Source organism: Falco rusticolus, chromosome 9, assembly GCF_015220075.1.
Source record: "Falco rusticolus isolate bFalRus1 chromosome 9, bFalRus1.pri, whole genome shotgun sequence".
In the NCBI taxonomy this organism is placed as follows: Eukaryota; Metazoa; Chordata; class Aves; order Falconiformes; family Falconidae; genus Falco; species Falco rusticolus.
The window spans coordinates 7147571-7211417 of record NC_051195.1 but is presented as its reverse complement, the minus strand read 5'-3'; the positions used below and the strand labels follow the sequence as shown (position 1 = coordinate 7211417).

General features: G+C 46.2%; 3 protein-coding genes and 1 long non-coding RNA gene across 6 annotated transcripts; 3 read left to right on the top strand and 1 right to left on the bottom strand.

The window, feature by feature from the left end:
* Positions 1–7170: 7170 nt before the first annotated feature.
* On the top strand, positions 7171–9187 carry LOC119153658 (dual specificity protein phosphatase 13-like). The gene is made up of 3 exons (XM_037400355.1): positions 7171–7386; positions 7672–7889; positions 8938–9187. The coding sequence occupies exons 1-3, from the start codon at positions 7226–7228 to the stop codon at positions 9135–9137; spliced, it is 579 nt and encodes a 192-aa protein (XP_037256252.1). The 5' UTR covers positions 7171–7225; the 3' UTR covers positions 9138–9187.
* A 3628-nt stretch (positions 9188–12815) lies between these two features.
* Positions 12816–37135, top strand: LOC119153949 (dual specificity protein phosphatase 13-like). Of its 2 annotated transcripts, XM_037400983.1 has the most exons (5): positions 12816–13263; positions 15954–16149; positions 33300–33507; positions 34628–34848; positions 36010–37135. In XM_037400983.1, the coding sequence occupies exons 2-5, from the start codon at positions 16026–16028 to the stop codon at positions 36234–36236; spliced, it is 780 nt and encodes a 259-aa protein (XP_037256880.1). In that variant the 5' UTR covers positions 12816–13263; positions 15954–16025; the 3' UTR covers positions 36237–37135. The 2 variants fall into 2 exon arrangements, with proteins under 2 accessions (XP_037256880.1, XP_037256881.1); XM_037400984.1 differs by lacking the exons at positions 12816–13263; positions 15954–16149 and adding an exon at positions 16773–16876.
* On the bottom strand, positions 16870–38920 carry LOC119153950. 2 transcript variants are annotated; one of them, XR_005106269.1, is made up of 6 exons: positions 38822–38920; positions 36423–36474; positions 31770–31896; positions 28525–28608; positions 21086–21514; positions 16870–17857 (listed from the first exon to the last, which is right to left on the bottom strand). It is a non-coding gene; the product is annotated as an uncharacterized LOC119153950 (long non-coding RNA). The 2 variants fall into 2 exon arrangements; XR_005106268.1 differs by having other exon boundaries at positions 16870–21514.
* Positions 38921–53479: 14559 nt separating this feature from the next.
* LOC119153608 (dual specificity protein phosphatase 13-like) lies at positions 53480–62761 on the top strand. Its single transcript, XM_037400261.1, has 3 exons — positions 53480–53670; positions 54380–54600; positions 62334–62761. The coding sequence occupies exons 1-3, from the start codon at positions 53480–53482 to the stop codon at positions 62546–62548; spliced, it is 627 nt and encodes a 208-aa protein (XP_037256158.1). The 3' UTR covers positions 62549–62761.
* The last annotated feature ends 1086 nt before the right edge of the window (positions 62762–63847 follow it).

Genomic DNA, 63847 nt, shown 5'->3' with positions numbered 1-63847 from the left:
ACAAATCATCCATAATCACAGAGATCAGCTGAGGGGAGAAGGAAGGGCTTTTTTTTTTTTCTAACTGAAGAACAGAACGTGCTTCAACAAGGCTAAGAGTATAAAGCTGTACTGGAAGATGCAGTGGTGTGTTTTCCCAGTATGATCTTTCTGTCCATTGTCAGGAAGTACCTTGGTACAGCCTGAACCTGAGAAAGATGGAGGTTTCTAACAACCTAAGTAGGTTTTTTTCGCTGACTTTTTTATGCAAGATGAATAGTCAGAGAATGATCCTGACGATTTAAAAAACCACTAGTGCAGTAACAAAAATACACCCATCCTTCATTTAAAGGCATATGTCAGGACAAAATCACAGAGGAATCTTACAGGAGTCATTCTGCCAATTTTCGTATCAAGCAATCATTACAAAACATTTTCCTTCCCTTGAGATGCACCGGTTTTTGCAACGTTACTCTTTTCTGATGTCTGCAGGAAAAAATACATCAAAACTGGCAGCTGGCCGACAGCGCTCACTCAGGTCTCTCCAAGGTGATCCAAAGCACAGATGTGAACAGCACAGATGACTTATGAAAGCCTCAGCAAGGCACCTTAACTTCAGGAGCCAGGGACTCCATAACCTATCAATAATACAGATGGAGGGGATTGGAGACAGACATTTTAGAAACAAATTGCTTCAGAAGTAAACTTATTCTGCAAATTCAACTGAATGTGAGAGCAGCCAGCCCTTTGCAGCAGTCTGAAGAACATGCAGAATTTGCTTTGTTGGTGATGTAATTACTATCAGGTCCAAGACAAGTCTTAAATTGTAGCTTCTGTTGAAGTAAAAAGCAGGTGCCAACATAGCTCCATTAAATCAACTACACCAGCCTTTTCAGAGAGCTTGGCCTTGTATTCTTTCTTCACAGAGAAAAAAAAAAAAAAAAAAAGATCTTTTGCAATGCTTACATGCCACTACAGTGAAACAAGGAAATTTTGCATTTCAAAATGCTTCAAAGCTACATCAACTTGCCAAGTCATCAAACAAGCTAATACAAATGTGCAATCCATGACTGTACAATCTCAATTGTAACAGGCTATACACATTTTAAATAGATCAAGTACTGGATGTTCAGAACCGAAACAAGCTCTAAGAACTTCTGCTCATTGCCACATGCCCTGATACCTCTTCAAAGATGCTTATCTCTAAGCAGCCTGTTCCATCCTGCTTTTATTTTTTTACACCAAAGAATGTGTAGTTTTCCAAATGAGTTGCTGAAATTGGATGGAATATACCACTGTTTGCCAGTTTAGCAGCTTCTGCAAATAACGTAGGAATTAAGTACAATTTCAGTCCTCACAATGTTCCCCTTCTTTTACTATATGAAAAATGGACAAGTCTGAATTCATCAGTGACAAACCATAACATACGCATTAATCTGAAACCTGCCTCCCCCCCAAAAAAAAACCCAACAAAACTCCAAAACCGCAAATGGACCTTGTCTTCCTGTTAATAAAGCAGATTGAAAGTCGAGGCAATTTTGCTTACTCCATGTCCACATAGTCACATTCAAAATAACTAGCAGTTATCTGACAAGGAAAACACAGAGTTGTAGCAAGTAAGGCACTTCAGTTAAACAAGAGATTGTGCTTCTCTATTACATGCATTCTTTGCTTTTCCTGCCATCAATTTTTCTTCACCAACTGCTAGTCAATCACAACTTTTTGCACACTTTGGGACGCCAGGTTGATACAACTTACAATACTTTACCACATTTGCTTATATCTGAAAAACTGGTTTAAGCTACAAATGTAAAGCAGAAACTGAAATTAAAAAATGCTGCAGAAATAATTGTAGCAGGCTACAGAAGTATCTCATCACAGAATTTGTCACCCTGTCAGTGTTTGAAGCACAGTCCTGGAGCTAAGGCACCTTTTGGGATCTCATTCTTAGCTTTTTCATGGAGGTGCCAGGAAAGTGCTGCTTTGGTCAGTGCTATGGCTTTGGTGTGGGCTTTTTTAACATAAATATGCACTGGAGTCCACCAGCCCACCAGACTGCAGGAAAGAAGCAAAAATGAAAGCAGAATTTTCCTTACCCTGTTTCCCTACACCATTTATAGCAAGACCAGCAATCCACCTACAAATGACTTATCAAATCCAGCCTCCAGAAGCCCAGGCTGGAAAATGAACAATATTTATATGTGCATGTGAATCCAGGACCATCTGAAGTTTACAGGCCCTAAGTATGTTATATCAGCAAAAGATTTCCGTGCAGTGAACCCCTGGCCAAGAGTTTCATCCACAGTGAATGTGGAGAAGACAAGACATACACCGCCTGGCCACACATCATTGGAGAGAGCCCTGTGCCTGGCTATGGAGGCTGCTGGGCTGGTTTGCAGCAGTGATTTGGCAACCTCTGCACTGGGGAAAGCCTCAATGGTTAGTTTCTGTCTGAAGTTATCACTTCTAATAGCATTTTTCTGTTCTGTCTAGTTTCATCACCTAACAAATATTTTGAAAATGACCAAATTAGCTTGCACAGAAAGGTGATAAAGAGCGTAATTTAAAACTTGTGACTTTTAAATGAAAGTAGACATGTAATAGCTACTTAGCCACTGCACTTCAAAGCTGAAAACTGTTTCTCCTTGCTAACATATTATGTTCTTTAAAAGGGTGAATTATCTAAATAGTTTGTGCTTTATTTAACAAAAATTTCCAATAAACCTCATTCCGTCACTTTGAGTTATGTCACTTCATGCCATGTGACATGAAGGCATTGATGTAAGTTTGACAGGCAGTGCCAATGCTGACATGTCAGTCTGAGAATTTATGACAAATTATATGCTACAGATATTTTTAAAACTACCACAGATTGCTAAGAAAAAAGGTCTTTAAAATGTGTAATTACACTGGGTGCATCTTTAGATTGAAAACAATTTATTCAATTCACATAGTTACATTGATTCAATGTTCAGGATGACACTTAATCAAAAGAAAAAGAAAGAAAATTTATATTGAAATCTGTATTGAAATTTCCTGACTAGCTCCAGTTACAATATATTATATAGCAAAAAAAAATGAGCTGTGTTAATGTAATAGGGTTTTTATTCTTTAAACACTCTGTCATTAAGTAATACTGTTAGCATTTAATAATTTGAAACAATCAACCTCAAATAAATCTCAAGACCCTGCACAGGAAAGAAAGGCCCCAGCTGAACAGAAAATGAATTGCTTATGAAAACTCTCTTCCAGCAAAGAATACAACACGGCAAGAGGAGATCTTTCAACAGAAGAGCTAATTGATCTAAATAATTACGTTTTTTCTTTTTCCAGGTTTTGGGGCGGGGTTTTTTTGTAATCTCATTTTTGTACAGATCAGGTCCTGCCTTATAATTTCTTTGTAATCTCTGTGCCTCAGTTGAAGGCTACATAGGTCAGTCATGTGTGAACTTTCAGCCATCTATTTTCTCTTCGAATTTCTTACTCCCTTAACAGAAGAAAAAGAGACTAAATGCCTAAGAACTAATCAAATTAGTGAAACCTAATGTTTTCCAAGACAGAAAATGAACTTATTGGGGGGTGGGGGTGAAGAAAGTAGAAAAAAAAAAAAAGAAAAAAAAAAAGATTAAACTATGTGCTAATCAGACAAAATTGTTCCATACATTAAAAATACATTAATGTTGTAGGACACCAGAAAACAGTGTCACTTAGTATTGACCTAAATGTACCAGAACTCAATTAGTTCAATCTTCCTCAATAGCGAACCATCCTGAAAATCAAATCCTGGAAACAGGCTGATGCGTGAAATGAGTAGAAGTTTTGCAGTTGGAGATGACTGTACGTATGGAATCATAGCTAGCTGAACTTCCATGCAGTTAACACTTTCAGTATAAAAGCTTTCTTCTCTCAGGATATGTGAAAGGAGTTTGATTTTGGCCCGGTTTTCACTAGAGAGAGGGAAAGATGTCGCAGGCGTGGCATCAGTTATTATCGACAGCAGTATTTTCAGTAGAAGAGCCTTCATGAATGTCCTGGTTTCGACTTGCACGTTTTCCTGGTACTGCCATGCTGCATGATACTAGAGCATTCCATGGCAGTTTACACTGTTGCCACTTTCTTAGCCAGGGAATGTTTGATTTAGATTATTGCACCAAGTACTACCTACTAAGTAATCACAAAAGCATAGTCCAATTAGAAGGACTCCTTCTGTTGGGTGTTCCAAAATTAATCCTGCTCTAATTTCACCTGAAACAGCAGCTATTTTAACATCATATATAATTGCATGCAAATGTTTGGCTTAGAGCTGCCCACCATTCTAACAGTGAGAATGTCCAAATTCTTCAAATCTCAGTAAGTCCCTACTTCACAGAAAACCAATTTTGCCTCTATTCACTGTGACCATGTATCAGTTAGTTGCTTTTTACATCCATCCTTAGTAGCTTTAAAAGGGCCAGGCAAGAAGCAAAGCTGTAGAAAGCTAAATCCATCCGGACAGAAGATTACACCTGGAAGGAATCTCCTGCCAAATTTGAGGACAAAGCTAAGTTCATGCTTTTCACAGTTTTTTAGCATTTGCATTCAGGCTACTTTTATACAAACTAAAATACAATTATTCACAAAGTCAGAGAATCATGGACTTTTCCTGAATGTTAACTTAAGGACAAAATAAGGCGCTGCAGGAGCAAGGAGATGCTGGAACAAAGCCTTCAGCTTCGCTTAGGGGAGTTTGCACTTCTGCTGAGAAGGATCTCCAGCTTCCTGGGCGCTACCTGTCAAGGCACATCTTGGCAGCAGGGAGCCTGACTATCCGCAGACCTGATGGCTAAATCCTGCATAAACACACAGAAGGAGACGTATACTCTTGAGACATCTGACTACAGTGCTGTACGCCAAACAGCAGCCCAGGGGGAACACGGAGTGGGAAAAGATGGTCTTGCTCTCTCTAGTGGGGTTACATCCTGTGGGTTGGTGTGTAACAGAGCTGGCCTGAAAGCCGGATCTTTGCCTCATGTCTGTTTCAAAGACAGCTCTTAACAAAAAAAGTCAGTAACAGCTTAAACAAAGTCGTGTTTGCAGACTTTTACATGTTTGGATGATGCTAAACAGTGTGGAAGGCTGGAGTTTTGCAGCAGATGGCTGTGTGCCATACAAATGTTGGAGGCACACAGGGTTTGGAGATCATTCTTCTGGAGTTCCTGTTTTTCTGCTCATCAGCTTTCCTGCTGCAGCTGAACTCTGAATTCTTAGCCAGTGCACTTGGAGTGGAGGCCAACAAAAGTTTTACAGCTGAAAAGGGCTAGACTTAAACAGGAGTGTCACCTTTCTGACAGAACTTGATTGGCAACAAATGGGCTGTGCTTATATTTTAAAAAACCCTGCTAGTAAAGCCTCACCTTGGGCCTCCACCCAGAAGCTTGAGAAAAGTAAACTAAACTACACATCTGCACCTGCTCAGTCAGTTAATTGCCCTCATTCATGAGCACAAATAAATCAATCGGCTTAAAACCTGCTAGTTTACCAAAGGAAAAAAGAACAATAAAACAGAAAACCAAGGTGACATATTAAGGACATACACATAGTGCTTGAAGTACAACCATTTTTGCAGTCCTCTCCTCCGCCTGGATGCGGCCAGCTGGCTGCCTGCCCCCCTGCCCCCTCTAGATCAGCACTGCTGCTCATAGTGCCTCTTACTGCACCCTTTAGGCCAGAACCTATGTGGCAGTGGGAATTTAACAGTCTCTTTGTAGACAGGAGGCTCTTAAACAGTTTCTTTGCTAAAATTCCGTGGATTCAGAGATTCCTGCTTCATGAGAGACTCTAAATGAAGTCACCTTTTTTTCTTCTTGCATATAACTTTTGCCCCCTGATGCGGCAAACTATTTTCTTGTATTAGGGTGATCTCTCACCGTAAGTACTCCTAAGCATAGTTAATTAGTCCAGACTTCAATACCCTGGTTCACATGATATGTATCTTGGTAAGATAATATTAAGCAAACCTCCTCTCCATCATAGTAAATAAATGCCTGTGGAATAAAGGCAGCTCAGACCTCACCAAGGGTTCTTTCCATTCATCACCTTTTTTTCTACAGAGCAGCAAGCTCCTCCTCTTGGGTCACCTCTTCCGGACTGCTTTGGTAGAAGAACTACGACTCTGCAGGTCAGCTGCTAGGGTTACAAAGGAAGAGCATCAGCATTCCATGTGCTTTGCCCAGTAGCTCCATCGCTGACAGCTTTGCAGCCCCCTGCCAGGAACCACACATCCCACAGACCAGAAGCACAGGCGCTCCCTTGCTTGGAAAAAAACTCGCTAACATTACAAAGAGATACAATAGATCTCCACCCTGTGGCTCACCAGACCTTCCTATATAAACTATCTCAGTGGCGTACAAGTTTCACCTGACAAGCATTATCCTCATGTTCTCTGTTCTCCTTTCAACAGAGGGAGCTAGCATACAATACGTGGCAGGTGTATTGTATTAACACAGTGATGAAAGCAGTAACTGCGACAGAAGTGATTGAATGCATAACACACAGTTAGGCTCAGATAATTTTACTTGGTGAAAAGACAGTAGCTTCAGAAACATATTTCTCTAGATTATTGATGATAGGCAAGGCATCATCATCATCCACTTGGTGTTTAACCTCCTAGTGACCATGCCGGTGCATTTCTGACCCTCTCACAGCTATGTTTTTAAGCACCTCAAAATAAACAGGAGACAGTTGTTACTGGGAGAGAGCTGCCAGTCTTCTTGCACTGGACAGGTTGCTGGTTTTCCTTTATCAAGCCTTTAATTGCTTGTGATGAACGGCCAGATCTCACTGGCTGCAACTGCTGCATCAAGGACCCACTGAGGATGGTCACAGCCATGTCTTGGTGGGCATCCTGCAGGCTAGAGCCCCCAGCACCGAGGCTGCTGCGCAGCAGAGCAGAGCAGCTCTAGGGACGAGCCCTGGGGAGTGGACTTGAACCAGTGAGGACTCAGTAATGTCCAGTTTGGTACATGCATCTGTTTCAACTGACTGTGCCTGTCAGGGGAGCACGCAGGCGAGCGGCCAACCCTGGGGAGGGGGCCTGGGGGCCGCTGCAGCACAGGGGCAGCGTGGCTCTGTGGCGGGAGCTGCTGCCCAGCACCTGCCCCGGCCCATCTCCCAGCCGCCCCCGTGACTGTGCCGGTGGCTGGCGGCACCCCAGCGCTCAGCAGCATGCCACCGGCCGGTGGGAGCCACGTCTCTCTCGGATCTCAGCATGTCGGGGTCAGAGGCGCTGGGCCCCCCCGGACCCGAAGGTGCTGGGGCATGCACAGGGGACGTCCCCTCCCTTAAAGAGATCGAACAGCTCCTGAGCACTGGCCGGCCCTCTTGCAACCATGTGGATGAAGTGTGGCCTAATCTCTTCCTAGGAGACCTGTAAGTACAGCTTTACGGACACACCTCGCCACACTGTCTGTCTGTTAGTATGCCTCATAGGTGCTTAGACAGCTCATAGTTTTGCTAATTGCTGTCATTTACACTGCAGACAGCAGGGTTTCTGAGGTAAAATTATGACTAAGCTGGGGCTCACTTCTCAGTTAGCCCTTAGAAGCAATGCAGGGGCTGATGCTCCAGCAAATGGCTTGGGACATAAAATTGCAGCGTTTCTGCAGCTCCCTGAGTGTCTCTGCACGCATCTCAATTTGTTTGTCTTTTCCTTAGAGTAACAGCTCACAACAGATTTGTTTTGTGGAAGATGGGTGTGACCCATGTTTTAAATGCTGCCCACGGCACAGCGTACAGCCATGGAGGCCAGGACTTCTATGGAGTGACCATCAATTATTATGGTGTACCAGCCCATGACCTCCCAAGCTTTGATATAAGCCAGTTTTTCTTCTCTGCAGCACAATTTATCCACAACGCCTTGAACACGCCAGGAGGTATGAAAACTATCATTGGTCACATTTTGATGCGAGTCAGCAGCCTCTCATAACAGGTCAGCTCCACGAACTCAGTGGTGGACAGGTCACTCCGTGGTCTCCTGCCAGCTGCTGGTAACCTGCACCGTGGGTGGCAGCAGGAGGGAGTGCTGGGTGTAGCTCTAACTAGGTACCAAAAAGTTGACATAACGGATGAACAGTGCAGGAGAGAGACAGGGGCAGAGAGGAGAGGAGGCAGAGACAAAAATACCTTGCATGAAACGCTAGTTCAAAAAGGGAGAGGTAGACACCTGTATTTGTAAGAACAAATGAATAAAGAGACAAAAGTCCTGATTTCTATGGCCACCGACTGCACAAAGAGGCTCCTATATTGCAGATGAGCATCTTGTGTGAACGGCACCTGTAGGGCTGTGCCCCCAGGGAGAAGATTTACCTTTACCCAAGGAGATTTACAGCATGTTGCACAAGAGACTGAGCTTCTTGGCACTGCTGCAGTAAAACACTAATTAACCTGTGTTGCATAAAAGGCTATTTCTTAGCATGAGTAAACTGGCATTAATGGAGCTCTCAGTTTGTATCACGTTCTGCCTTCAAAAGAGAATTACAGTCACAGCAAATTGCCTTATGATGCAATGGTACTAGGCCAGTCATTTTTCTTGGTGGCTAATGTGTTAGTGCCACCCTTACGGGCCAGATTTTAGCATTCTTCACCTAAGTAAGCCCTTCTGAAACCAATGGTCTCATTTTCCTCTTGTTCACAACAGAACAACTTCATTACTTCAACAGGGCTTTCTTTGATTTACCAGTGTTTCCAAAATCAGGTTGGGATCTCATGGCAATTCTCACACAAGTGAGTGTAACAATTGCAAATTAGAGTTAATTGTTAGTTCACACGATCTATCATAAGGGTAACATCATGTTTGTGGTGTTACTCTGACCAAGCTGGAGAAGGCAGAAGGGGGTTTCCTTCCTTTTAAATTATCCTTCATCCACTGTACTGCTTCTCTTCTATGGTTATAATTTTTATTTATTTTCTTTTTTTAACCAGCTAAAATTTTGGTACATTGTGCAGTTGGAGTAAGCAGGTCAGCTTCCCTAGTCCTAGCATATCTCATGATAAATCACCACCTCCCATTGGTTGAAGCCATCAAAACAGTGAAGGAACATCGATGGATTTCACCCAACCGTGGCTTCCTGAAACACCTGCGAAATTTGGATGTTCAGCTACGGCAAAAGAAAGGCTGCTGAAAGGGCAAATCCATTTACATTCACTTTTCTGAGTTTCAGCCTTCATAGCCATTGTGCATATACAGCTTCCTATCATCAATGCATGTTGAAAAAAATGAAGAAAATTACACATCAAAGGAAAAAGTCAACAGAACTGTAAATGGATTAATTCTGATAGCTCAGTTCTTCCAAGACCAGCGAGCCAACGCCACCACCGTAAACACTGTGTGCTGCAGAGCTGCTGTGCCTAGCGTGGTGCTACCAGAATACTCCACCAGAGTGGTTAAGATGGGCTGAATTTATTCCTGGTTTGTGCTAATGCCAGAGGCAAATTCAGTAATTGCATTGAGCTGTACAGTAAGTTTGAGTCCCCTCTACTTGGGAGCGCAACATAACCAGCTTCCTTGGTTTGGTTACAGTTCTCATAAGAAAGGTTTTTTGTGTTTCAGGCCTGGTGATGTGGCGAGGGCAGTTTCTTAAGAGCCCAGGCACTGCTATGGAATGCTACAGAAACATTCCTCTCTCACTACTCATAAATATTCCAGTGCTACTGAGAGCTGTGGCAGCCTGAAGACCCACACCAGCAGAACAAACTTCTGTGCAGCTCTTGCTGCAGTCTCTGGGTCAGCAAACCCATAAACATTTTCTTGTGTAAATGTGTTTTCAGCAAGATGATGTATATTCTGTAGTATATTGAGGACATTAACAAAGAGATGTCAGATCCTCAAAGCATTTTGTAAGCTTGAACTCATCAGTTTGCTTTCCCTCCAAATTATCCCAAATCAGTTCTGCGTAAGTGGCTTTGAATCGTCCCTGGCTGAACATTGGGTAGGAACTTAGTTAGCTTATATCAGTGGCTAGGCTTCATTGACACAAATTCATTTTTAGCTGTTTCGAAGATGTCACTTTTCCTATTGCCAGTTATTCGGTACTTAACCAATGTGATTTTTAATACAGCAACGGCATTTGAAATTCATGCTACCACTCTGCCTGAAAATTAGCTTGTTAACTTGTGGTGAACCATGAAGTGATAATCAAATCTATTTTTTGCCCTTTGCTACTGGTTTGATTTATTGATTAGCTGACCTTATAAACCTTCCCTGTTAGATTAAGTAAATACATTTCTGCTTGTTTGTTTGCATCTGAAGCATCAGTTCTAATCATTTTCCTCTCTGCTGGAAGCGATTTGCAAGGTTATTAGAAGACTTAAATAGTGGTGACTTGTGAGTTGAACCTCTTCCTTCTCAGACCCCCTACACTCCTTAATTCTTGGGGAGGTTTATGACATGAATGCTGATTCTGGCTAGCGCTTATGGGAATATGGAAATCCCTCTCTACTTCAATGTACACAAATGCATTGCAAAATAAGTATATTTAAGATCCTTTCAGAGCTCTATTTGGCTGTCTGTTCAGATTTTCCTAAATCTTGCCAAAGAGCTCCACTGGCAAGAGAAAGAGAAGACATTGTAGTGTAAAAAGATCAAATAGAAAATCACATTTACAACCCAACAGTGCTAGGACAATCTTTATACCTCACAAAGCAGCAGAGTGGGGAAGGAGGCGCTGGTTTTGCTTTGAAGTTCTCCATTAGAGTTAATAGGGATTTATATGAGTTAATATTTCATTATAATTTATACTTCATTCACCTTACAGTAGGTTTTAGTCTGGAAACCTTTTGAAGATGTGGCACTGAAAAATCTGAAATTCATGTGAGTGAAATAACACATCTTAATGGCTTTAGGCTGGGCAAAATTAGACACATGTGAGCAAGATTAATGGAAACCTCCATCAGGATAATGCCTTGCATGCCCCTGAACATCTGTCCCACAAAGCCACAGCTGTGAAAGCTGCTCCTGTTATAAATTAGTACCTGCTCTCAGACATACTGCTCATCCTGGGAGAGTATTGTTTCACCAGGGACAGAGAAGAGGAGTACAGCGCGAAGCTGAGTCAGTATGGCATTCATACCACCAATGACATGCTAGTGATCTTGTACAGAAGACTTACTTATCCCAGTGGAGGGAATGAATTAGAAACTCTTTTCAAGGGCACTGGCAAATCACAGCAGTTTTTTTAATCTGTTGGGTTAGTGTTGCCTATATTTCCAGCCTGCCTGTATTGCTCCCTTCCTTCCATACAGTTTAGCTTCGGCTCCAGGTCTGCTCAGGGAAAAAGATTCCAGGCAACATAAGAAAAAGTGGTAGAATTAGTCTTGTAACTTCTTAAAACAGAAAACATTGTCTGCTGTGATGTTCTAGGAGGAAAAGAGACCCTCTCACCTGTCACACTACCTGTAGTCCAAGTCATGATGTGATGTGACATCAGTACGTCACTGGTTTTTGCTGTCCACAAGAAAGCTTGTATTCCAGATATTGGTGTGGCAAGTTAGACTAACGGACCCAACCAGAAGAAAAATACTGCCTCAGCGGTGGCACTTTGTTCAGAAGATGCGTGTCTTTCAAGAGGGTCTACGCAACGTCGGGAGACTAATGGCACTGAATGTTAACCCCTAACTGAGGAAGGGTCCCGTTTTGGAAGATACTGAAGTACCTAAAGGTAGGCTGGGTCCTGGCTAAGCCGACCAAAGCACCTAGGCTCTGGCAGCAGTGCCTGCCCAGCCTCCCAGGAGCCCGCAGGAGCTGTCAGGCCTGGAGATCCAGCCTGACCAGGAGCCGATTGCCTCCCATCTCCCCTGAAACAAGCAGATGCGCAGGTCTTCCTGCCCCAAGGCTTGCCTTATCATCCCATCTTTCCTCAGCCTGTTCTTAATTCCTTTATGCCTTTTCAACTACTTTTAGTGTTTAGCTGAAGAATGCATCTGGCAAAGCCCACTGCAGAGTGCATACAGTTCAGGAATGAGCTTCTCCCGTGGGAAAAGATTATGCCTGAAAGAAGAGTTAGAACTCCTCTGAAGAGGATCTGAAAACCAGTGTTTTGTTCTTTTGAGGCAGTTTTCATCTAGATCCAGTTCCTGAGCCACCTTACCAAGTGGGTCAGGAGGGCTAGTGCAGGCTCAGTGGAGGCTGCGTGTGTTGGCTGCGGGCAGAGAGCACAGTGAAAGGGACTCTTGCAGCTACAGCTGTGGCAGACTTAAATCTGCTTAAAACAATCACAAAACCACAGTGTCACCTGAAGGGAGACATGTAGAATTCCAGTGGAAACTTTCCTTAGTTTTATTTTCCAGTACAAGAACAGAGGGCATGAGATGGAGTCAGTAGAAGCCAGGTCTGAAGCGAGGAGGGGAGTTAGGTGAGCTGTGCAACGCCTTGCCGCAGGGTGCTGCAGAGGGTAAAAGCCTATAAACATTCAAGGCATAACTGGAAACGCTTGTGGGACAGAAGTACATTCAAGGTTACCCAACATTTAGAAACTCCCTCCAGATCAGGAAGCTGATGAACTGCAGCCAGCTGGAAGGTGGGGGAATGTTAGAAAGCAGTGTGATTCATGCTTGTGCGTTCTTATTTTCTGTAGGCATCCATTTAGAGCCACAGTCAGGTGCAGGACAGTGAGCTCAATGGACCTTTGGTGAGGCCCAGGACAGCTGCTCTCACAGTCTTTATTTTGAACTCACCCTAAGATGAGCTGTCCCCTCTTTCCTGGTAGCTTATTATTAGAACTGGGTCACATGAGGCTTTTGGGACTGTGTCTCAGTTGCATTGACCGACATTTCCTTCAGAGGGAAAGCTCTGTGCTGGCAGGCACAGCAGTATAGCTTACGTGGGGAGGGGAGTAGCCCTTTTTTTGCATAAGATCCGCTTAATGCAGAATTTTCATTTTTGTGGCCGTTCCCCATCGCATCGGGGATGCAGCGCTGAGCTAATGCGGCGAGGCGTCAAGGCGCGTGCCGTATTTAGACACAGCCACCTGCTTGCGAACATCAAGCGGCAGCAAAGAGCACGCTTCAGCAAAAAAAAAAAACCCTCCCCTGTGGATTCTGCAGCAGCGGCATCCAGCAGGCTCTCCCTGCCTAAATCTGCGGGTGGCCACCAAAGGGGGCAGCGCCAGAAGACGGCCAGAGCCCGTCAGCCCAGGAACGCTCTGAGCCTGGCGCTCCCTCTGCCCAGGAACTGCCAGATATTTTGGACAGCTGCAAAGTGGAATTAAATCACATGGGTGAAGAGTGGCCTAATCTCCACATAGGCAATATGTAAGTGTTATTTGAGGCTGAGCTGTTCTGAAGGGCTGGGGAATACAGTTCTTGTTAACATATGCTGCCCAACTACTTTATTTAGTTAGCGTTGTTAAATTTCATTGCCTTAAAATAGGTTTAAGATTAACACAGAAGAAAGCAAAAGGACTATCCATTAAAGAAAGAACCTACAGAACAGAATAAAATTACTTTAGAGTAAGACTCTTTTTATTGCTTTGCATTATTTTATAATTATTCAACATATAGATTTTATGAATGCTAAAACATTTACCATATAAAGCACAAGACAGACTCATGATTCTGAGTAACCTTAAAACTGAACTATGATTGGGTTTTACCTTTTTCAGTTTAATTTTAACCAGAATGGAAATTTTCACATTAAAAAAAAAGTGTTCTAGTTTTTGCAATTTGTATGACAACTTGATTTGCAGTTGAAATTTCTGGGGAAAAATTAAAAAAAGGTGGATATTCTGTGTGACAGCAGACTTCACCGTTTATTTCTCAGACTTGTGCGGATGGTTGTTTCTCTGTGGAGCACAGAGAAAGCATGCAGTCATCTGCACTCAACATGCCTAGTGCCCAATGTGATGCCAAAACAAGTTCTGTCCACCACCAGTGGGTTGCAAACCTGTTGAAATACCTGGAAATTACAATTACGATAAATCCTGAATGAGAGAAGCAGGAAGAACAAACCATCCTTTGGCTAATTGCCCATTGATTACAGCTAAATGTAGGCATTCTTTTAGTTACCAAAAAGCAAAGCCTAAAAACGAGCTAAGGTGATGTCAGGGAAATAAAATGGCATTTACCAAACGTGATTTTACAAATTGCAGCCTGCTTCCTAACGGCAATAGGGTTCCAGTCTGGAGTGTGCCATCCTGCAGATAAGCCCTACGTGTAGCGGGTGGCCGCCTGCTGTGACATGCCGCTGGGCACCCACTGACACGGCTCTGCTGGGCTGGCCATGGGTGCAGACAGGCAGGAGCCAGCCCACCGTGCGGTGCTTCACCGAACTCCTGCCTTGGTGACAAGAGTGGGAAACCAGCCTTTGCCTTTCCAGTTAAACCTCATAACTATACTCGGAAATTAACTTTTTTCCTTTATTAGAACCATTTGGAGAAATAAGGATTTGCTGAATTGAGCCCAACAGGTAGTAAAAGCAAACATTTAAGACTCTGTAAAAATAACTGAAATTGTATTGTCTTAATACCATCGTTTGATTTTAGGTGTTCTTCTAAGTGCAGTTTTAAGACCTCCTTTTAATGCCTGTAGGTATATATGCTCCAAATTATTCTTGCATGTTTATTTGCAAACACATTCTGTCTCTTGGGGTGTGTGTGTGAAGAATGGTGGGGAAAAATGTGTGGATAACAACAGTGTGTACATGCAGTAAGGAAAAGATGAACTTGGAGGACGTTCAGCTAACAGGAATAAAAATGAAAACAGGTTGGTTTGCTGATGCAACAGCTGATCACTAACATTGAGCTTCAATACGACAAGTTACAGACTGAAATCAGTGAAACTGGAACTTTATGAAGTGCTATAGATAGAACTTTCTTTATTCTGCCAACACCGATAAGATAAATATGAATGACACCTGAGAATAAGGTTTCCTGGGATCTACCTGAGGTGGAAATGGGGAATAGGGGAAGTATTTGCATTTAGGGCCCAGCCCGATACTCAGTGAAGTCAATAAATGGAAGGTGTTTCTGAGCAAACCTGTGCCAGCATCAGGACTTGTGCCAGAGCTAAAATAACCCGAAGCAGTACCATAAATTGTCACTGCTTGTTTCTGTGGAGCCAGTTATGTGCAGTTTCTAATGAGCTGCTTGGAAATCAAAGATCAATCTAGAATTAATGCTGTATTTTATAAGAATTCTCCTTATGACTTTATCAGAAATATGATGGTCAGCTTCTTCAAACAGGTTAAATATCTCTCGTAAAATAAAGTAGGGATGGCTGACTATACATGATGTCTTTCATCCCGGAGGACTTTGAAGTGGTCAACAAACATTATTAAATATTTGTCTGGCTATCAGCCATTGCTGATATGCAGGGCCAAGGCCAAGACCCTTTGGGCTGAAAGATAAACTATTTTTTAAAGTCCTACTTAATAAGCAGCTGAGGGCACAAGATGTAAAACGGCTGGCACAAATCAAACTTCATGCCGACCTTAAGCAGGCAGGTTTATCTGCTGGAGTTTAGCCAGATTAGCAAGGCTAATACCACTCCAGCAAAGGAACACCGTACAATTACCGGCTGAGGCAAAATGGTTACAGGCCACGCTAAAACCTGAGCATGTTCTTTCAGCATACATGTTTCAAGTCAAACTACAGGAGGACCTGAGCTACCTCATGAAGTGGATTTTTGTCAGGGGGTTGGGCCAGTAATTCCTAATGCTTTTGTAGTCAACTGGAGCCTGTAACACATGTTAAATGTACAGGAACTTAGAGGCAGTAAACTGTTTTGCAGAAGTGAAATAACTTGGAATTCTGCATTTCCACATAGATTTTGAGTATATTCAGAAATCACAACCTTTTACCTTTCTTTTACTGCCTTACTCTTTCTTCTACAACATGTCTCCAAGTGTGGTGGGCACCAGGCCCCACAGACAGGAATGCACGGCAAGGCAACAAGAAACCTTCAGTTGCTTTTTGTCATGAGCTTTCATACATGATTCTCCACAGCTCCATAGCCCATAACGAGGAAGACCTGAGGAGGCTTGGTGTCACCCATGCACTGAATGCAGCACGATTTGCATGGGGAAGCAAAGGAGACCAAACTTTCCACGGCCAGGAAAGGCGTTACTATGGAATAACTGCAGCGGACTCAATCGACTTTCACCTTGGTGCGACATTTCTGTACTGCCTCTGAAGCCAAATGGTGAGTCCCTCTCCTGGTGGTAAACGGCTGCTCTTACGCAGCACTTTGATTAAGCAATCACAAATTACTTTAGCAGCATTAACTAAACCTCACTCAACCACTTGGGTAAGCCTAATTATCCACTTACAGACATGTCTCCGTTGGCAGGTGGGAGGACAGCAGGATCCTGAAAGATTAGGAGTAGCCACAAAACTGTGTCCAAATCAGTGGCAAGGATCACACACAGTCTACTGGTAATCATCAGCATGCATCTTCTGTAGCAGGAGAAAAAACCCAACCAATTATAAAAATGAATGATGCTGTATTTTGGTGGAGGAGAGAGTTCCGAATTCTCAGTGGGAAATCACTGATTTTTTTCCGGTTTTCTGTATTGATTCATCAGAATACAGAACACAAACCCTGTTACTTTCTGCTTTGAGAAACAGCCAAAGGCTGCAAAGAGCTATGGCAGAGACATGCCAATTGGCCGTTTACAAAACCTAACGCCATGTGTTTTCCTCTCTTTCTGGATTTAGATCTCTAGTAACAAAAAGCGGTTCTTGATTTATGAAAGGGATGAATGTAATACCCTGGAGGCTACTTTATCTCAGCTACCATAAATTGGATCTCTCAGAGATAAGGCGAGATGAGATGCAAGTGAGGCAGTATGAACTTACGCAATCTGTGACCGTGGCACCATTCCGTGCAGCCTGGAACAGTGCTACATGAATTCATTTCTATTTTGAAGGTAAAATCTTCGTTCCCTGTATTCTTAGAAAAAAGCAGATCTGCTTCTCTTGTGCTGGCTTACCTCATGATCTTCTCCCGCTTTGCTCTAGGCAATGTTATCCAAAGAGTTATCCAGTAGCAAGCAATTTCATCAAGCTGCAGGATTTACATATTGAACCGAGATACAGGATACACCTATGTAAACTCTAAACTCTTATGAAATAAAAAAAGATCAAAGTGACAGGGAGGAACATCAGACAATCTGAATATGAGATAAAGATGAAAGGAACATGACCTAAAGCTTTGGCATCCAACCTATCTTTCCTCTCTGTTCAGGGGGTAGAAGGTTTCTGAAATTCAGATGCTCCAGTCACTCCTCAATCATTTGGTTAAGTGGAGGCAACAAATGTGCTAGATACTCCATTTGGATACATTCCCAGTTTGCTGTCCCTTCTGCTCATTAAAACTCAAGTCCAAGAGAAAACAGGCTCCTGTTTAAAGCTCAAGCTCTTAAGGATATCCCTGGACAGAAAGAGAAGCTAACCTGTTTTGCTGCATTGGGATCAGCAAGTGAAAAGGGGGAAAAATGCTGTAGTCCAACATGTACAGGAAGTCACCAAGATGGGAGACAGAATTTTCCCGCCCCAGTGACAATATATGCTCAATGGCTGAGGACTTCCCAGAGGTACCTTCCTGCCGCCATGCCCTCTGCCCAGCTCTATCTTAGCTTTAGGGACCTGAGATTTACAGCAAATATAATATTTTTTCAGCCACAAATTAGCCTTCTTTTCATGCTCAGAATTCCCCATTCCTACCAAAATTCTTTTTACACAAACATTGCTGTGTCTTGAGCAATGGTGAATGCACAAAGAGCCAAGTTCTTTAATCTGACAGGGGTGTTTCATAAAGGAACTGGTCTTTCAGCCATACCTGGCTTGCTCCAAGGGCAGGTTTCTCCCAGTATCCTGTCTTTCATCCATGTCTCGCAAAGGAAAGGGGCCTGCAAAGATAAAATACTAATCAGACTTTTGAAATGACTACCCAAATTGGAAAGCTAAGCTAGACCACCCTGGGGTAGTTCTTATCTTAGAACAGGTCCGGGAAAACAAATTATAGTTTTAGACTGAAGTCCTAGACATGCCGAGGTAAAATACCTGGGGAAAGTTGCTGGTGGCAATTCCAGCACGTCAGCAGAACTAGGTAGGATCTGCCCAGATGTCATTTGCCACACACATGCATTCCTGTGCGAGACAGCGCAGCGCAATGTTGGAACACCAACACTGGGGCCAAATTAATCGCGGGAGAAACTCCCACCAAAAAACAGCGGTGCAACCCCGGGCTGCATCCACCCTCCTGTTTCTGAAAAGAGAAGCCTGCCAAGGACGGCATGGCCTAAGAGGTACACAGAGCTGGCAGGCTCTCAAGTGTCAAAATAGAACCAGCATCGCCGGGTGCGTACATCCCGTGCCTCGCAGGCGAGACACAGACTAGAAAAACAATCAAGCTGTCTGGTGGAAAAAGCGGCTTCCCAGGATCGCTCAGGCCACGGTGTAATTGTGATCAATCCGCATTGGCAAGTACCAGCTTTCCATGTGTGTTTCGCCTAATGCAGGCTGCCTGCGGAGAGCAGCTCGGGCAGGCTGATGCATGCTTGTTATCGCCGGTGTAAATATCTCTGCCTTGTGTTATTGTGGCACAAAGCAGCTGGACCATTTGAAAATCATTTAAAAAGCACTATAAAATTAGGGCTCCAGTGCTCTTATTTTATGACTTTCATGAGCAGCCATTGCCTAGAGAGAAATTATCCTCTTTATTTTCAAGGCTAAAGGTTCTTCTAACATTCATCAAAATCAAAGTGCACCCTTGATAACACATCGAGCTGTTACTTATCTAGTACAGACTCTTTACCTTCTGCATAATATCACATTTGAGAGCTCAGTTCTTCGTATACAACTCATTTCATTGTGTCTGCTGTTGTTCTCACCGAGTGAATTTGCATAGTTTCAGGAGGCTGGCTGATGCCCTGAAACATATTCTTTCCATAATTCCTAATTTTTTTTTAATTTCTAGAACAATAACCTGGAGTGGTTTTGTTACTGATCCTTCTATAAAAATGGTCAATTACCTCTTCTGGCAATGGATTTGCGCAGACCAATTAAGCACTGTAAGCAAAAGATTTTCAAGGGCATAAATAGTACTCAGGCACATAACCTGATAGACTCTCCTTTCTGCCTTTGAAAAATCTCTCCCCATATGTAAAACAAATTCCAAAAGTCTTTGATAGTTTTCTTTTTCTCCATTCTTGTTTTCAGAGACAGCTTCTTTAGCAAACTTGGGAAAACGGTGGGTGAACCAAAGCAGCATGACAAAACGCACACAGTACAAAGGGACAGCCATTCCTTTTAGAAATAAAAAAGAAGCGCGACTGTATCGACCAGACTGCAAGCCCTCATCTGAAGGGCTTAGGAAGAGACGCTGCATGAAATCCTCAGGCACAGAGGCTGCGAGTGAGCAATGGTGAGGCTCTGCACATCCTCTGTCCTGCAGCTCAGGAAAACCACTGTTTTCCTCTGGGTCATTTAACCTGCCTTAGGTTTCCGTAGGAAGCCGGTCACCTTGTTACCCAAACATCAAATACAGACTGAAGATAAACATTTAGGCAGCCAGAACCTTAGCTCTGCTCTCATGGCTCCTGCTTTGGCCAGGATTTTGTCTTTTATTTCCTCCGGGGGTAGCAGGCTGCATTCCTGTGCCAAGAGGTGCCAGGTCTCTGCCAGGGTGGGGTGGCTGGTGCTATCAGATCCCACTAGGAGGCTGTGAGTAGCCACGCAGAAAAGCTGTGAAATCCAGGTGCAGCATTCTGCACGGAGACGTAAGCAGCCAGCAGGTGAAGGGAGCCTCGCCACCACCATGCCAGCACCTCTGCTAGCAGAGGGAGCCTGAATTTTCAGCCATGGAGGTCTCGCCTGCCATCAGTCGGGTTGTGACCGATCAACAGGATGCTTGAGCTAATGGAGGGGCCGGACGGAGTCACTCGATAATGACAACTGTTTATGGCTTGAGAAAGGCAGGAAAAGGGGCAGGGGGGATCAGCAGACCCTAGCACAGCCTGCTGTCACCACGGGTGGAGAAAGCGGGGCAGGCATTTAGCGCGTCAGGATAAGAAAGCACCTCAGCTCTACGGGCTGCTTTTCTGTTCCGCTAGTCGGCAAGTGTGTAACCGCCTGCCTGTGCCTGATGGTGCCAGGAATACAGAAAAGGGCGCAGGTGAGCTGAGCCACCGCTGGGCTCCTGCATTTCAGAGCAGATCTGACCTTTTGGGTTAGAACTGACCTACGCAATCTCAGCCTTTACTTGTGGCAATGGTGAAGAGTAAGTGGCAGGAGAAGGGCAGAGCTCAGGGCAGCCCTCTCAGGACCCGATCCAGCACCACAGCAGCCATTATGTCCCCTGAGCAGAAGCATCCTCCCTTCTGAGCCGACCTGCACGTACGCTTGTTCCCGCACCGATACATGCACCTGCACAACAGAACAGAAGCAGAAAACTCTGGTATATACACCTCACCCAGCAGAATAGAAATAGAAAATCCCTTCTACCCAGAGCTTCCAAATTCCTGGACAGCCATGAATTTGCTTTTGTTTTGGGGGTAAACCACCTGTGCTGAACAGTTTCTCACTATTGTCTTCACTGAAAAAAGACAGCAAATTGGCATTTGAAGGTAAAGGTTCAGTGCTGAAATGGGAGGATTTTCCTTTCAAGCATGGAAGGCAAACAGATGTCTGTAGTGTCGTTTCCCCCATACACACATACCTACTAAAACCTCAACATGTAAAGGATATGCGCTCGCTCACCTCGTGTCCAGAGCAGGATTAAGCATACCCTGGAGCTGCTTTTACCTAGATGCTGGAAGCCTGGCAAAAGGACCCAGTTGTAGGATGTCCTGGATGAGGCAGATTCAAAGTAATTTTGTGCTCTGTTAAACCTGTTCATTTTCAGAAAGGCTTAATCTCCCTCCGAATAGCAAGTGGGACCCTGTAACTCAGAGGTGGGCAGCCGAAGGGCAAAAGAAAGCTCCCAGATGCTGGCAGTGCTCTTGCAGCATTGCCAACAGCTGCAGCATTTCCATCACTTGCCTTCCTCCCAAGATGAAGGGGAATCTGTTCCTAACTGCAGAACCAAGCTGGGAACAAAGTCATTTCACCAAAAGAAGCAGTATTAGAAACAATACCTTAAAAAGCCAAGTAGGATCCAAAACCTGAGGGGGAAGGTGTGAGGGCACTGGTGTCTGTGTTAGCATCATTGCATGGGGCAAGGGTGTTCCTGCCCAGGTGATAGAGATCCATATCATCAGTTGTTTCTCCTCATCATCTCAACCATTGAAAGTTGCTTTAAATGTTTTTCTTTTGCTGCTTCACTCTGGATCTCTCGTCATCCTCCTCCTTGCTGCCACTGTGAAATGAATCTTGGTGTGTAGTGACAAATATATTTCCAGCCTGTGAGGCAGATGCTGGCTGTTTGCTGGCCACATTATATAATTCGATATTTAGTAATGGATATTGTGGACACCTGATTCCCAAGACAGGTGCAAAAAGTGCCAAGGCAGGTTTGACCTGAAGGTCTGGCTAGTCAATCATTCTCCAGCAGCCCAGAGTAGAGCCTAGGGGAAGACAATATAAGAAACAGGAAAACTTTCAAGTCATTCTTTCCCTGTGTATCTTCCAGCTTTTTGTCTTCAATAGATTGGCTGCCTCCTAATCCTCATGATGCTTTTAATTACTGCAGACTGGACAGAAGGGCTGGTCCTGGTACAAACCTTCCCCTGACACTGCCCCCAACAAGCCCCTTGCCTCCATCAGCTCCAGGGAGGTTAGCTCAGGCTGTGGGGATAAAAAGAAAAGGAAGGGTGAGACATAGGTGAGAAAGCTGGCACTGGAGGAGGGCTCTGGGCTGGGCCCGCTGCCGTGGGCTTTCCAGCATGCCTGCCGTGGCCGCGAGGCTTTGGCCCCTGGTCGGACGAACCGCAAAGGCTGCTGATAAATTTCCTCAATGCTCGTTCTGAGGTGGACTACAAGCTAGTCAGCAGCAGGCTCCAGCTCACATTTCCATCGGCTGCAGCAGCCAGCACAGTGTTGCAGGGACACTTGGCGGGGGGCACAGGGCAGCCAGGGCCACAGCTGGGACTGGGACCCCATCACCAGGACCCCCAGAGTCTGCACAGTGCTGCCGCTCGGAAAAAACTCCTACCAGTTAATAAGCACCCAATAATGTCCACTGATGCCCAATAACCTTTGCAAGTTTTCTTTGGCTCACTTTTATCTTTTAGAAGGCTGCAAGGGAAGCATCACTCTGGATGGGGAGGAGGAATAACACCTTTGGTTAACTCAAAGCCTCCAGCCAGGCTGACTGCACTTCCCAAACCAATTTCCATTCTTGTAGAGGGTTTATTTCCTTTAAGCACTTGAAGTGAAAGCAGCTGGGGAGAGAGCATCAACAGCATGGGCTCCTCCATCTAAGCCCTCTTTCGATTCCCTGCCAGCTCCTGAGAGAGGCTCAGTTCTGGCAGTGGAAATGTCCCTTCGGCAAGACCCATGTGACTGTAGGGCCAGTTTTCCCCTGCAGAACAGGCAGGAGAGACGCTGCCTGAGGTGACCACCACTGCTAGCCCACCACCCAGTCCAGCAGCCCAGGGCAACAAGTTGTCAGCGCTCGGGTGTGTTAATCCACCCGGCACCTGCCCCTCACGCCTCCCTCGCTTCCTGACAGCTGGTGGAGAGGATGTTTGCACTAGCTGGGCTCTTTTCCTACCACTGGAGGTACTGGGAAAGGGCAGATAAATATATTTGGAAAGAGAGGGAATGAAAGACTAAAAGAATCATCCTGCTTTTTACTGTGAGCGATTGCATTATGGCCTGAGCTGGTTTGTACAACAGATTTTGCCAGTGGAACAAAACCAGGCCAAATCGCCCCACGAACAGGAAAAACGAGCACCGTGACAGGCCCTTCTTACACAGCAAACCTGCATGGAAAGCAGGCAGTGTAGGTCACTTGATGGATACACCCAGGTCAATACCAGTTTAATTCATCCGGTACATTTTGCATTTTTCTTCCACCCAGCCAAGTGCAGTTTCTTGTGCATCGGTAGCAGCTCCGTTTACACGCCGTCCCGAGGGTACTGCGCTTTTGAAGCCTTCAGGCTTGCTTTCCTCTGCCATCTCCTGGTAACAGGGGAAACCACAGCGCTTCAGTAACGGCACTGCTGCTGCGCTGGTCTAAGGCAAGGGTTGTCAGGAAAAGCAGCGTATAGATCAGCTGACATAACTGGGACAAAACATAGCCCTTCTTGCATATTTAAAAGCTAGGCTAATTCCTCCAGCTCTACCAGTTGATCTAGTAGCGGTGGTTCAGTGGTTATCCCAGAGCAAAATGTCTGGTTTGTAGACCTTGAATGTCTTGTAACAGCGAAGGAGACTTGCCTAACACGTGAGGCTTTATCATTTTATAACAGGACCTCATCAGTGTACCTTAAATATTTTTGAAGAGAGTCCTTTTTGACAGCTTTGCTTTCAGGTCTTCATAGCTCCTTCACAAAAGACATCTTCGTTTCCTATGAAAGCCCGGGAAGATCCTGTCTGATAGGCATGTAAAGCTTTTCCTTCTACTGCCACAACTGTTTCTGTCTGATCTCTCGATGTAAACACCACAAATCATGCCAGAACATCTTGCATTGTTTGCGTAATTCTAAACCAAAGCATTTTCAGTATTTTCTTGAAAACATACATAAGATTTATATATATAAATATATATATTAAAAAAATATAAATATATATATAAATATTTATATAAGATTAAGTTTGGGTTCCTCTGTGTGTGTGTGTGTGTTTCCCTTTTCCTGCAATCACACAGAGGTTCTTTGCAAAGGACTACTTGTGATGCCCACTCTCCTGTCACAATAGCTTTTCCCACAGAATTACGCTAAAATTATGAAAATGATATATGACAATTACAAAAAGAAAAAAACCCAAAAGGAGAAAATGCCAATATTTGCCCTTAAAATAAAATAATAAAAAAAAATAAATCAGAGTCAGTAAGAAAAACTACTCACAAAATTCCAGCCTACAAAGAGAACATAAATAAATGCCATTCAAAGCTTTGTTCATTTTCACTAGCACCAGCAAAAATGACTGCTTGGGATGCCAGGCATTGGAGGGAAAGGATGTTAATGCTATTTATAGCTCATGGATGGCTCCCCTTATCATTGTACCTGAGAAGCGCGCAGTCCTTAATGTATTCCTGCTCACAGCAACTTTCTCAAGCAGAGGACAGCCTTCCCAGGGCTGTGCTGGAGGCGCTGAGGTTTGCTTTGAGAAAATGGACTGTTACATTTGCAGCCTGTTCCCAAACTGTCTATTATAAACCGCCTGCAGCAGGCACAACCTCCCGCAAGGCTGCACCCCTCCCTGCAAGGCCCCAGTGGCATCAACGCGGTACCTGCAGAGTGATGCAGAACCGCACTGCCAGCTCCTCGCAGAGACAGCGCAGCAGGGCCTGGTGAGGAAACTCCTTCCCACCAGCCAGCAAACGGCAGGACAAGCTCTCCCTGTGACTGGAATTCCATAAAGCAGCAAGTGTGTGGCCCCAGCTCTTGGCCACTCATCCATCACAGCCCGGAGAGGGGGCTGCACACGCCGCTTTACCCACACCCCCTGACCTGGCAGCGCCCTGGCTCACTCTGCTTTACCCGGTACCCCAATACCAGGGAGGAGCAACAGGAAAACCACCCCCAGCTTTACTTTTTCAAATTCAAGATAAGAAATTAGGAGCAAATATTCATCAGACACATAATCAAAAGTTTGCAAGAGAAAGTAAACTCCAGTTCTAGTTCTTACTATCTCCTCTTAGTTGTCATGCACCTCATCAGTGGTCAATTCCTTCATGGCATGCAGTCACCCTACATAAAAGATGACTTAATCAAAAAACAAATAATGATTTTTAAGTCAGCAATTAAAAAAATCTAAAGAAAAAACATTCCACTCCTCCCCAAGTAAGCAGAGAGTGTCCCTTGAAAGCTCTGCAACATGCCTGAAAAAACTTCAGTGCCAAAATAGATCTTCCACCGTAGAGTTTTGAAGTCTTTTTGCTCTTGATGTCACTGCAAAGAGTTTGTACAGCTTTGCCAACCTCAGAAAAAACGTGCCTTTTTCAGATGTACCCTTTCAAGCATGGCAAGGCAAGGCAAGCACTTCACTGCTCATGTTAAAAGTGCAGGGAGAGGCAGACAGCTCAAAGATACCCCTGCCAAATGAATGAGGAATATCAAACCCCCTTTACTCGTGCCTTCAAATATGCTGAAGTCTTGCAAGCTTGACAGCATTGTCAATTTTGTATTGACAGCAGCAGTCAGACAAAAATCATTTGAGGAGTAAATCAAGAAGAATTTTCAGCCATGGTCACACAAATCTATACCGCCCTGCAGAAGGGCAAGCGCTTTGGAGCCCCTTTTGAAAGCAATATATTAACATCCTTGTTTGTCTTTGCTGAAGCTCGCAAGGCATCCCCCACCCCACCCCTGAGCCTGGTCTCTTTGACATTATTCATACCAGAACTGCCATAACTTCCACCTACGGACAGCCCGTGGCACGGGCGAGAGCTCGGCACAGCGCTGGCTGCGACAGCACTCACTGAACTGTTATCAATGTCAAGGTCACTTTGTTTTCCTTGCTCTGGCTGGAGCTCCTCTGCCCTGGGGGCACAGGCTGCCCAGGGAAGCTTTCTGTCTAAGCTCCTCACAAGCCCCAGCCTTTCTGCTCTATCGCTGCCCTTACGTAAGATCAGAGTGAAGTTTCTACAATTAGAAGCAGTTAGCTGCACGGTGATGGTGTGCTCTCCCGATTACAGCATACAGCACAGTTATGGCTGCTGGCAGCAGGACTCAGAACTACAGCTATTTTAATCCAGGGAGAAGCACGACTGTAGCTGAGATGCGTCAAGAAAAACAGCAGGTTTGGGGGTTTTAATTCCTAGCTGTGGTACCCTGGACAGGAGTGCCCCAGAAGAGAATTAAAGGGGAAAACATCACCCTAGGCTTGACAGATACCCGCAGATGAGTTGGAAATTACGGTGGGAGCCGACAGATACTCACAGACGAGTCGGAAATTATGGTAGGAGCCTGTGGAGGGCAGCGCTGTCTTGCTGGGGATGGTGCATTGAATAGCTCAGAGATGCCAGCTGCTAAGGTAATACTTTTTTTTTTTTTTTTTTTTTTTTAAAAAAAATTCTTCTTTGAATCAGAAAGCTGCAGATGTAAAAGCTGCCGTCCTGCCACATGTCACTGCAAGCACGATTCCTCATTTTTTCCACCCACCACCCCCATTTTTCTAAACATCCTTTCCTGCAGCATTAGCCCCGTGTGTGGGCACCTGCCTCTTCTTGGCTGCCTGGCTCTTAAATGGGAGGGTTGGGGAGGCGGGGAGGGACTGAGGGCAGCACGGAGGTTCTCCCCCCTTGGAAAGGCAGGGTCCTGGGAAAACATCTGCAGACGTGTTATGCTGCAAAGGAAAGGAGCACTTCTATGAGCTAGCCGTGACCTCCTCTCCCCAAAAGCCACTCAGCACTGGTGGGGCCACACCTCGAATACCATGGTGTTGTGGGTCCCTCGCTGCAAGAGGGACGCAGAGGGGCTGGAGCATGTCTGCAGATGGGCAACAGGGCTGGGGAAGGGGCTGGAGCACCAGTGTGATGGTGGGGCGGCTGGGGGAGCTGGGAGTGTTCAGCTTGGAAAGGAGGATGCTCAAGGGGGGACCCCATTGCTCTCCATAGCTGCCTGAGAGGGGGCTGTAGGCTGGGTGTGTGTGGTCTCTTCTCCCAGGTAACAAGCCACAGGACAAGAGGGAACTGCCTCAAGTTATGCCCCAGGAGGTTTAGATTGGATATTAGGGAAAAAAAAATAATGATGGAAAGGGTGGCCAAGCACTGGAACAGGCTGCCCAGGGATGGAGTCACCATCCCTGGAGGTGTTTGAAAAATGCATAGATGCGGCGCTTAGGGACACGGTTTAGCGTTGGCCTTGGCGGTGCTGGGTTAACAGCTGGACTTGATGATCTCAAAGGTCTTTTCCAATCTAAATGATTCTGTGAATCTAAAATCCAGCCAGACACAGGTAAAGTTCCCCCTGCCAAGCCTGAATCCTGCTGGCAAGGCCATGAGCCCGGCTGGGCAAGCTCTGCCCCTCCTGGGGCTCACCTTGTCCAAGGACATTTGCAGCTCCGCACCCTGGGATGGGGCTGCTGGAAGGAGCTGCGGGGGAGTCTTCGCTGGGGCTCCCCGCCTCGCCCAGGAGCCCACCCGAGCTGAGACCCTTGGGCTTCATCTCTGCCTTGTGTCACCTCGCAGCTCTGCCCGCGCCAGCCCTTGGCTTCCCACTTGACCTGGGACCTGCCCCGCTGGTGACCCTCACCCGCCCCCGCCCTCTGACTACTGCCACCACTCCTGGAAGCGCCTGGTGTGTCCCTGCCGTCACCAGCTGCCCACAGCTCCCGTGGGGCAGCAGCAGGCTGTCCCTGCCCCACAGCCACCCCACGGGCAGCCCTGCGCAGGGATGGGAGGCTGGCAGAGGAAGGAGCCTCTGGCTGCCCAGCTTGGGCTCCCTGCAGGCAGGAGTTGGTACCTTTGAGCTCAGTCTGGAGGAGTCGGAGGGCCCCATCATAAATGTACACGGCCAGACGTGAACGCAGGTGGCGGGAGGGAGACCAGGCAGTGAAGAGGTGTGAAGACTCAGATTTTCTCCCACCCAGTAAAACACGGCTGCCAGTGCAGGGCGAGGGGCATCTGCGGGCTGAGCCGAGTGGGTACCCTGGAGGAGGCCCGCAGGGGCTCCTGCTCCTTCCCGATGCTGCGGTTAAAGCTGGGGCTGTGTTTTCCAGAGCCCTCGATCTGGCATCTTTCCCGGGTAGTAAATTCTCTTAAAAACCGAACCAAACAGAGCTTTAATTGTACATTCTGCTTTTCTCTTCACTCTGGAATAATGGCAACGGCATTAATACAGTGCTGCATTGAACACGTACCCACAGTGAGGCCGAGGGACCGATTCTGCTTCCCATTATGCAGGGGCACTGCCTCTGGTGAGGCCGATCAGGGTTTAAACAGCGAGCAGGAGCAATGAACTTCTGCTGTTCCCTGCTGTTTGAGTGTGGGCAAAATAAAAGGCCATAATATATGATGCAGTCAGCCAAGAAAGCAATATTACTCTGCCATGTGCACGGTCTATGCCGAGACGAGTCCAGGATCTCATTTCTAAATTCCCATAGGTGCCTCATTTAAACCGTCAGCCATAACCTGCTTCTCATTTTCAATACCACTTGGTATTAGAGCTGCAGTGAACTGCTGGTGAGAGATTCTAATTCCTGCAAACAAGCCCCAGTAGGCTTGCAAGGAAAACAGAGAGTTCCCCTCTCGGTTGCCTGCTAGGTTCCCATCTGGCTGTTTTAACTTTGCTATTGCTTTTAAATGTGCCTGTTCCTGCACACGAGGCTTTCAGCTCTACCTCAAGAGACTCCTGGGTTCTCTTAGCGTCGGATTCTGACCAAAACGTAGAGACACACACTGGGTCTTCTTAACAAAAAGGAAGATCAGATTTCACATTACAGTATCTGAAAGATTAATTCCACTTACATGATCATTTCCCTGTGAACCACACTTCTTTCCATCTGGATTTTTCCATCAGGAGGACAAAGAGCCATAGTGTTAAAGCACTACCTGAGAGAAAAGAGCAAGAAGAGTTCAGAGATGCTTGCTGGGAGAAAAGAGAAGAAAACCCAGAGCAGACAAATTTCAAATGCATCGAGAGGCTTTTTCTTTTTTCACATAAATTATATTCTGATCTTATGCTTTGCTCTTTTGAACCATTTAGTTTGTCAGCTTTTGATTCAGGGAATTTAGGATATTTGGCTGCAGGAGCTTTCTGTATCATGTTATTGTTCACTAGTGTTTGTGTTATTGTAGGAACCACAGGTGCAGCCGAACTCGGTGCCCTGCGGTGCCCGAGGCTAGCAATAATCTCACGCAAGACCTTGTTATTGAGAGACACCTGTCCCCGGCTGGGCTGGTATCATAACCACAAGCAGAGCTGTGCCAGCTAGGAAGGTGCTTGCGAAAGGGAGAGGAACGATGACTTGGGGCCCAACTTACGCCCTGCTACGGACTCCTCCTGGGGCTTCAGACAGTCATTTCATCTCTTTGCGCCTCAGTCTGGTCTTTAGGAGACAGCAGGTAACAACCACGGCACAATGGCAAGAGGCTTGCTCTGTTACAGCAGGGAAAATGAGGGGCAGGCAGATAGGTGGCTGCTCAGGTAGTTTGTGTTCATTTTTAATTCAAGAAAACGCATTTTTCTCAACCAATTTTTCTCAAGCTACTTCATCTTGTTTAAATATTTTAAAAGATTTTGTGCAATGCTGAAGTAAAATTCCAAAAACAAAAGTAACTTTGAATAGAAAGATGGAAACGGTCATTTTTTTGGCAATAACAAGATGAACCATTTCAAACCTACAATATTGGAGGGTTTGCTTTTTTCCCCCCCCCCAGAACTTTGCTGAGTTTTCTTTCACTGGAATCTGCAAATGCAACACAAATCTGCTAAATGCTTTAGCCAATTCAAGTCAGTGGGGGTTGTGTGGGTTTTTTGCCTTTGCCAGAAAAATCTTCAGTAGAATAACGGCAATTGTTTCCAGCGCAGAAAGGGGGGGGGTGGGGGGGTGGGGTGTCAGGGAATAAGCCTTGCAGACTGTAGTAACTCAAGTGGCCAGATAATATCAGGGAGATACAGAGCTCAGCTAGGGTGTTGTAGATGAGGTCCCATGGAATGACTGAGTCCCTTGGGAGCCGCGTTCAGCTGGACGTGGACAGCGTGCGGAGCGACCCCCGCAGCCCTTCCTGGGCGCTCCCCGCAGCCTCTGCCCCACAACGCATCTCGTCCCCCCCGGGGAAAGCCGAGCCCCCGTGACCCCTCAGTTCAGCCATGGGGCCAAACAGGCCCTGGCCATTTGGGGTGCACCCCGGTGCTCTGCCTGTTTGGGAACTGATGCGCAGTGATGGAACAGTTCTAGAGCTTGCACTACCTTGTGTGAGGCTAATACATCTGGATTGCCCTTAAAACCTCTCTCTGGGCTTGAATGTCTCCTATGAGTGGAAGTCTTTTTTTGTTGTTGTTGCTTTTTTTGGGGGCGTGTGTGTGTGTGTGTTTTGTTTTGTGTGGTGTTTTGGGTTTTTTGTTGTTGTTTTGGTTTTGGTTTTTTTTTTTGTTGCTGCTGTTTTGTTTTTAAGAAGAAAAAAAAAAGAAAAAAAAGAGGAAGAGAAAGGAAGATAGAAAGAAAGAACCTAACGAGATAGTCTTTCAGTACTTCCAGGCTACGGTTTAAAAGAAAAGTAATCCTATCCAGCTTGCATGGTCTAGATCTCTACACAAAACATTAGTGACCTTGTAAGACATGGATTATTTTTTTTTCCAGTTACAGGGGCTCCTGCCCTCCTGCAGTCACTGGCTGCTTCCAACTAGAGCAGCTTCTGGGAGCCACCCAGAGGGAGAAGCTTAGAGAAATTTAATCAGCGGCAGCACTTTTGCTAGCTTTGCAGTATCTGAAAGTAGGAGGAGGGAGGGGGGGAACCCTCAGCAAAGTCCCTGGCCTTCAATTAAAAAATTCATATTACTTTTCTCATTAGTCCAATCATCTGGTATAACTATTTCCAAGCTTACCCTGAAGGCCCTGCAGAGCATTTCCATTCAAGGCCAGGGCGGCGCAGGACGCAGCGGCATGCTCGGCAGGAGCTACGCTTCGCATCGACACGAGGAGCTCGCTTGTCTGGCACCGGGCGTGCGAAGCAAACCCCGCTGGCGCACTTGGAAAGGGCACTGCCCTACGAAAGGGAGCTTGGTTGCAAAGCGCTTCCCTGGCTGCACCGGCTGGAGTCGCCTTTGAAGTTTCACCAGCACCAAACGACTCGGTTCTTGGAGAACCTCCTCAAAGTCAGGTTTTGAACGAGAGGCCTCGCAGTGTAATTCTGCTGATCATCCCTTTCCCTCTCTCTGCTAAGCCCCTCTACTGCTGTAACTGGCTGACAGCTACGGCAGAAGTTTAAGGCAGTGAGGGCTAGGAGAACTGCAAGTTCAGCATCCATCTGCCAGCCTCCACAACTTCAGCCTCTGAACACATGCAGCGACTGAGGGTCAGCCACGCTCCTTGAAAATGAGCCTGTGGCCTTATGAATCTCCTGATGCAGAAGCTGTATTATCTTTTTCTTGATTTCCTTTTACTGCCTCAGCTTAACGTTCTGTGTCGGTGAAAGTACAAACAGGTCATCATGACGATGCTGGTAGTAACTCTTGAGCATAGTGCATGACTTTTGCAAGGCAGTAAAACTTGTAGGGCAATGCACAATACCTTTTCCTGTGCTATTCTTCATGCTAATCTGTGCTGGGATTGCACAATGTACTCCTCTGCCACAGCTCTTGGTGTTATGTTATCTGCCCTGAAAAATTCATGGGCTTTTTATCCCTATATTCCTCTTGACTTCCCTGCAGTTCTTTTCTTTCATCATTAAAAGTAAAACCAGTCAGCTTTTTTTCCATCTCTCCCATCATTTTTATTGCGCTTTTCATATTTTGCTTATTAAGTAGTTACCCTAGGGAGACTTCCTTTTTATGGGAACATACAAAAAGCTATAACTGCTCTTACCATTTGTGGGGAGGAGGGAGAAAGAGGCAGGAGAAGCAAATTTAGGCTGAGGTCACAGAAATATATGGGGCATGTTCAACCATATGCCTTGCCTCCTCTCTACTTCTTTTTCCACAAGCAACAAGATATACTCCCTTGCTTTCTGCTTGTTCCCCAAATCAGCCTACACTGTTAAAGGTAACGTACCTGGATGTTTGGACAAAGTTGTGGTTGTTGGTTTTGAAGCACCATCCACCTGGCTGCCGCTGCTGTGGGGCAGGGGATGGAGTAGATGACTTCCAAAGGTCCCATCTGCACCCATCTGCTAGAATTGCTGAAAAAATAAACCCAAAGTCCAGATTTAGGAATTCAGGCATTAGAGTGAAAGCTGATGCTGCATCAGGATAAACACCGGCCACTCCACTTTGGGAAGAGTTCTGATGTGGCTCCCATGTTGATTATGGCTTTAAACCCACACAAGCGACCAAAGAAAGCTCATCAATGTTCTCCAGGGGCAAGAACAGCAGTTCAAGGTAATGAGATCCTGGCAGGAGAAATGCTCCTAAAGTCTCAGAGAAGGGACTGCTCAGATATCTTTGAACTCTTGCTCTCGACTGAGCTCTGCTCCAGGCTGGCCTGGCTGGCTTGAGCCTGACTGGGTCTAAACCAGCAGACAACGCTGCCAAAGGGATGCCCGTATTCCACTGCATGGTCTGTGAGGGAGCAAAACAGTCCTAGATGGAATTCTCAATGGGGCAACAAAGCCAGAACTTTCAGTTCTATATTTCGCCCAGGTTCAGATACTCTTTTTTTTTTTTTTTTTTTTTTTTTTTCCCTCACCTCCCAGGCAAGTACCCTACCCCTCAGACAAGAGAAACACCCTCTCCCTAGAGGCAAATAGCTATCACGTTATTTATACAAAGTGGAACAGTTCCCAGAAGAGGGACTGAGACAGACAGACGCAAGTATACCAGTACAGCTGAGCATTCAGGGGTATTCACCTGAGAGAGAGAAAAAAACTAGTTCAAATTCTCTCAAGTCCTATTTGTATACATACAGACACATATATAGATATGTACATATGCGTGTGAAAATCTGCTCATATGTATAGCCATATGTATGTGTATACATGTGTATAAAAATACATCCCTGTAAATGAAAGAAAATTGCATGCACACACATTTTTTATACATGTACACACACACTATATGAGTGTCTAGATATGTCTTATGTCCACCTCCTAAGATTTCCACCTTGGCCCTAGAAGTTTTTTTAAGTATAAGTCAGTCCAATGATTGATTCTTTCAAAAAAACTTCCAGTTCTAACTAACCAGAATTAAGTGTGCACAAACACTTCGATAACTCTCTGACATAAAGTACCGGAGCTTTCCTGCACACACTCATCAGCACTACAGTAACAGAAATAATACCTGCACCTACGAGGTTCAGCCAGCGCTGCGTTCGGGTGGCACAGGATGTTCTTTTTCAACAGCATTACTTGACAAGAAATTAAATCACACCGCCTCATGCTGCTGCTGCTTTCTCAGGGGATGAATTACATGCCTGCAGAGTCCTACCACCGACTCAATCCTGCTCCCTGGATGCTTTTAGCAACACCTGCAAGCCCTGCTGCACACACTAGTTAAAATAATGTAATGCTATTTGGAGGGTAATGAACAGGACTACTTCCTAGGGAATATAATTTCTGTATGAAAATTTCCTCTTATTTCATTTCAGAAAAGCTGTCTGTGATACAGCCCGAGTGCATGCAAGAGAGCAGCAAGATGCCTCACACCAGAGACTCTCCATCTCCGACCAGCAGTGCAGGGAGCAGAGCTTCCTACGAAACCCCAGCGTTACCAGACCTCCAGCGGCTCTGTTGGTTCAGAGGAGGGTCTGATAATCATGTGGACCAAGTCTGGCCAAATATTTACCTGGGAGATGCGTAAGAACATATGGTCCTATCATTAAGCTATTACTGGTCCCTGGGAGGAGGAGGAGGAGGGGGGGGTATGGTACACTGGGGAGCCCCTTTTGGGTCTGCAGGAATGTTTTTGTGATACAGGCTTCCAAAACTCGTAACGTGAGGAGCCTGGATGTTGTGAAAAACACGGCACACGGGTCGGTGACTTACTCAGTGTGACTGAGTTGGGGTTTCTATATTCTGTGAACCACAGCGGATTTGGCAGGGGAAGAATTATTTGTCTTCTAGACAAAAATCCTTAAAGAACCCATCCCAAATTGATGTCAGTTCTGAGATGTGTTATCTGCCCTGGAAACTGTGCTCTAAGGCAGCAGAGAAGGGCATAGGAGCCCTCCCACTCCAACAGGAGCAGCAGGACCAAGAGCCAGATGGAAGAGGGCCCAAATGAACTATACAACAGGGCTTTTGCCAGTCCAAATCCCAGCTTCCTTTCAAAGATGGTAAAACTGAAAATATCAAACAGGATTTTTTGTGCAAACACCTTAATCTTGTGATCACTTCTATTCATTGCTATTTCCTTCTATTTGGATTATTGCAGGTTACATAGCCCATTTTCCCCAGCTCCTCCTCATGAACACCTCAGTTAAGGATCATAGTTTTGCAGAATAACTTCAGTCCCAGTTCATGGTGGGAAGCAGGGGAAGAGCCCAGCTGGTGAGCACGATACGGCCGCTCCACATTTGAACCAGGAACGAGGGGCTGCTGCACCTCTGTGGGTTCTTGCCCTCACGACTCACACACACTACGAATGAGAGATGAACTCTAGAACGTGCTAAACAACTATTTACAGGAAAACCTTGACCACTTTATACCATCAGCCATGTTCCCAGGGATTAACTGCTGGGAGGCATTTGCTTAACTAACAGCCCCCCACTGGCAAACCCGCGCTCTTGCTGCTCTCACGCCACCATATCGCATTTTTCACATGCAAAGCACTATGGGCTTCTCGAAGCCTGCTACCCTGGAAGCAAGGTGCAGTTCCTGCCTTCTTCCCTAGCGGGAGGAAGCACTGACTTTAAGCCATGCTATTTTAGCAGCACATTAGGAGCGTTGCCAATGAGCCCTTCATGTCTTTCAACAGGTGGGCTGCTAGGAGCAAAACCACTCTTCAAAGCCTCAACATTACTCATATCCTCAATGCAGCAGATGGGCCATATAGCATCAACACGGGAGCCAAATATTACGAAGATCTGCAAATAGAGTACTACGGAGTAGAAGCATTTGATGATCCTTCCTTTGATTTAAGTATCTTCTTCTACGATGCTGCCAATTTCATAGGCAAAGCCTTAAACACTTCAGGAGGTAAGAGGGAGGCAAAGAGAAGCTTTGGGAGGAAGTTTCAAAGAGCCAAATGGCTTCTCCTTGCAGGAGCAGGCAGCCAGCAAAGCTCGGATTCAGCACACAGTGTGGAAGGCACACTGGGAACCGCGGCGCAGAGGATGGGAGGAGGGTGCCCGCGCCGTGCCCTGCGGGGAAGGGGCAGTGGCCAGGTCCCCGGGAGCTGGGGGAGGCTGGCAGCACCCAACCCAGCACGGTGGAAGGACGGACCAACTCCAGGAGAGGGAAGGGCAGAAGTTACGGCACTGCGGGTGCTCCCCCACGGGTCCATCCCGCAGGCATTGGTGGGATCCCTGTGCCTCCACACGTACATCACACCCCTCGCACGGTGGCAAGGCTCCAGCCTGGCAATCCTGCCCCGCACGCCGCAGCCCCGCTCCCCTTGGGATGCTCTCGGCTGGGAGCGTCGGCACTTCAGCGCTGCCTTAAATGTTTCACATGCTTAAGTGCTTCATGGAATTGGAGCTTTATTCAGGCTGTCTATTAAGCTAGAGAAGCAGCAGAAGTTAATGAACTAAGTAAAAAACTATGAGCCTGACCCACAGCCTGCTGAATTTTTGTCAGCAGAGTTTGGATTATGGCCTAGTTATCATAATTTCCATTTGTTCCAGAGTTTGCTCCGACTCTGACTGGCTGCGAGATCGCTGCTTTCACTGGAGTGCTTTATTAAATCCCCAGTTATAGCTCACACTGGGCTGCTGAGATACAGTAAATTATGAGTCCATTTTTACAGGCAGACTATCCTACAGAGTTTATGGGACTTGCCAGTGATCGCGCTCAGGGCTGGACCAAAATTTTCTGCCAAAAATGTTTTGGGTTTGGTTTCGGGGTTTTTTTTCCACAAAAAACTATACTAACAAGTTTAGTTGCAGAAAGCTTTCCCTTCCCCAGAATATTTCAGCTGTTTTAATCTGATGCCTAAGTTAGATGCATGAGGGCATTATGAGATAACGCCTTGCCTGAGATGTATGGCGCGATGGTGTGCCAACCCGCCCTGAAAACAGGAGTAGCCACTAATTTCCCAACTTGTCTCTAGTAGGTTTTGTCCTCCTTGTGTCCTTCTTGCTTTAGAATTGCTAAAGCCCGCTCACATTGCTGTGCCTCGCTTGTTGTTTTTTTCTGCAGGTAAGGTATTTGTTCATTGCGCCATGGGGGTGAGCCGCTCCGCATCACTCGTGCTTGCCTTTTTAATGATCCATGAAAACATGACACTCGTGGATGCTCTGAAAACGGTGAGTGCTCACAGAGACATCTGCCCGAATTCAGGGTTCCTGAGCCAGCTCCGGGACTTGGACATTAAACTAAACGAAGAGATGAAAGGAACCAGAGCATCTGCTACCAAAGAGCTGTAGGAAAGTATTGCTGAAAGAGGCCAAAACGATATTTGAGTTTCCGGTATCTCTTTTAAATGAATTGCAATTGTAAACTAAGGATGCAAGTTTATGATACTTATGATAATAACTAGAATGCATGTTATTACTAAAAGTAGATTTTACTTGATCTTTCCATTTTTCAAAGCCCTCTTAGATCATACTTACGATTGGTTGGATATTGTATCCTTCACTCTCCACCTTAAAACATTGCTCTCTGCTGGTAAAATAAAATAAATAAATTAAAAAAAAGGTATCGGGTTCCACTTCAGAAATAGCTGTGTTTCAGCAACTAGTGAAGCTCGTATCACTTTATGAAGTGTTAGGCTATTTGAGGTGAAAGATGCCATATTATTTATGTTACAATAATACTTAGAAGTTTTCTTATGAGCCAGCCCCCCACCCTTTTGCTCCCCACATCGAAAATGGTTTGTATTTTGAGACTTGAATCTGGCACTGGTTAGTTCTTGCTTTTACAGTTGGTGGAGCCCCTGATTCGGGGCTAGGAGGCTGTTTAAAGGCAGAGCAGCTGGGAAACAACACAAGCCACTCTTTAAGAAATTATTCCAGATCTCTCTATGGTGGTTTTTTTCCCCCCCTTTGACTGTTCATCAGATTATTATTTTTCTTCTGTGAAAATGCATTTGTTTGAGAGGACATCCAAATATTGCTCATCATCCCTAGTAAGTGTCATCCAAGAGCTGCTGTGGAAAATGCTTCTGAAGAGGAAGGTGGGTTCCCAGCCGAGCCCCGGAAGGGCTGCATGGGCAGGGGGAGTGGGTGCAGGGCACCATTTGACAACAAAGTTCAGCATATCCCAAATTTGCCTGACAGTTCAGTGTTTTAAAACTTGGGATGTTCTTTCTCAAAAATAAAGGTCATCGTTAACATTGATTGCGACATCGTGTTCTGTGGCATTTGCTTTTGTGAGGGGACTCGAGTGAAAACTGAAGGGACACAGGAATAGCAAGGGAGGTGCTGACAGGCATCAGGCTTTCATCTTTGTGTCTCTGGGCCACCATAAGAGTGCTCAATAGTTACTGTCATCTGATGGACCAGTGCTGCCTGGAAGAACATCTGGCTCTCTGTTCCCAGTGGACAAACATTCGCAGCACAAAGCCAGCTCAGGGATGGCAGTTCTTTGCATTCCAAGTACCAAACTGGGGAATGCAAAGGCACGAATACTCCCCACCGTGTGAGCTAGCTACTCATGAACAGAACAGCAACAAGGGAAAACATTCCTTGCCGTTCCCAGTGCTGTCTACAAGGCAGATTCCTGCCTGCAGGACAGACAACTCAGCACCTTTTGTAACGCACTATGGCAACATCCCCATCTGCCAGGCGGGCCAGGCTCCAGCAGCACAAAGCGCAGCACCAGGGGCCTGACCCTCATGCCCAGGGCATCTCTGGGGGCTTTGCTTTGGGCTGGCCCCGTGGCTCGGCCACCCCCGCGCAGCAGGGCAGCAGTGCCGCAGCGCTTCGCTGCTTTACTTCCCTGCGTGGGGAGACCCATGCCTGAGCTCCAGGGCAGCTCTACAAGTGCAACACCCCCACAGCGGGCAGGAGCGGGCAGCTTGGAAGTCTCCTTCAGACCCAAATGAAAAACATCACCTGCGCGCCACGGTTAGCCTGAGAAACCCATTTCAAGTCACAGAACAAGTGGCAGGGGGACACGGCGGATCTGGCTGTAGAGATGCCCCCAGCCCCAAGCACAAGACCCACAGTTCCTTATGCTCCCCACCCACAGGAAAACCCTCCTCGCCAGCAGCAGCAGCCATTTACCCAGCCAGTTTCAGCTGCAGTGCAATGGGCGCAGCTGAAGACACACTCACTGGTGGTACGAGGGTAGTCACCCGTTAAACCCAGTTCGTACCATAAAAACTTACCGCGTTTGCAAAATACCGACTGCTGCAACGGGAAAAGCTGCATCCTGCTGGGGTGATAAATCACTGCGGAATAAGGGGCAGGGTGCGATTTCTCTCGCTGCGGGGTAAGACGCTCGGGCCTCCCCGCTAAAAGCGCAGGAGCATCCCCGCAGCCCCGGCCCGGGCGCTGCCCCCGCGGTGCGGTACCGGATTATGCCGCCAGGTGGCGCCATACGCACGGCGAGCAGCGGCGCGGGGCCACCACCGCCCCCCTCGGGCCACCACGGTCCCCCCCCTCGGCCACCCACCGCCCTCCTGGGGCCCTTCTGCTGCAAATTCGGGTCAAACCCCGAGGAAATGCAAAACCCGCAATGCAACGCCCCAGGCTGGGGCAGAGTCCATCCTTGCTCACCCCCCTGACAAAATGGACCCCAGCCCCACATCCAGAGTACAGCCCAACAGCCCCCCCTCCCGCGTGTCAGGGGTGACCCCAACCCCGCAGGGGGCTGGGGCCACCCGCCTGCTGCGAGGATGGGCCCGGCTGCCCATCAGCAGGTGTGGGCCGGGGGTAGGCCCTGCCGGCCCCCAGTGGCTCCATCCAGGGTCAGCGGCACCACCCCCACCGCCACGGCCAAACCCGGGGGTGTCCGCCTGAGCCCCACCGCCACGCTGCCCTCAGCACCCCCGGTGTGACCCCTGTACCTGGCGTGCCTGACCAGCCACGTTGGCTGGCACCGCCGGGCCACGGGTCACCATCACCACCCGGCCACCGCCCTGTCGCCTGGCTCCTGCCGCCGCTCGCAGGTCCAAAGAGGGCAGAGGATGGTGGTTTATAATTAACACCGTTAAAAATAGGCTTTGGATAAGCTGAAGGCAGAGAGGCTAGCAATCTGGTGTGCAACCGGCATGTTAGGAGGAAAGCGAGGTGGCATCACTGAGACTGCGGCCAGCCAGGACACGGCGCGGGAGCTCCCACGGCCAGGCAAGTGCGTTTGAACCAGCCCCTGCGACCTGCACCCCCGCACCAGCAGCTGCACCCCGGCTGGCGCAGCCAGGCTGCCGCCTCTGCCCCTGCACCCCAAAACGCTCAGGATCTGTGAAATCCTAGTTCGCTCCCCTGCTGGACTCCCAGGCTGAGGACCGCTCACTGAAAAAGATGCTTAAATTCGAGGGGCTGGGGTTTTTAAATAGCAATCTGGCTTGTATTTAAATTTCGTACCAAGCTATCTTTAAGATAATAGCCATGAAATGCTGTAGCTGGGTTTCCTTCTTCACTGATGTTCACAAGAGCTGTTTCTGGGAAGGGAGAAATTGGCCAGGCAGTGACACGGGAGAAAATGTGAAACAGACTATGAATAAAATGCTGTGCTGTTCAAAACCAAAACATGGGGGGAAAGAAAGATTAAGAAGTTTGAGGGTGTGTGCATGAAGGGGTTTTTTTGCCCCCTTCCCCCCCCCCCTTTTTTTTTTATACTAACTCGTTATAGTTGGGGGCTTCTATAGATTATTTATAACTAGGATAGAATTTTCAGACAGAAATGGGAATTTTAATATCAGCAGCCTTCCTCAGAAGATTTTTATTGAGGAAATATATTTGTATGGCTGTGGAAGTCATCGGGATGCTTGGAGTAAAAGAGTACAGAAAGAGAAGACTGGGTTAAATTAATTCCTGCTAAATACCTACCAGCAGACTTGCTGTCTATATGGGGAGCCGGAGACAGAATTGTACCAGGGTAAAAAGGATACTGCGACTATTTATAGCACTGCCTTCAACACTGTAGGAATTCAAAGGAAAACTCCAACTCAGCACACAGTCTTCTCATCATCTTCTTCTGTCAAGATTAAATCGGGGTGAGATCACTCCCATCCCCTGCAAATCCCAGCTAAGAAGGATCTGTTCCCTTCTGCAAGTAAGGAACAACCACAGTGCAGGGCACTCCAGAGTTCACACGGTCTGGGCTCCGGGAGCCCTCACCCAGCCAAATGTCACCTCTTTCCTCTTGGTAGTCAGAGGAGAGGGAGAAAAAGAGCCTCACAAGCCTCGGCGCTTTAGCAGGAAAGCCCGAAGGTGTGCTGCCTGCCCTGCACCCCTGCTCCCCACACCATCCCCCACCCTTCTCCTTACCCCAGGTGCCCTGGGCCACTTGCAAACAAAAGGGCAGCATACCCCGACCATGCTCCCAGCGCCAGGCAGCAGGCAGGGGAAGAGGAACAGGGCTCCGGCGCACGCTCATGGTCACTCGCGACATTGCTTACCAAGATGAGGCCCTTACCCTACAGGGGTATGTGCCCATGTTGCTGCTGCCGGGCCATCCATCCCTGGGAAGTAACGGGCTCCAGTAGGTGTCCAGGGCACCTGTCCATCAGTAGAAATTATCTCTGATGTTAAGAGTACAAATGAGAGCAACCTTGGAAACGGTATTAGCAAAAACCTGACCGCCACTTGAAAAATGAGGCGGGCTCCCGGAGTTCCTTAGCTTCACTCTTCCTTTAGCATCATGGTGCCTCAGACCTTTCCCTCTCATCTTCCACCTTCCCTTAGTGAGCGCTGCTCTTTTCTTCTTTGCAAAGCATTGCCTACTCTACTCTCTTGGTGCTCCTCTTTTGCAATTCCACTATCTAGCTGTCTGCTAGGTGGGGAGCAGAAGGTGCAGGACTTGGTGCTGCCTTTGAGGTGCAGGTAATTATTATGTGCATCTGTTATTGTGGCTGCTGCCTCAACAGGTGGAAAACATGCTGTTCTCCAATAGGTTTGCAGCACTCTCTGCTCCTGCCTCGTCTTTTCTCTAAAGCCAGTCGTGTGGTGTTCCTAAAATAATAAACACAGCCTCACTGCTGCCACAAAACCCCCTGGTAAATATATTTTTATGGGAATGAAATATTAAAGGATTTGAACAGTTATTCACTGAAAGCAAAATATGAGCAGTAAGGTTGGGTAAAGATTCAAAGGCTGGTTTGCTTCCTTTCCCTAGGGCACATCAAGGCTGTACTGTTTGCACTTTAGAGATGGATAGTGGGGAATTACTTAACCCAAAATGATGGAAACAATTCAGACTATAATAATACAGCACGAGAGTTTCTCACATTACCTCTATTCCCCATGCTGTTGGCTATATTCTGCCTTCAGATTCATGTGCACAACTCTCATTGGATTCTGGAGGAACTGTATCTGAAGCCAAAATGCATTTCATTGTCTTTCTGAAGTCTCTCTACGGTTTAGTTGCTAAATCCTGAGCTCAAGGGCTGAGGACAAAGCTTGTCTAAACATTTCCCAGTGTCTGTCTCTGTGAGATTTCCATCTGCTGTATTTTATTTTGAATTTCATCTTCCTACTTTCCTAAAAACACAAAGCAGAAACACACGTTTCCTCTGCCCTGGAGTGCAGGAATCACCATATTTCCCAGCAGGTTCTCTCACAACACACGACAGATCCAAGTTTGTCGAAAAATGCTACAAACCCTTTGTGGAGCAGAAAAGGGAGGAGGACCAGAAACATGGGCCAAGTTTCTGAGTGCTATAAACGCCCCCCACCCCCCAAAGGGACTCCATATCCTGTTTCCTCTCTCCCAAAAATTTCACCTGGCTTTGGGTTTCATTAGGAGAAATACACATTGCTGGAGTCCAGGCTCTGAGCCTTCGGTTCGTGCTTCCTGCTGACACTGCAGAGACTGTAGAAGCCACAAAAGCTGAGTCTGACCTGGGGGCTTCAAATTTACTACAGTAGCAGAGCAAATTAAATGGAGAGCACGTTAAGCGGGTTGGGAGATTGCTGTTGACCAACAAATCTTCATTAAGCTCCTGCATCAAGCTGTGCTGCACCTCCGATGAAACCGATGATTGTGTCTCCATCCGTGCTTCAACTATTTCTCCACTGGGCTTGGAAGAAATTCAGACTTTAGGTCTAATTAGAGATAAAACATAATATTAATCCACCTTGCCCCATGTATGCACCCAGTTTGGTGGCGTTGGTGCATTGTTCAAACAGACCAAGTCCCACTCTGTTCACTACCAGTTATTTACTGCCCTGCTTTTTGCTAGCTCTTTTATTTACTGCCAGCGTCTCACAGGGACTTTGTTCACTGTTTTATGGTGACTTTCTGGATTACTGGTTTGCATTACTAAAGACAAAGTCTGAGATCAGTTCCTGGCACTGCTCTCCAGACGTTTCAGCTCGAGAGCCACCGGCGTGAACCCCACGAATTCATACGACGCGCACCTCCCCACAGCAAAGCCTGCGCTCAGCAGCTTGCGCAGGATTAGAACAAAGCCCTTCTCCGATACTCGTGGTGAAGGGAGGCTGCCACAGCTGGGGCCTCTGACGGCCTTCCCCGCAGACCACCGCTAGAAATACAGCTCCACGGGCAAAACTCAGGTGCCAAGCTACTCTGCGGTATGGGCTTTAAAAACACTCTGCCCAGCTTTGGCCAAACGTAGAGGGGTTTGAGGAAAAAGCGCGATGGAAAGCAAGGGGAATTCAACAGCGGTGCTGAGAGTTACGTAGCTTGAGCATCTGCAGCGTATGTGCAGAGCAGAATCTTCTGCCACAGACTGTCCTCGCCCTAAGGTAAAGCAAAAAATCCGTATTGGGTGTTCCTCTTCTAAAAGGTTTTCTAAAAGAAACAAAAGGTTCATGCAGATACAGCATGAACAAGGGAGTTAGCCTTCAGTGTTGTTCTTTGCCAGATAATGTTTATGGGGGCCAAACGACGAGTTAGCCACAAAGCCTGGCCGCACCCCGTAACACCATGTTGTCCTCAGAGTCAGGTAACACTTCAAAAACACAGACAGGACTCGACGTTTTCTGTATCAAAGAGAAGGCATCAGTTACTGGGGCTGACGCAGCAGCACCTGGGCGCACAGGCCGCCCCCGGTTGCCGGCAGGCGGGCACCGCCAGGCCGCTTCCCTCGGCACAGCTGCCTGCTGCAGCCCTGGCAAGGGGCATCACCTGCCTTTTAAGTGGATCCAAATTATTTTTTGCTACTGGTTAATTGGTTTCTATGCTCTAGAAGAAAATGTATTCTGTTCTTTTTGCACCAGGTGATTGATGACGTTTGGGGGCACATATTTTTAACTGCTAGTTTGCTTTAGGAAAGTGGGAAGAGTTAACCTAAAGGACAAATGATTAGAAATACCTGTAGTCCCAAGAGCTAAGACAACTGTGGGGAAATTCTAGACCTCAAATCAGCTGTGCTACAGAATATGATGAGTTCCTATTTTTTTCCCCTTCAGGAGACTTAGTAGTGAGATTTTACAATGAGAAGAAAGCAATTTTCTTAGCTGACTTGGGATTTCAACTCTTTCTGTTGCATCTCTTAGCCTATCCGCACATCAGCAGGCAAGTCTCAGCTCTGTTTAGTCTTAGTCTGACCTCTGTACTGATTTGATTTATTGTTTTCAGTTCTCAAATAGTGTATTACACATTATACCCCAAAGGGTCTGATTAGAACTGGCCAGTATTTTCATGATTTATAAGGGACATCTGGGACTGCATGGGTAGCATACGTGTTGTGTCAGTGCTATAGGAGGAGTCTGTATTGACCATACCAGTGTGCTCCAAGACAAGAGCGTGTCAAATTCCAATAAGCTTTAGTGCACAAACCTGATTTGACAGGTGGCCAAGCTTGCTCTGGGACTGACCATAGTTCTCATGGTGGGAATAAAACAAAACAGCTGGATTGCTTCTAGCCGTTGCATTATGAGAGGATTTCCATTCCTTTCTCTTGTTCTATTTCTATCTTGCAGTGCTTAAGGAGGTGTTTATCCTTCCCAGTTCTGTAGCCAGAGACCTGGGCAACAGGAGCTTGCTATCAGCTCTGTAGTTTATCTTTCTGCCAGAAGATACTGGTGAGAAATACAGGCTACTGGAACTAGCCTTCCAAACTTTTCTGAGTCCTGCCATGGCTATTACATTGCTAGAGAGTCTCAGATCAGAGAGGCTAGGGTGAGAGAAAGGAAGATGAAGAAACAGAAAGACAGTGCAGTTGGTTTTAAGCTATAATGTCAGTGCATTCAGTAAGGGCTCATGCTGGTTTTTTAGGGTATCTCTAAAGGAGGACTTTGTGGGCACCAAGAGAAGGGTATCAGGAGCACAGCACGGTGATACAGGGTTTCTGCATCCTTGGTTTAATTTCGCATGTTCTGAATAATTCTATTTTGAGCACCAAGGCCAAAATCTGCCAAAGCATTCCTAGGAAGCCTCATGCCCCAGCATGGAAGTCCGAACTTGACCATGGCTTTCACCTCATCATATAAGCTGCCTTTGACTCACCAGAGGTAGACATAGCTTTTGATAGAAATTAAACCCGAGGGTGACTCTTCACCCAGGTCCAGCTATCAGTACCAGCCTTTGGCAGTGCTCTGCCCCTGGGCTGCCCTGCAGCTCAGACTTGTGGAGAGATGCAGAAAAATCATATAGCTTAACTTCACCATCTCCACCTATGTGGTGGCAACGGCAGTGCCTTCCTCACAGGCCACGGTGGTAACAGCTGTAAAATGCATTCCAGTGCTCAAGAAACACCAGGGAACCACGGCTGCCTGCCTCCTGCTGTTTCCCATCTTCCTTTTTATCAGGTTACTCAATGCTCCTGCTACGCCTGCATAGGGATATGTGCCTGCTGTCTCCCGTAAGCTAGCATGGAGCTATCTTTGTGGTGCTGGACCACAGGACAAGAACAAAGAGCAGTGAAGCTGTCAATGCCCCCAAACAGAATAGACCCCAAAAAAGGCAGTATATTGTTTTTAAGATAGAAGAACATACCAGAACTAGTCACAGGGGAGAAGGGCTTTGCATTGTGCCATCCTTTCGGTTAAATCCTTGGGGCAGAAACCATTCATTTTTAATGGGATTCTTTGAATACTGAAGGCTGATGTTTCCAGCGCTGGGCTGGAGGACTCTGCTATATTAGTTATTGTTACAGCAGCCTCATTCACCTTCAGATGTGGCCTGCTAAACCCTGGTGAGGACACAGGACGCTGACCTAAGGGACTGCACTGCAACCGGGGTTCTGTGCTAGGCACAGCACAGGAAAACCTTGGCCTCTGAACGTCGCAAACAAATGTGACTGCTGTCTCAGATCATTTTGGGGGTGACCTATGAAAAAGAGATCAGGCTAGATTAAGAGTATGCAACTCAGAATAAGCCTGAAGAGTAAAACCACAGCTGAGAGACTGGAAACAACACCCAAGTGACACTTGGTCCTTCTTAAGCTAGATGCAATGCGCTCAGCAACCCATCTGTGACTTTCGTGCGTTGTGCTCCTTTGGAAGTGAGATGTCCAGATCAACACCTCTTACAAAGTAGACAGTATGCAAGAGTGTAGTAGTGGGGCTGGTCACAGTTCCACCCCAAACAGCCACAGAGAGGGAGCAGAGAATGTACCCTGTGGTGTACGGCACTAACAGCTTTGCCTCCCACACAACGACAGTGCAGAGGCTGCGATGCATCTCTGCAAGCGTGAGCCTCTAGCCCACTGGATCTGCTTCAGAGAAACACACTCCGCACATTTTAGGCAATCTGTGAATAAACCCAAGCTTGTACCTCTCCACAGGGTCATGCTGTACTAACATCATCCAGTAACGAGAGCACCACATGCTCTCTGCAACTGCAGGCTGCAAATACCGGTAAAGCATTACTAAAAGTCTTGAAAAAGCAGCTAGGCTTTGTGTCGTCAAGGGAGGATGAAGACACTGGAGTGGTTGTTTCAAAACACCAGTGTCATGCAGACAATCCAGCTGGTTACTGGCAGCTCCAAGAGGAAACCAAAGTGCCACACGTTCCTCCTGATCTACAGCAACTTGCATCAACTTGCCAGCCTGTCTATCAGAAACGTTTCATCCTTCCAGTTTTTCAGTAACTGTCTGCTGGTGCTTCCAGAAGAAAAACCAGAGTTTAGCCATTCAAAATATACCAGGCTTCACCTCGACAATTTCTTGCTGGAGGCAAGAGAGATACAGCAATGTAACAACCCTCGTGCACAGAAGAGGCAGCCTTAACACAGAACTGAATTTTAGGCAAGCTTGTCTTTAGGTGGGAGCACAGAGATAGCAAGCATGTCTCATGAGTGTAGCATGTCCAAGAGCTGGTTAGTGCTAGAATACTGTAGACTGGGATTTTTGTTTTCTTAAGAGGGAGTGAAAAAATATCAGTACTGAATGGAGGAAGGAGTTACAGACTGTCATTTCCAGTCACTGGTCAAGTCTGCTGGCTGAAGTCCATTGCAGAAGATGCCAGCAATGATGTTTGATCTAGGAGTGGGAGCCTGGCAGGGAGCTAGAGAGACTCGAATATGGGCATGCTGTCACAGTGACGAAGAGCATGGAGATGGGGCAGATGCATTTTGGACCAGCTGCCACCTTTGGGTCATATGCAGTATGTCTGACTCCCTACCACATCAGGCCAATGGGTGAATGGGTGTAAGGATGCACTTGGCAGCTGAGAGCACAGAGGTACCAAGGGGCTTCAGAGGGCCCCTTGTTGCCGCTGAACTTTTGTGCTCATGGCCAAACGCCCTGCGTCTTTGCTGGGACTGGGGCTGGAGGGGAACCGACCTTCCTTTACTTGCTTGCCAAGAGCCAAGTTCAGGTCCTTGGAGCTCTACAGTGCTCTCGCTCCAGCTGATGACTTCATGAACACCTAGCGTCGGGAGGAACACAGCTCCCCGCACAGCTTTCAGTGTTTGTGTTTCCCTGCATATGCCAATGACATCATTGCCACCTGAGGGCCTGAACTCTGGGCTTGGCAGGTAAAAGCCTTGAGGGTCACCTTACATTGGGGTTCTTGCTCTCCATGCATATTTATGTAATGATTGCTAGATGGCTGTAATTAAATGACTGTAAAGCACCACCTAAAATGCACTAGTAATAAATTCTTAATAGCTGATGCTATAACAAGCACTTACAAAAAAATATATTGTAACATGCAGATTGTTAACAGTGTCTGGGCCTGTTTAACGCACAGCTTTAAATAGTTACAATGTACACTATTAAAATGGCATGTAAAATTTGTAACTAGTAAATAAAAGGTCCAATTCAGCAACAAAATTTAGCCAAGCTTCAGTGATGAAGCAGCCGCAGAAAAGCTCGGGGTGGATGCGCTATCTCCTCTTATCTCTGCAATCCTCCTGGCAGTGCTACCTGTCGGCCATGGTTTCCATACAGCATACTCCATGTGCCCACCCCTGCCTGGTGCAGACTCTGTCCTGTCTCAGAAACGTGGTTAGGATCCCATTTATACAAAAATGCAACCGTGTCCAGAAAGCCTTTGGTTTTGCACTCCATGAGGAAGGAAAAATCCATTTAGCTGCCCGTATTTTTCACTATTCTTTTATCCAGCTGAAGCTGCAGTGTGGGCAGTATCTCTACAGAGATGGTTTCCCGGGGCTAAAGAATAAAATAAATATACATGCAAGACCCAGAAAAATTAGCAAAATCAGCAGGTGGCCAGGTTTTGCACATTTGGTACAACATTGCTGCACATGAAAGGATGCCGGCTTCTGCCCAGCTACCGCCAGGAACCACACACGTGGTCGGTAAATACAAGTGTACTAACCAGCTGATGACAAGAGAATATTTTATACTAGAGTTACAGACAAAAATGAGGCCACCCTGCCTTGGGGACTGCAGGCTAATGTACATCCTGAAACAGTCAAGACCATCAGGTCTGAGCCCTGCTGGCTGGCCCACAGACTTGCTATGAAAAAATTAGACATTTTTGAGGCTTCTGAGGCCTGGCAACCCCTAACATCAGTGGAAGCTGTGGTAAAGTCAGCATATTTGAGAACCAGGATGGGTTGATTAATTTCTTCCTTACATTTAAGTAGTGCTTTGCATCAGAAATGTTGCTGATTATTTCCCTGGATGTCACATGGAGGAAAATTCTACCCGGACAGAGGACAGGCGTCACGATCCTTCTCCAGTTAAGACAGAAAATTCGGCATCAACACAATGCTGAGGGGAAAAAAACCAAAAAACCCAATCAGATATTTTCTTCTTCCTTGTGCTGCTCAAAGCTGTCTAATGCAGAGATTCATTTAGTTTGTCTGCTCCTCAACACAGGGTCTGCGTGGTCTGTTGAGAGCAAGTCCACCTACGTGGATTTTGCCAAGTCACACCAAGCGGGTGCCTTACCCCAAATGTACAGCTGGGTTAAGGTTGGGGGGCTGGAAGCCTCCTCTAAATTTGGAAGTGCCGTTCAGATTACATCCTCCAGCTGCCGGAGAGATTTTCTTACAAACAGTTGGCGACTCAAATACCTCATGCCTCCCTGGAAACTGCCTCTATCTCAGCTTTCAAGTCCAGCCAGCCCTACCTCAGTCACCGCTGTATTTGATTCATACCATCTATATCCTGTAGCGCTCCTAGCAATTGATAAATTACGGCTCCAGCAAGACTATCGGGTTAAACACCAAGGAAGAAAGAATGATGACAGTAATACTTGTCATTTGTGTGGAGATGTAGCAACACAAAACCCTCTCTCAAACATACGTTACCTTGGAGGAATCTTTCCAAGGGATAGGCTTTCTGAGAAACGTTTATGACTTTTGAATACACGATAGGCATGAACTGGACACGACCTACTTTGGCCAAGCCCTGGGCTTCCAGCCTGGTCTTTCACCACCACAAATCAGTCTATTTGAAGTGCAGTCAGACTGATAGCTTCACTGAGATGACAAGGTTACAGCACAAACCAGCTTGAGAAAAAAAACAGGATGTAAAGCACACTGTTCTCAGGATTTAAAAATTCAGAGATATTTCTACTGAAGGCAGAGGAAAATGGCTGTGCTGTATCCATGCATGAAGCCAATACAACACCTGGGAAGACTGAAAAACTCAATAGGCCATTGAATGGAGAGCACCAGCATCATTATCTTATTCTCAAATCCCTCCTTTATCTTGGCATTGGAAAATGCAAGGAAAAGCAGAGGATGCAAAGGCTTTCTACTAAATATCCTAGACACAAGAGCTGATTTTTCCTCCCGAGTTTCCACAGCCTCACGCTGCAGGGTTTCGCATTGCCCCACCTCCCAGCCTTCACACCAGCCTCTCCGCTTGATCTCGTACCAGTGTAATGCCTAGCTGTCGAATTACACTGACTTTTGAGTTTGTTCTTATTTAATGAAATACTGTGGTGTTGGAGAAACTAGAGACAAGGTGGCACACATTTCCAAGGACCGAGGTGCCTGTCACGGGATCCCCGTCTCCAAAGGCCCTCTCCTCAGCACAGCGCTGAGTTACGTCATGGATAAAACCAGAGTCACCAAATGAACTCAAACGCCACCAAAGCACCCACAGGTGTGCAGTCCGCAGGGGCACTCGCTGCCGGGAAGGCAGCAAGCCCGAACAGCCCGGGAGGAGCCACGCTGCGGGACCTCTCAGAGGGTCCCTCCTGGGACGGCCCGTCTGTAGGGGCCCACGGCTGGGGCTCAGCCCCACTGCAGCCAAGCACTAATGGGTCTCCAGAAAGGTGGCTACAGACGCAGGCATGGCACGGTGACATGGGTGGCCTGTGCCATACGCCAGGTCACTCTAGATCATCCGAATGACCTCCCGCTCTGCGACAGACCTCTTTGATTGCAATTCTCCTGCTAGTCATAATTAAGGAAATTCTATTACACAGTTCAGATACAATTACCGTTGTAGTACAAACCAATTCAAAATTCATCTAAATATAATGGTGAGATTTCTCCTACGTGACTGAATAATTACTGCAATACAACTCCAGCAGGGCAAAGATCAGAAACATTTAATACGAGTATCATTCAGAAACCGGCATTTTAAAATTGCAGTGCTCGTTCATACGACACACATCACAGAAACAGATCCACTCCAAAAAGCAAATAGAGGAACTGAGCCGAGAATCATTAAAAACATATTTAAAAAATGAAGAACCACCACATTATTACATATAATCATTTTCCTTTCACACTAATTTGTTTTAATCTATTCAGGCTCCTCATAAAACATTGCACAAAATTTTAATCATAGCATTGTTTTCTTTAAATATGTGCATTTCAGTAAGTGACACTTGCATATATAAATTTAGTGAGTTAAAAATGTTAAGATTGATGCTAGAAATGAGCAGTCATTTATTCAGGAAAGAATTGCCTTGTTTTCCTGTCTGTAAATTTTCTATGGAAAGCTATTATTTTTTCCAGTGTGTTCATTATTCAATATATTAATTGGATAGTCCGACAGCGACTTCTCTGCTTTTGAATCATTCACAGCCTGCTAGTTCCAGTTATTTCACATTTGAAATTTGAACTCCAGTCCTTCCCTTTTATTGGACATAGATTTTACATGAACTGATGCTGCTCTTCAGTTGAAAAAATGCGACCAGGATGCAGATGGAATAAGTTTTGCACACAGCATCAGCAGCTTGTGTTTCAACAGGAATAAATCCCTTAGCTATAATACAAGACCAATGCAAGCACAAGCTGAAACCACCTTAAGATAACTGTGAAGCACACACTTCTTCTAAAGACCGTTATTCCCACAACTTTCAATGTCTGTGTAGCACATGCTACCTTCTTTTCCCGGGAGCACTTTTCCTAAGGTGTGCTATACTTCAGAGTTATCGGCCCAGCTGTTACAGGGATGGAGATATGGACCTGGAAAGCACAACTCCCAGCAGGGCTTTGCAAGTTGCTGCCAGTCCCTCTGCATCCTAACGGCAGCCTGAACGCTGCAACCTTTCCAGGACTTTGGGGCAGTGCCCTCTAATTCTCCACTCCCATGAACCCTACAGGGAAGTGCGGCTGCCATCAGCCTTCAGTCCTCTGGGGCTAGGTAATACGAAAATCGAAGTATTTATATAGTGGAGGGGGCAAGAGGAAGGGATAAGAGGCAGCAGTAAATAGGAAAAAGACCAAACCAGTTGAAAGCAACTTTATGGGGAGTGAGATCTGCCCTAGAGTGGTCGTTAGCCATGCTGCAAGGAATGAGATACATCAAAAAAAGGGGAACATTTGCTGCAGATATTATGAGGTGGGAAGGATTGGAGGAGGCTGTTATTCTTGAAAGCATTTAATGAACTGGCAGATGGCCCTGTGGTCAGGCACACGGGAAACGTGGGTCCCATTTTGGTAGCAGACCTCCTGTGTGGGACCAGAGGAGCCAGGCTGGTGTCTGAGATCACCACTGGGAGCTAGGCAGACTGGGCACAGTGGGCACTGGGGTGGCTGGTGTCAAAGAAACTATTGAAGGCGATGGGAGCTGTCCGTTCCAGTATGGGAATTCCTCCATGCCTCCTCTTGCATAAAGCCATCCAAAATGGGCAAGAACATCTGCTTTTGTTTTCACAGTAAAAGCTGACACTGGAGGAGATATGCACATTTGGGAGGGGAGCACATTCCACAGTGGAGCTCTTTGTAACACAAACAATACAAGACCATCCTGGGAACATCATTATTTGGTGCAAACTTACTGTATTCAAGAGGACAAGGCTGCCTGCAAAGGTGGCAGAAGGTGGTGTACTGAAATAACAGAGGGCCCCTCTTGGCAGCTGGGTGGCAAGGGAAGCCACCCAACATGCACGGCAGAAGGGGGGCTCCTAGTCAACCTTCAGCGGCCTAATACTGACACAACAGCCCGTGCTTCCCTCCTCCACTTCTGTGGCCTCTTCAGGGACTTAGTTGCTCCACTTCTCCATCAGCAAAACAGTGGATTAATATGAAGGTGCAACGACCTCCCAAAGCAGGCTCGTCTTCAGACTCTGTCTTTGTGCATGCAAAGACACATATTTTTAAACAAAGGGACAGCAAAATGCAACTTAGGGCTACTGGAAGTACCTTGATGGGAAGCTAGGAAACCCTTCCACCACAGTTAGTGTTTGAATGAATTTGTAAATGGAGGTGCTTGAACATGAATACAACCTCTTCGTAAACGATACAGATACAGTTCAGCAGAAAGACGGAAGATTTCAGGTTTGCTGTTCTAGACCGTTCTGCCCCAAGCCACCCCTCAAATTATTTATGCAACGACATTCAGTAAGGCAGTGCCCAAGCAAGACTGAGTCATTAACTACAACTTCACGCATGCCCTAGACAGACGCTTCTATTCTAAAGCTGCATGAGTTGACAGGCTTCCTTATATCTCTGTAATGCAGATGCTCGACTAGTTCTTAGAACACAGAAAAAAAATAAATATATAAATTTAATATTTTCTTAAAAAAGAACTCTGGTAAAAATACAATTTCTATTTCCTTCTTAAAAAGGCCTCTCAACAGTTCAAATCTATAGCTAACACAAGGAACCACTGTTTCAAAAGTAACGTACCACATGGGAACAGAGTAATTCCAGAGATAAACCGCTGCCTAAAAAAGTGATTCTCCTTGTAATTAGAGCACTTACGTCAAGAACAGAAATGGGATAGTTCTTGGAAGGGGCAGAGGGGAGAGGAATGCAAATGAAACAACCATTATAAAAAAAAGGTTAATGCTCAGATGAATGGCAGCTGGAATCACTGTAACTTCCTCACGCAGATTTTCTCTATTATGAGCATTTGTCATGAGGACAACCAGTATGGCTGGTAACAACCATCGGAAAGAACCAAAATACTCCTTACAGCGTTCCCCCTGCTGAAGGTGACAATTAAGAGCGTTTAACCAGCGCATAAGATTTTTGAATGACCAATTCTATTCGGCTCAGATCAGTTTGTTGAGTAAATTATAAGTCAGAATAAGTATATATAAGGAAGTTCTAGTTACATGGTTAAGGAAAAGCTCAGCATAGCACATCAGTGACTTGTTTCTGCACTCAGTGAGTAGCTACATTTACACAATACCTTTTCCGTAGCATTAACTTTTTCCGTTCGAAAGCAGAACTCTCGTGCTGGCGTATCAAGGGCTGGGCTGTTTTACTGCGGTAATATAATAGCGTCTAGAATTCCAGGCAGTAGCATGAGCTTTCCCACTGCCTACGAAAAAAAATCTTCCAAAATCATGAAGTTTTAATCGACTGTTTGACATACCTAGAAAGAAAGGTTGAGTAGTCAGGTCAAAATGAGCCTGCTGAGGCCCCGAGCCTTCCAGTTTGCAAAAGCTTTCACTTCCAATTTGCTCTAATAATACAGAACTTTATTTTAGGAGTGCAGGCTTTGAAACTGTTGTCTGAACCATGACATGGGACTGTGAGAGCCGCTGGACCATCACTGTTCAGATTCCAACGGCATTCCCAAGTCCAGTCACGGCCTCTGCTGAGATAAGCATATACGTAGGCAAGAGAGAGATGGCGTCTGCCCCAAAAAGCTTACTGCTGTAAATTGTGGGCAAGCTTCGTGAGGGGGTAAGGGAAGGTGAGAGGAAGAGAGGGCGACCTTGGAAATGTCTCTGGCTGGTGGTGAACATCTGCCCTCCACCTTTCAGGATGGCCTGGGACTCGCTGTGCAGCGGGGACTTACTGCGCCCCAGGATCAGAAGCGCCTCAAGCCGGATGCCTGGCAGCCAGAGCAGGGCCAGGACGCCGTCCCTGGAGGAGCTGCGGCGCATGCTCTGGACACGCACTCACCCCACGGGACATGTGGATGAAGTCTGGCCAAACCTTTACGTGGGAGACCTGTAAGAGAGAGGGAAAGGTTGAAGGTCTTAATGCAACTCTTAGCCCCCACCCTATTTCCCCCCAAATCTTCCACTAGTTATCTTTAAAAGTGAGCTAGGCACTAATACAGGGACCCCTCGCAGTAAGTCTAAGTGCTGAGCAAGGCTGAACTGTACATTGGATGCTGTAGCATAGAGAACAGGCATCCTAAGTATCCAAAAAAATACTCCCCCTCTCGATTTCTCCTCCCACATTAGTACAGGAGTCCCACGCTGCAAGAGCCTGGTGGGGCCATGGCATCGGTACTGCAGGCAGTCATGCCAGAGCTAGGTAAAACAGTATCAGCCTCATTCTCTCCTCACACTGCCAGATGGCATCAGTCCCCTGAACCGATGGATGCTCAGCAAAGGTGACTTGGTGAGAAAGCAAACCAGAAAACTCTTGGCTTGTGCAGAAATATCACCACCACCACCACCACCTTTTTATTTTTTATCAGTTGAGAAGAACTCAAACTGATGTTTGGGAGAAAAAAGCAGGGCATGTAAAAGTCAGTTTCTTAATGAGTCACTTCTGTCTTGAAGCATTTTGGTGGACACTTGGGACCCGATCAACCTGTCAGAAAACAGCCACTACAATTTCATGTGGTTTTAACAAACCCCACCACCAGCAGCATGTTGTACGCCACGTTGTAACGCAGCAGGGGAATATAACTCACTGTCCTTCTTCCAGGTATGTCGCTCGTGACAAAGCGCAGCTGCGCCACATGGGCATCTCCCATGTTGTGAATGCTGCTGCCGGGCGCTTTCACATCGACACTGGACCCAAGTTCTACAAAGACCTGCCTGTGGATTACTATGGAGTAGAAGCAGAGGACAACCCCAACTTTGATCTCAGCATTTACTTCTACCCCGTTGCTCGATACATAAGAGCAGCACTGAACTCCCCAAGAGGTAACCAGACCATCTGTGACTGCTGCATATCTTCTGCGTAGCAGCCAAGTAGGGCAAGTTATCAAATGGTTTTTGGCATAAAGCGGCTACCTGCAGATGTGGGTAAGGATGGAGGTACCCAAACCAAGTAGCATCACGCCTGCCTCCTGAACTCCCACAGGAACTGGGAGTTCCCCTGAAACAGGGAAGGATGTGCTGAACGGGCTTTTAAAGAGGTTTTCCCTACGCCTAGTGCTATTCATCAGCAAGAGACAAAATAGCAAGTCATCTTTATTACCTGTAGGGACACACTGACCTGGGAGGAGGCACATACACTTGATATTTTCTAATTAGCGAAGGGGTTTAAAATAAAAGCTGGGCTGGGGTAAAAAGACAAGGGCAAGCATCATACTTGAGTAAGAAGAATCAACTATAATGCTACAGTCTGGCCCAGTCCTACAAACACAAGATAAGGAAAAACTTGCTGGGAAGGAATTCTGTCTAAAACCTAAGCAACACCACCGGCCAGGAGATAATGTCAGGCTGTTGCTGGACGTAGTTAAACTTTGAAATAGGAAGATAACCCCCAAAATCCTTGGACTCACGAAATATGGGCCACGTACAATGCCACAGGCCTGGGGCTAGCGGGGGGATCATTACTATTAAGGACAAACCTTCAGAAAGGGAAGTCTCCACTGCGCCACACAACTGTACAGCTGCCCACTCAAAAGCAAGCGATTTATTAAGAGAACAGTTACACGCTCAGCAAACTGTTTTGCTTGCGTCACGGTGAACTCTATTATCAATGAGGGTCCTAAACCACTAACTACCTGGCTTCATCACATGCAGCTAGTAGATCTGACCCACACCATACAAGCCACAAAAAGGAGACACAGTCACTGAAAATAACAGACCTCTGTCCTAGACGCCTCAGTGCTTACTGCTGTTTGGAGGGCTTGACCCATCCCATTAGAAATTATTTGCCTTTGCGCAACTGAGGGCTGTGTTTGGATTTCAAAACCACTTTGGGGAATTTGGATCTGCATCCATTTCTATTACAGCACATGCTATTTGCAATTGAAGTTGTTACTGGTGGTGCTCCAGAGAAAGATAACATCCAAAAATCTTTTCATGCATTTTTAAATTTAAGTTCCAAATCAATTGACAAAAGACAAAAAACAATAGATGAATTGTGGTGGCCACAAAAGCAAACAAAAGCAGTGCTTTGCAAGATGCATGCCCAAATACTGAAAGTTATGAATGCAGAACAAGTTAGGACTCAAGGCATATTTATCCCTTCTCCCATGCTTTTAGATATTGCTTTACTGAACTCCATATGGAAGCAGGGTTCTGGGAATGGAGACAAGGTGAAATTCAATCATATACACTCCAGCTGCTGCTGACATTCATCATTTTAAGGAAAGTGCAACAGTTTAGAAAAATATATAAACAAGATGTTCTGGAAGCACAACTTCCTGAGGTACAGAAATTTAGCAGCTAAATACCCATGACCCATACAGGGATGAGACAGGGAGAGGACTGTTACTCACATCATTTAGAAGAAGGGAAAAACTGGCATTTATTATAACCAGTGATGCTGAACAAAAATTTATAGAAGGTGACAAGAAGCTTGTTCATATTAAATTCAGGATGTAACGAGGTACTTCTGTTTGATTGAGAAGTCATTTAAGGCTGCTGCTTAACTATTACAAGCAAATTCAACATCTTTTTTTTTTTAAATGGAATTGAATTATCTTTTTCACCTGGGAGGATAAGTCAAAGTTAAGATTGTATGAGGCACAAACACATTTTAAACTGTGAATCAAATACTCATTAGAATTAAGTGAGAACTGTTACTCCCATCATGCTTGAAGAAAAATTCTGATGCTTTACACCAGAAGTCCAGAAAAAAGCATGGACAGATTTATTTTGGATTTCTACCTTAGCCGAACAGAGTATGTCCTTGGTGATGTAAGGAATTTATTCTTAAGGCAACTTCTTCAGACCCTGATGCCAGAGCATGAACAAAAGGAAGCAGGGGAGTGTGCACTCACATGCTTCTAGTTGGGAGCTATTCCTGCCACAGCAGTCAGCAGCTGCATCACACCCTGCATGACTTCCTTCATCATCTTGGTTGTACAGATTAAGAAATACATGCTCTACTAGTGCAGCCATGCCATTTAAGCAATATCTTATGAACCCTGCTTTTCCTTCAGCACAGCCCTGCTGTTCCTTTGCCCACGTAACAGACCTGTTTGGGAAGGCTCAGCCAAGAGCATGCAGATGTACAACCTGCCCCTTACTCTGCAAAGAAGTGCACGGAACACTGTGTCAGGGAAGTACTGGCCTTCTCCGTCACGCTCATGCTCAACGGGCAACACTTTGAGTATCAATCTTGCCCCTTTGCATGGCCATCTGTACAATTTGCATTTTTCTGGGATGCAGCCAAACCTAAGTGTAAATCAGCAGGGTTTGGTAAAGTCCAGCAGAAGAGGGAGAGAAAGACAACTTGAGAGCACAGATGAAAGCATGCCACAAAATCTATTGCACTAACGCTGTGCAGAGAGAAAGGTTCCCAAGCAGAGAGCTTCTCCTTTCATTGACCTCCAAACAGGTTTAAAACAAGGAGGTTCAAGTCACCTGTCGACTTCCTCTCAAAGGCGTTCCCCTTTTCCCACTCACTGGAGCAAATTAGAAGCTAGGCTCCCTCTCCTGCTGCTGCCTTGGTGGCGGCAGTGATGAAAGCGGCTTAACTTAGGAGAGAAGGGTCCTCGCTCTAGACTCTGCTGCAGGTGCATCACATCCATCAGTTTTTGGCCTCCCACTCTCCGGCAGATGACAACCCTTACCTATTCCAGGAGGTGTGGGAAGAAGGGACGCGCCACCATTTACAGCTCTCTGTAGGCTTCTTGCTATTTTCAGCTGTGACAAAATAGACACTTGATTAATCAAGAAACGGACAACTGATTCTGCACCTGGCTACGTGATTGTGGCTAAAACTTAAGAGGAGATGAGAAAACCACAGTGGAGTGGCAAAGCCCCTGGGGCCCACTAGCCCAGCTGAGCTCTCCTCCTGGTGAGCGGCATAATTCTGCTGGATTCAATGGAGCAAGGGGAGCTGGGGCGTTCACTCTGGATGACGGATCTGGAGCCTGATCTTAAGCCAAATTGAATCCATCCTGCAAGAAATCAAGGGCTAGTTCAGGACATTTAGCTCAGTTAATGACGAGTAGCAAAAGGACAATAAGATATTATGTATTTTAATGACTGATTTGTTCAACAACATCAAATTTCCCAACTTGAATTTGGCTAACAAAGTTGAATGTACAAACTTTATCCCTAGTGCAAACCCTTTGATGTCAGTAGAGTTACAGCAGGCATGAGCTGGTTATAATATCCATAATCCGTTGTTAAAAACCAAGTGTTATTGTTCTGCACAAATCCCAGCCAGATGACAGTTATTGTCTGCCTCTGCAAAAAGTAGCTTGAGATGTGCGGTGCAACATTTCAAATAAGGATTGCAAGATTTAATAATGCCAGAAGCTAAGTGCCCCCACTTCTCCTCAGTTAATCCCATTATTCCCAAGGGATCTTGTTACACGCTCAGAGAGAAGGCTGCAACACGGCCCTCTAATGTGGGATCAGTCCAACTTCTCTTTGCACTGGATGTAAAAACAAATGGGGGCAGGGAAGGCAGCGTTGCAGTATGTTGGCTTGTGGCACGGATTCTGTGGCACAGAAGAGCTGGTGATAAGCTCCTTGCCCACCCCATGACAGGGTACGCACCACAACAGCCTCCGTGGCCGTGCTTTCCCAGGCTGTGGTCCAGCAGCCACCCAGGAATCCCAGCTCCGTGCTGGGACGGTGCAGAGGCTCCGTCCTCCAGTCAGAGGCTGATGCAGTGCGCTGTTATCAAACCCACGGCAGCCAGCCCACGCGGTGCGGGTGCTTCACGTGCTAGGCGAGTGCAGTGTATCGTGGTGGGCTCAGTGTCACTTAACCCATTTACTGCTAAAAGACAGGGGTCTGCGCCTGCGAACAGACCCAAACAGCAACACAGCTTTTGTCTCCTGACTCAAGTTTAACGTTCAATTTGCCTGCTACAAATAATCACATAGTAAATTTAAATCTGCTTTCATTAGAGCAATTTTACGTTAATTAAGTCATTTCACATGACTGATTTATCTACAACAAACAGTCATTTCATTGTCAGCATACCAGCATTTATCATAACCATAACCTCTGTGCATGGTGAAACAAAGGCTAACAATGCAGAACAGATAATGCACGCATAAGAGAGATAATATACCTGCATCCTCATGGGAACAAGTGTATCGGAGCGCCATGCAGATTAGGTCCAAGGTCAATAGTTGGTACTTGTCCATTTTTTTGCTGAGACACCTTCTCAAGCTAGTTGCTGATCTAGGAGGACTCTTCTGAAGTGCAGAAAAGCAGGGTGGAAAATTCACTGTGCTCCTGCTCTTGGTCACAATTCTATATAAAATGATAGAGAGCCAGCCTGAGCAAGCGGGAGTGTGGAATTTGTTCTGCTTTCTGTGCCCCCAACGAAACCACGTCAGGCAGCAATATCTAACGGCAGCGTCCATACCTGTGCTCACCTCGGTCTGCAGTTCCGGACTGCAGGTGGGGCTGAGCATTTTCCAAGGTGATAGGCTCTACCTGGGTGGAAGAAAAACAGAACCAAGAACACTTTTACAAAAACTAGGTTCAGAGCAGCAAATCTCCTGCCCCCTATCCAACTTCTGGCCAACTTTGGATTGAATTTAAAAATATTTAGTGGTTCAAAATCAAATCTACCATCAATGGCATCTTTTTTTTTTTTTTTTAAATTATTTTATTTTTCCCCGTCCTGGTGCAGTTGAAACCATAAATATAATTTTTTTTTCTTTTAGTCGTACAGTGCTGGTAGCTTAGAAGTCTTCACGAAAAGAAAGAAATTTTTTTTAAAAAAGTGGTTAAGTTCCAAGAGAATTTTCCAGCATATGCTGTTCTTTGGCTGCTGTTACATAGGGTGTGCATTGGGTGAGTGAGTCTGGATGTCCCCAGTCCCTGCCACTGTTTCATTAGGCCTACTGCAAACTGCTGAAGCATGGGTTTTTCCAAAGACCTTTTGGACTTAGCCCTATTCACGGTATTTCTCAAAGAGAAATTGCGCTGCTGACTCCCTTACGTTCCCTCTGCAAGTCTCAGACCTGGGTTATTTGGGTCTGAAGTGCCTCCTCTGGGGAGGATAATACAGCATACATGTCCCACAAGGCTGGCGTGAAGGCTATGGATAGTGCAGCACATGGGAAAAATAAAGTCTAGTGAAAATTAAATTAGCATTATCATTTAAGCAAGGGTGCGAAGCGTTTCTCCATATTCTGATAAAAAGTAGGACTTCACTTCCAAGAATCCCCATGGAGTTAATGGAATTGACAGATAGATGCAACTGAGCTTGAATAACGGCATCGGTAGCTCAGTAAATTCTGTATCTGAAGGGGAAAACACAGCAGAAATCACGTGGTCCTCTAACGCTGCAAAACTGACATTGCGTTGGAAAAGCCTTTTCCTTCCCCCAAAGGTTTCGATGCCCGGTCCAAGTCTGCTGTCACCAGAGCTGTTTTCACCACTTCCCTGGAGACTATATTTGTCCCTTTATTTCTACTGAAGACAGGTCTATCTTTAGGGCTGAGCTCAGATTTCTCATGCCAGGATAACGCAAGGTGGCTGTGTCACATTGACTGTGGAATCCAACACTTCTCCCCACCAGTCGGCCAGAGCAGGTTCTTACAACACATGCTCGCACTACCCGAGCACGTGGCTATGCCATCATCGTTAGTCAGAAGTGGAACGGCTGCTGAATAAATATTCTGTCACAAACAAAATGGGATTTAAGAGTAAAAGCTGTGCACAAAGTACCCGGAATTAACACCCAGGGAGATGGGGGCAATCAGACCGAGGGGTTTGGCTGGATCTAGGCTCGTCATCCAGCAAGGGTATTTTTGTCTCCTTCCCTGGTAATAGAGAAATTAAGATGCTGCAAGCACAAACAAAACAAGGAGCTAGCCCTGAGAAGCTGTCCATTCTTTCTACCCCTCCTTACATTTTTACAGCATCTGAGATAGTTTATTCCATCTCCAAAGGGAAAAAAAGCAGCAACAAGGGATTGCTTTTACTAATTTTCCTCTTTTTCTGAATAGAAATTTGTACAGCTATACAATTAGTAAGCAACAGGCGACAAATGTGAAAGTCTAAAAAAAAATTAAAAAAAGTATGAAGGAAATATTTTGTTTTAAACTTGTGAATACATTTCCAGTGAAGACGACATTTTTTTCAGCTGCCTTAATGGGAGACAGAGCTGCCCATCAGGCGATCAGAAGTTCAAATCTGATTCTGATCACTGGTCACTTTAATAACGCCCAATTGCTGAGCCATGGTTTCTAGAAAAGACTAGATCTGGGTGCAACAAAGGACAAGAGAGTTTGAAAATTTTCAGGCATGGCTATAGTCGTATAGAACAACAGCAGATTTTTTCCAATTAAAAAATTCTCATCGAATCATACCATTTAACTACCTGTTGAAGCACTTCATGGTATTTACAAGGTGCAGGTTTTCAGGTTCCCGATGAGCTCTTTGTTCACATCCAGAGGGAAAGAACTACAAACCTAATTTTTTTCCATCCAAAAGCAATCCTTTTGACAAGATTTCCTTTAATGTCACAGAAGACTGTTTAAGGGAAATGTTTTTCTCCTTCCAGCATGGGTCAGAGACACACCCTAGAAACCCAGGAAGCACTCATGATACAGATTTGTGTTTCTCAGGCTGCTTCCATTAGGGATCACAGCAGCAAAACCAAAAGCAGAGCAGAGGAGAGGAGGGAGCTATACTCCTGGATCCCTGGCAGGTCCTCCCAGAGGCTTACTTACAGTGTGGAAGGACTCATGATATAACTCTTTTTAATTTAAGAATCCTTTAATGAAGATGCACACCTCTCATTGAAACCTCTGGGGAACTAAAACCATTTCATAAATTGTTTTTTCTAGTGGTCACCTAGTACAGATGGGAAGACAAAGGCATTAGGGAAGGACACTGACTATAGATGTACAGGGTAGGCTACAGAAATAAAAAAGACCTAAGGAAGCTGGTGCAAATGGCAAATGCAAAGAGGAGCTGCTCTTAATGGTAACAGCGTGTTCTCATACACTTCCAACAAGGTCTGGGCAGCAGTTAGCACCCTCAGAATGCATTACTGCCCTAAGCAACGAGGAAAAAAGAGCTTGTGGAAAACCAGGAGTGTTCCTGTAATAGCAGCAAGCACTCCTGAGCATTGTACATTTGAAATCCCCGTTTTCCAGGCCCTCGGGTAGTAACCGACCTGTCAAGGCTGCTTCCCAGAGCGTGGCCTTCAAGTATGACGACTTGAAGCTTTGCCAGCAAGTACATCGTTCCCAAAGCCACACATGAGCAAGCAGGGACACCGGGGATGGCAGGCCGGGCGGGAGGGCTAAGTTAGGCTTACAGTTAAGCCTAAACAAGCAATCATGGACCTTGGAAAACAATTACGAATTTTCTGTTCCTCAGCCATTAAAAACCCCACGGTTCCCCAAACAGCACTACACCAGGTCTGCTCCACAGGGCTGAGCACACCTGCTTGCTGAGCTCCAGCATCGGCACCCTTCCATCTCTGCTCCAGCACGATCAACCCCACCATTTGGCCTCCTGGCATAATTGCTTGTCTCTCCTTTTTCCAGGCAAAGTACTAGTTCACTGTGCAATGGGAATCAGTCGATCTGCAACTCTTGTCCTCGCTTTCTTAATGATCTGTGAAGAAATGTCCCTCGCTGACGCGATTCAGACTGTGCGCTCACGCAGGGGCATCTGCCCCAACTCTGGCTTCCTCAAGCAGCTTCGGGAGCTGGACCTTCAGCTAGGAAGGGGGAAAGGCAGAGGAGCAGAGGCTTGCTAGTGCCAAGGGGGCATCTCTCCCGGCACCGGACCGAGGGATGCTGCCCTCACTGAAGGCAGTGCAAGGATGCCGTCAGGACTGCTTTCTAGCTGCACCGAGAAGTTCCTTGGGAAATGGCTGAGCATGAGCAAGCTGGTAGGAGTTCAGTGTGTGTTTTTTGGATAAGCCCGCTAATTGGAAAGAAAATGAAATAAAGAAGGATTCAAACTGCCAGTTTTGCCCACCTGGGCCTGTTTATTTAACTACCTGTTGGGCAGGGCACAGGGAGCACTTGGGTTTTCACGCAGAATTAAAAGGCAGCACAGTCAACTCGAAAAAAGACTTTTTACTTGCTTATAATTTCATTTATATGGCAAGAGGGAAAAAGGCTAAACTAGTAAAAAGCAAAAGAAACCATGAGGTTTTTAAGCAAATCTTTAACATTTCACATCCAGCTGGCTTAGGGTGAGACTCCAGGTTTTGCAAGCTGACATGTTCCTTTGGTCTGACATGGTGACACCAGTCAGGATCCAGCTCAGACCTTGGGCTCCCGCTGGTACGAGCTGTGGAGGCTCTCGCTGGGACCTTCACACGTCCTTTTAGTTTTGAATCCATGGCAAATACTCAGAACTTCAAAAGACCATGAAACCCTCAGGAGCCAATACTGGAGGTCACAGCTGGGTGCCGCACCCTGGGGCGCAGCCACGGGCAGCCTCACGGCTGGCCAGAGGGAAGGCAGCCATCCCCTTGCACGCATAAAGCGAGGGGCACACTCGGGGCACCCTGCCCACTGGTGCACTGCAGGGCGGCAGCAGCGCCAGGCAGAAACGTCCTCCTCTTGGCTTGCAACCCGATGCTCCAAATCGCATTCCCCACATTTCCCTGTTTTAACGGAAAGCCAGAACCTGGTGTCATCGTGTCAGAGCAAAAATGAGCAATGCCTCCAACAAATCCAAAGCAGCAGCTCTGCATTTCGATTACTCTTTTACGCCCAATTGGCCACATTTAATCTTGTGAAGAACTCGAAGCAGATATTTGCTTCGGTGCAATTACAGCCACATACAGAACATTGGCAAATGCAAACAATATAGAATTTCCACTTGACGGCAGATTAATTTGGTGTGATGTTCTCCCTTGAGAGGTCTTAAAGGCTTGCAGTTCTGAAAGTACCCTGCAGTTTGTATTTATAGCACTATGGATGTTGAATAGAAAGAGAGAAGCATACACCCATTCTGAACTGAATTTTCTTTTGCCTCCATACATTAAAAAAAATTAACTGAGCATAGCACACTTCCACTGCATTTCTCATAACGCAATATG

What these genes read in the sequence shown, in the direction of transcription:
- LOC119153658 (XM_037400355.1), top strand. Translation starts at nt 7,226, where the DNA reads ATGTCGGGGTCAGAGGCGCTGGGCCCCCCCGGACCCGAAGGTGCTGGG. An exon ending in AATCTCTTCCTAGGAGACCT is followed by an intron (nt 7,387 to 7,671) that starts GTAAGTACAGCT and finishes TCTTTTCCTTAG; the next exon opens with AGTAACAGCTCACAACAGAT. An exon ending in CGCCTTGAACACGCCAGGAG is followed by an intron (nt 7,890 to 8,937) that starts GTATGAAAACTA and finishes TTTTTTAACCAG; the next exon opens with CTAAAATTTTGGTACATTGT.
- LOC119153949 (XM_037400983.1), top strand. Translation starts at nt 16,026, where the DNA reads ATGGGGAAGCAAAGGAGACCAAACTTTCCACGGCCAGGAAAGGCGTTA. An exon ending in ACTGCCTCTGAAGCCAAATG is followed by an intron (nt 16,150 to 33,299) that starts GTGAGTCCCTCT and finishes ATTTCATTTCAG; the next exon opens with AAAAGCTGTCTGTGATACAG. An exon ending in AGCCTTAAACACTTCAGGAG is followed by an intron (nt 34,849 to 36,009) that starts GTAAGAGGGAGG and finishes TTTTTTCTGCAG; the next exon opens with GTAAGGTATTTGTTCATTGC.
- LOC119153608 (XM_037400261.1), top strand. Translation starts at nt 53,480, where the DNA reads ATGGCCTGGGACTCGCTGTGCAGCGGGGACTTACTGCGCCCCAGGATC. An exon ending in AACCTTTACGTGGGAGACCT is followed by an intron (nt 53,671 to 54,379) that starts GTAAGAGAGAGG and finishes TCCTTCTTCCAG; the next exon opens with GTATGTCGCTCGTGACAAAG. An exon ending in AGCACTGAACTCCCCAAGAG is followed by an intron (nt 54,601 to 62,333) that starts GTAACCAGACCA and finishes TCCTTTTTCCAG; the next exon opens with GCAAAGTACTAGTTCACTGT.